General features: G+C 34.4%; 1 protein-coding gene across 1 annotated transcript; it reads left to right on the top strand.

Annotated features, from left to right (window-relative positions):
- The first annotated feature begins 30,273 nt into the window (after positions 1-30,273).
- Positions 30,274-51,096, top strand: LOC115446645 (tetraspanin-2A). The gene is made up of 5 exons (XM_030173378.2): positions 30,274-30,467; positions 47,838-48,035; positions 48,955-49,131; positions 50,374-50,559; positions 50,847-51,096. Exons 1-5 carry the CDS (start codon positions 30,375-30,377, stop codon positions 50,922-50,924), a joined length of 732 nt encoding a protein of 243 aa, XP_030029238.1. The 5' UTR covers positions 30,274-30,374; the 3' UTR covers positions 50,925-51,096.
- The last annotated feature ends 20,993 nt before the right edge of the window (positions 51,097-72,089 follow it).

Below are 72,089 nucleotides of genomic sequence, written 5' to 3'. Positions count from 1 at the left end.
TTCTCCTTCTCCTTCTCCTTCTCCTTCTCCTTCTCCTTCTCCTTCTCCTTCTCCTTCTCCTTCTCCTTCTCCTTCTCCTTCCCCTCTTCCAACAAAAAAAATTAGTGAATTCAGTCGAGCCGTTCACGCGTGATAGCGCGATCAAGGGAAATAGGGATTCATTTTTATATATTACTAGATAACCCGGTGAACTTCGTATCACCTACATACATTTATTATTATTATACATCGTGGAATGCAATTTTGCCATACCAATACGTACGTTATCATTATCTGTCTCTCGCTAGTCAACAGGGCCCTTATTCTGTATGATATAAATGCGTAACGCGGCCGTGTCATGTTATCTTCGAGAAATGTGCGTGGAATGGTATTCTGTAAGCCAAATTTCTATAGTCCTTAACATGATGCGTTGTGTTACGTGCTTGTTACGCACTGTTAAAATAACGTGCGGGATAGAGAATAAGGCCCCAGTACGGTTTGCATGTGAGGTAGCTCGTCGCACATTTGATTGATTTCGACGATCTAAGTCATCTCCGTGGCATTTTGCGACAATAACAATAAATAAAGTTCTCGCGCACTGAACAATTGATGATAGATTTTAATTATAGTCTTGAAATTTCTTTATTTATTTTCTATTTTTGAGAACCAACTAACACTTTTACACTTTATTTATTTCTGAAATGTTTTGTATTTGAACAAAATAAACCAAAGAAATCGGACCTCATATTACAACTATGAAACAGACTTATTTCTGAATACACCTATATATATGTTACAGTTCTTTATTTCTAAAAGAGAAAAGACATGAAATGTTTGACAGGTAGGAACATTTTGTATTGAAAACTTATATTGTCGTTTTTAGTATTTTCCGTTATTTATTATTTATGTTCGTCACCGTTTAATCCATCCCTGGACTTCCACAAATAATTCAAAACCAAAATTAGCCAAATCGGTTCAGCCGTTCTCGAGTTTTAGCGAGACTAACGAACAGCAATTGATTTTTATATATATAGATGTACATTTTCATATATTCTTTTATTTCAATGACAAACGTCAATCAAACATTTAATTACTTTTCAGTGGTCATAGAGTAACCATGAACACAACAGGGACCTTATTCTCTATGCCACACGTTATTTTTACAGTGCGTAACAAGCTCGTAACGCATCGCGTCACGTTCAATGCAATAGAAATTGGCATACAGAATACCATTCCACACAAATATCACGAAGATAACATGACACGGCCGCGTTACGCGTTTGCAATGTCATAGAGAATAAGGCCCCTGATGTGAATACAACACGCAAAGCCGCGAGCAAAATTTGTCTTGTGTAATCTTTAGGTATAACATAAATCTCGTGACACGATAATCAATCTCCACTTGCCTCGCTCCGCTATTGATAATTAATAGGCGCTGTTATTTAACGAAACTCCTGAATAAGAAATGGGTTCATTGAAATCAAGTTGGAATTGATGGGGTCGCCCACTGTTCTCGCCTTGCCGCCCACACACCACTCAGCCGTACACGCCTAATAATTACCAAGTATTTTATTACTTTATCCAATTACTACGGATTTAAACATCATTCGGTCATTCCGGTAATTGTATATAATTAAGTGAATAATTAATTAAAATCATGTACTTCCGATCTATACATATTATAAAACAAAGTTCCCTTTGTGGTTTGTCTGTATGTTATCGATTTTCTCAAAATCTACTGATCGGATTTTTAGGAAATTTGGTACTTAGATAGTTTAAGACCCTGGGAAGTTTATAAGCTACTTTCTCTCCCGGGAAAATATATCGCGGGACTTTTATCCCAGAAAACCCCTTCATACGGCCAAAACCGCGAGAAAAAGCTAGTTTTATAATAATAATAATAATAATAATAATATCAGCCCTGTATTATATACTTGCCCACTGCTGAGCACGGGCCTCCTCTACTACTGAGAGGGATTAGGCCTTAGTCCACCACGCTGGCCTAGTGCGGATTGGTAGACTTCACACACCTTCGAAATTCCTATAGAGTACTTCTCAGATGTGCATTGTGCAGGTTTCCTCACGATGTTTTCCTTCACCGTTAAAGCGAACGATAAATTCACAAAGAATACACACATGGTTTTAGAAAAGTCAGAGGTGTGTGCCCTTGGGATTTGAACCTGCGGACATTCGTCTTGGCAGTCCGTAAAGCTAGTTTTACTATTATTTTAATATCTCCTAAAAATACCAACATTAAATTATAAATTGTTTTTATACAAAGTAACCTCATTGTCATATCTCATCTCAGACCACCCATTTCGGCCGAAATTCACTTAACTCCCCAACTTGATTGAGCAAATAAACATTGCGAAACACTTTATAATTTACAACGTAATTGCCACGGCAAAGTGAACTCTGTAATTTGGCTGAGCGTCTGGAACAATCTTTATAAATATACCGGCGACCCCAATATTACCCAGCTCGTAAAAATGTATAGGTGACAACACAACCCAAAGCATAAAGCACTGAATTTATTCCCAATATAAACGTCGAGACGCAAAACAAAGACGAGGGAAGTTGCCTCTGTTATCCCCTTAATACTATAAATCAGACGTCGTGTTTTGATGTTTGTTATTTGAGCACAGGATTGGACAGCCAATTTTGGATAAAGCTAGTCCACATGAGAATCCGAACTAATGTAATGATGTTAAAGTAGAATAAACAGTAGTCTTTATGAACTGTGCATTAAGAGCCTTGTTTGCATTTACTGCTACGCTGTTACCGGTTTTCCCTGCGGCAGGATGGCCGCCTCTTTCTGAATGATACCACTGCTTATCAGAAAAATACCCTGATATAATAAACTTAGCGTTGCATTTTGTAAGTTTAGTGTGTGCCTAAAATCTAAATATAACCATATTCGGTCTCCATTTTTTTTTCTATATTATATGCTTAGCAGAGCAAGTGCTCTGTACATCATTGCAGAAAAGAACAAAGTAATCTATCTTAATTACAATAATAACGGTTCTGCCTAATTTAGCAGAACACATAGCTCGTAGAACTGATGGCCGTTGAGGCGGAAAAGTTCTGGAGTGGCGACCATGAACTGGAAGACGCAGCGTAGGCAGGCCCCCCACGAGATGGACCGACGACCTGGTGAGGGTCGCCGTATTCCGATGGATGAGGGCGGCCCAGAACCGGTCCCTATGGCGCTCAATGGGGGAGGCCTATGTCCAGCAGTGGACGATTCCCAGCTAAAATGATGATGATGATGAATAGTCAATCTTATCGTCATAAGACGCCTAGTTGCTCGTTGTACTTTTATTGTATTACGCAGTATGATATTCTTAAATACAAAATCTAGTTAAGTATCAGTAGTTTGTAGAATTCTGGCCTTTCACAGCAGCAGTGTGCTACCACTGTTGAACTCCAGTTTTAAACATATGAGAGTCCTATTTAATAACGTGCGCAAAAAAGTACAGCTCTTCCTTTGTAACTCAAACTTCTTGGCAAAAATTCTGAATAGTACAAAAATGTAACAGTATTTGACGTACTTAATACTTCACTATGAAAAACCTCGTGCTAGATTTTTTGTCTAAATCACGATTTGCCCGAGGTTGGATCAGTGCCCGAAAATACGATAGGCTGAGCCTCCATCACGTAATGGTCTGGAAAATGCCGTTGGCGTAAAGTGGGTGCATTCTTTACACCTCAGTTTTCACCAGAAATACCTACTATATTTGGTTATACGCCATTTTTAAATTAAATGTAAATGATATAGAGTGAATTATTAAGAACCAATAAACACAATTTCTCGATTCTATCCTTATTATAAGAGAGCTTTCATATTCTTTAAACTTCCTATCTGGAAACTATATACGCAAAGGGGGCAAATTAGACAAGATAGGATAAGACAGCAAAATGAATTACATAATTAACTTATGGACAATCATGATTCTATGTTATCTAACCTATTTATAACACAGACCTGGAAAAAAAAACAAGTAGGTCAATGGATAGTAATTGTTAGCCACCCCTCGATGAACAATCACAATGATAGAGAAGTAATGGGTGGTAATAAAGAAGATAGGGGTATAGGAGCGAAGTATTTGGAGTCTCCGATAAACCTTCTGACAGCACGAAATCCAACAACAAAGCTGTTACTTCTTATCATGAAGTATTTTTGCTTATCAATGTTTCAAATTACAATCAGATTTAGGAGTAATCTGTCATTCATGATAAAAGGTTTAAATCCGAAAAGACTGTAAATGTAATGGAATGTACTCGCAAAATCCGAAACCAAAATGCTGGAAACTAAATCTTTTGAAGCATAAAACCGGTAATCCCGTGGCAAATTTCGACCCGCCGCCAAAGCTTTAATGCATTATGAAAATGCATCGGAAACTCTTTGGTATCAGGTCCTTTATCGTTTATTCCTTTTACATGGACATTCTATCATTGGCGAGGTATATCTCTTTGGTGTAATTTAAATTTCCCTGTATGCTACAAGTTTTGATTTTATTTTTAACATCAGTCAGAAAACTGTATCTTCTTACGTTTATTCCTTTTCATTTTATATATATAAAACCTTCAAATTTAATCAAGTAAATATAAAAATTTCACGTCCAAAATAATACTTAATAAAATTCTAGACTGTTGATTGTCTTTTATCAAAATCATCCCAACATTATATTCCCCTTTTAATTAATTTTACTGACAATGCAGACAGTATATTTTTTGAATTCTTAATTATATGATCTGTAATTTTATTGTATTTAATCTTTAAAACGTTCAACATTCTCTTGTACTAGTTTTAACAATCAAATATCTTATAAATATACTTGAAACATAAACATTATCGACATAAAACCTACTATGGACAACACAGACCGCAGAACACGAACTGCAAAAAGTAGAACATTTGATTGGTTGTTTAACGTGTTGAATTGGGAAGGCATTCGGCGCAAATACCAACGGATCTATAGATACCGCTTCGGGTTTAGTTCCTAGTCACCGACGCTGGCAACAATGGCCGACTTCAATCCATTTCCGAACACAAATCTCTCACCGTCGGCGTTGACTTTAGGCGAATATCGGACGGAATCTCTGGATCGTGTTTTCGGAATTATTTCCGCTGTTGTATCCGCTGCGAATGGATTTGTGGTTTTATGTTTTGTTTTTAAGTTTTGTAAGGCACGCATACCGAGCGGATGTAGTTTCGCCTTACCTGTAGCTTTTAGAGGATTTGCAGCGTTCTGTAGATTAGTACTACCAGTTATTTCGGTTTTGAATGGTTTTGTTTTATCTCTTTTGACGGCATATGTATTTGCAGTCATATTTTACAATTCGTGGCTTTATTAGTACTCCAACGTATAGACTATTTATAGTAGCTATGAAACGTGTATAACGTCCGAAACCATTTCATTCCACTATCCCTTAGAATTACGTAGCAATTTCTAGATTAACATAGTTACATGATGCAATTATCTAAAAACAATCAAGCTATCTCATAGCAAAAACCAACATGTCGTAACGTACGAAAAAGTGTTACATTAATGAAATTGGAGTAGACAATACAGACGGGACGGACGGCTAAGTAGATAACATCAGTGTCTTAGACGAGGATAATTAGTTTAATGAACGCTGTGTATCGGAATAATGGTGGATTTTCCTTTGCCTCATATGTAGCGAAAATAAAAACGAGGCTATTCTGCGTACGGAGGCTTGACCAGATTTTTCGGAGGAATTTCAAGTTCCAGATTATTTTTTCTAGATTGGGTTTCGGGAATAGTCACTCTTCGATACTTTTGGTAACCACGAATATTTTTTTTAATAAGTGCACGGCAAAGTGTGCCCACTACACGTGATGGAAAGTGGAGTGTGGTCCAATAGAAGGCCGACTGACATGAGATGATTACCCTTCGAAAGTCGACACGATTATGCCGGCCAGGCTGATCTGACACACTTACGTGGGCCATGATGGCGGGTTTAAACACCTTGTATACGGTGGTCGCTATCTGGGTGGTATAAAATATATTATGCTATCTACAGCCAACAACGTAAAGTAAGTGAAAGAATAGAAATATATATGCGTATGTTTCTGCCGATTATTTGTATTTAATTAAAAACGAATAATAATAATAATCTTTATTCATTATTACACAAGTTTTCGTTGTTAGCTAATAGTGGTAATCTCCCTTTAAACATAAACAATGCCTGTGCCAGGAGACTACGCCGTTCCAAATCTATTTAACAAAAATTATATTTGTTTTTGTGTGTGTGTGTACGTTTTTTTCATTGCATTCTGAAAATTATTTGTTTCAGATTACCAGTATCCTATAAATATCAATGATAATAAATGTAATTTTTTAAATATAATTTCTATATTTAGTTAGAACGTGTCTTTCCAATTCCGTCACATAAAAGCACCTATATCGACGTCTTACATTTAATTCAACACGTATCCATTGAAGTATGAATAATTACGAGTTTATTTTGTATACGAGACACGAATGTTTCGGGGATAGATAAATATTTACTATAGGCGCTTGCTACCATCGAATTTGTAGTCGCGTCTTCGATATCAAAAACATGCAAATGTACGTTCCGTTTGATCCCGATAGAACAACATTCTTTTAAAATATGTAAATATGTACTTCACATAGGCGTAAAAGACAAAACCATTAAATATATCTTTACATTTAATAAAATTGTATCAAGCCGATATATAGAACAAGAAGCCAAAACAACAGTTTTTAGAATTTTTGGCTATCTGAATGTTTTCCCACGCATCACGCAAAAACTACTGCATGGAATTGAATGTAATTTTCACCCATATAAAAGGTTTAACTTAAAATATAAGCTCCATTTTATCCTAGAAAACGTATTCACGCAGGCGGAGCCGCGCGCAAAAGTTAGTTTACGAATAAAATCTAATTTCATCTTCCCAGAGATTTGTAGTAAAAGAAATGGAATTTTGTATTGAGCTGTATATCCGCCATAATATCTCTGCACAAATTATTATTCTATTTTTGAATGGCATATAATTTTCTATTCTTGAAATAGTTACTCTCAACCAGTCTTATTACTAACCGACATCAATTACTAGATTAGGTTTGCTTTTCATCTTATTAATTGACTAGCGACCCGCCCCGGCTTCGCACGGGTGCAATGCTGATACTAAATACACTACAGAAAAACTGTGAACGTTGTATATAAAAACATAGCGGCCCGCTCTGGCTTCGCACGGGTATAACATAACAAAATAACAGTATTTCTCCACTATTTAATGGATGTTATTATACATATATTCCTTCCTCTTGAATCACTCTATCTATTAAAAAAAACCGCATCAAAATCCGTTGCGTAGTTTTAAAGATTTAAGTATACAAAGGGACATAGGGACAGAGAAAACGACTTTGTTTTAAACTATGTAGTGATTACGGAAGGTATTATCTTCCCTACCCCTATTTTAATAAGTTTCGGAATGTTATACTTTTAGCGTAGTTTTCTTTTAGAATTATCTTAAGCCATCACATAATTATGCATGCTTCAGTCAAAAATCCCTCTACAATAGCGGCCTATTTATGGATCCTTCCCTCCGTCATGACGCACTGTTTGTCTAACAACGCGACATTTCGTCTAGACTAGTTTACTTCAGCCTAGCCAGATGGAACTAATTCGCTATTTTTGACAATTGTGCGTAACCATTTCAGACTTCTAATAAATATTTATAGTTGTGCTTGGATGTTAAGATTGCAAATTATGTAATATTCAAATATTTTGTACACATTGGGTCAGATACAAATAAGGCTATGGTGCAGAGAGAGAGAATACGTTTATTGATTTTTACATACATACATACATAACATCACGCATTTTATCTCCGAAGGGGTATGCAGAGGCGCAACTAGGGCACCCACTTTTCGCCAAGTATGTTCCGTCCCATGATGTGATAGGGGGCGAGCCTATCGCCATATCGGGCACAAATTCCAGACTCCGGGCTGATACTGAGCAGAAAAACCCAAATATCACTTTGCCCGACCCGGGATTCGAACCCAGGACCTCAGAGCGCTATTGTACCGGACATGCAATACAACTACGCCACCGAGGCAGTCAGGCAGTATTGATTTTTAATTCATAAAATAATGATATTTTTCTTATTATTTCTACTGCACGGTTTTGTTTTATATAAGTTTTTTTAAGACACTTCAGAAGTCCACTTTTATATTCTTTGATTTCAGATCAAGAAAATATTACTGTGAATCTATATTATCCGTATATGTTTTATATCCGCCCGGATAGCGACCACCGTACACACGGTGCTAAAACTCGCTATAGTGGCCCACGTAAGTGTGTCGCGTTCCGGGATCAGCCAGTGTATATCTAGTTCCAACAGGCTGGCATAATTGTGTCGACTGTCGAGGGGTAATCATCTCTCGTCAGTGGAGATGCTATTGGACCCCACTCCACTTACCATCAGGTGCAATGGGGTGACTTTGCCGTGCCCGTAAAAAAAAATTCGCCGACTAAAATCGTGAAAAAGATAAAATTGAAATAACATTGACTAAAATTATGTTAAAATTAGCTCCAACAATAACACAAAACAACCTCAAGGGCACTGAACCCTTCATAACTCGAAAACGAACTACTAGGGTCGGATAAACACGGAGAGTTAAGAGAACGCAATTTCTACCTTAACAGCTGTGGCCTAAAAGGTACCTGGCTAATCCCGTGATGTAGGGAGGTGTAACAAAACATTTTAAACTTCTCACATTTCGACTCACCCGAATAAATATTGTTAGGGACTTATCACTGTTTTCATGGTTCGTCGGCTTTAGTTCTGTGTCATAATATAGCAACCGAATGTTGAGATGTGCTGCATCAGGTTCTCATTGAGGATTTTCTTTAAAAAATAACATTATATTACATATATAGATTTACTGGTGGTAGTTCTCTCATATGTAAGAGTCCGCTTTGGTAGGTACCACCGCAATGTCTATTTCTGCCGCCAAGCAGCAGTGTGTAGTCACTGTTGTGTTCCGGATTGAAGGACATTGTAGCCAGTGTAACTATTGGTCATAATGAGGCTTAACATCTCATGTCTCAGGATGGCGAGCGCATTGTAATACCAAGCAATATTTTGTAATTCAAGGTGTTGGATGGTGTTTGTACTGTATATGGGCGGTCGTATCACTGACCATCAGGCGAACGACAGGCTTGTCTCGTCATAAAAAGCAACAAAAAGAAAACTTCCGAAACTACGGACTTTATATTGTTTTAAATAAAAAATCGATGAATTCAGAAAAAAATCTTTGAAGTATCGCGCGTAAAAATTTTACCAATTAAGATGATTTACTTACAGTATTTAGTTGAATATCATTTTATATAAATATACAAATAGCACTTAATTAGTATGAAGCATAATTAACAGTATTGGAAAATAAAAGAGGAAATTGTTTTTACAATTATTTCATTTAGAATCTAACTTGTTCGCTCCCGGCATTCTTTTTAACGAGCAGTAAAATTTCCAAGATCTTTGCGGCGGAAAGACTTCTCTGAATACAATTTCTCGTTAGCTATTTTCTTTTAATTGTATCAATGAAGACTATAAATATTTACTTTTGAATTATGATACTAAAAATCGTTTATATACGTGGCAATAAACACAATTTTTGTATTTTTCATAAGTTTGTATTTGAAAAAGTACTTTTGAATAAGTAGATATTTATTAACAAATGTGACAGCATAAAAAAACAGCAATGGATAATCCTTAAATATCATAAAATAAAGTCGGAACGTGATAAATTCAGAAACTGCCAAATAGATTTCGATATGGTACGGATAGTTTGAGATCCTGGGAAGGATATATACTACTTATTATCCGGGAAAATATATAGTACTTATATCCCGAAAAAACTATGTCACGTGGGCGAAGCCGCGTGCAAATTAAGCGTTTAATATTAGCACATATTTACAGAAATGCTACTACCTATTACTAATTTATGAATGTGTAAGTTTCTATAGATATTTGTATGTAATAATTACATGAACCGCTAAATAAAATTAATATAAATAAACATATATACCTAAATACTAATCCTTGAATAAACATATTGAGAGTTACATTTTGTCCAGGAGAAGTCTATAGAGGCGCTTTACTAGAAGGCCTTACATCCAGATGAAGCTACGAGCAAAAACTATATTTTCTTTTGACTCACATTTTTCGATAGTCTAGAACTGATAGACACAAATAAAAATAAATTGTTCTACTTCAACCTTTAGAAGTCCACTGCTGAATAAAAGAGGCCTCGCCCAAAGATTTCCAGACCAACCTGTTAGATAATAATTAAATAGACGATTCACTGTAGCAAAGACAATGCTCATTCTAATTAAACTCACCAAATTCAAGTTTATCATACCGGTAACAATCATTAATTATTCTCGGTTGGCGACTTTTGTAGTAAGCATCCGCAAAATAGTTCCCGGGTAGGCAAGTTGGCACCACCTACCGATTCCAATTCAATTTCGACCGAGCCGACCGAATCGAGTTGTGTAACTTACCTGATTTCATAATTCACTTACGAACGTACTGGGATTTTATTATTTCAATATCCTTGGGTGTTCGGTTTGGTTTTCATATGATGTACAGGGAATTTTGAGCCTTATCTTTCAATTATAAATACTAGAAAAGAAAGAAAGATTTATTTATTGCTGGCTGTATTTTAAATACAAAAAAATAAAACAATAATTACATATAGACCAGCAACGGCCCCTCTTCAACTGAATGATTCAATAGGACGTGGGTAGTACCATAGTCGTATTCTAGTACGATTAATCAAACTAATAATATTGGATATAATATAGGTAACTAAATATTTTATTAAAAGTTATGTTTCATTGCTCTAAAATTAAAGGAATCTATAACAATTTATACATTCGCGAATATGTGCAGTGTAATGAATATATCCAATTTTGTTTATTTCGGCGACTGAGAAAAATGTCCACTGCCCAACTGGCCGTAACAAAGTTAATAATAAAACTACCTGCGGAATAAAGCACTATAAACTATTCAAAACCATTTCAACTAGTCACGTGTCCGTTAAATCTCCTTTCTGCCCTTTGTGTACGAGGGATAAAAGTCTTTATTGCTACCAAATTTAAGGCGAGGATCCCGTGGGAGCGATTTGCATTCCCCAATCAGGTGAGCGACGAGGGTCTAAGGATTCGTATCTCGACAAATCCAACTGTGTCGTTGACTGATTTTGTAGAACGTGACAAAAACATGTTTTACATCAGCGATAAATTCAGCGCTTCATAGGAGATGAAATCGCTTTTTTTTCCTTTTGACCGATTGGGAACGTGCTGAATTTGTACGAGTTTATTGGACACTCGAGACTGGGCAAAATAAGTTGTGGATATCGATGTGCTTGTTGTAACTTTTAAAATAATGATTTTTCGTTCGATACTGTGTGTTTAAACACAGAATATAAGTACTAAGAGAATTTATAAATTTCGGAGATTTACACGCGGTTTGTCTGCCATATATCCGCACCACGGTATCTTAGAAGTCTAATTCCTACTCAGTATAGGACCTAAACTGAACTAGTTCGCTATTTTGTACCATAATGTCTTCAAACAAGCCCAATATACGTCACCGCCTAATCAAGTCCCACTTTGAATCGGCATTTACTTTCATTCGATTTTGTAGTCTCATTTAAATGTGCTACCATTTTCATCTATTTAATGAAATTCTTGACACTGCTTGAAAGTTAACTTTGACCTGGAGCCCGTTATATAGGGATGCAAACACTATGAAAAGATATTAGGAAATTCTTTCATTCACAATGTTAAACTCTATCCGGCATACGTGTGATATTTAATAATCTATATATATAAAAATTAATCATTATTTCCCTTGGTCATCGCATCACGCGTGCACGGATGGAACAATTTCGGAAATTCTTTTTTTGTGTTAAATATTGTCAGAAGAAGCTTCTTATGAAAGAAAGAATTAAGAAAATTGAGTGGAACTTTAGAAAATTGACGAAAATTTAACGACAATATTAATTTTACATAACCGTCAGTTGCTTTAAATAACTTTCAGCTATTAACAGAATGCGCGTATCATAGAGCATTAATTAATTATACCAATTCAGGTTCAATATTCATAGTTCAGACACAACAACGTCTGTCGAGTTAGCTAGTTCTAGATTAAATAATAAAAATATATATAATATAATAATAATAATATCAGCCCTGTATTATAATATACTTGCCCTCTGCTGAGCACGGGCCTCCTCTACTACTGAGAGGGATTAGGCCTTAGTCCCCCACGCTGGCCTAGTGCGGATTGGTAGACTTCACACACCTTCGAAATTCCTATAGAGAACTTCTCAGATGTGCAGGTTTCCTCACGATGTTTTCCTTCACCGTTACAGCGAACGATAAATTCACAAAGAATACACACATGATTTTTTAGAAAAGTCAGAGGTGTGTGTCATTGGGATTTGAACCTGCGGACATTCGTCTCGGCAGTCCGTTCCACACCCAACTAGGCTATCGCCGCTTGAAATTATATATAAATACCACATATATTTTATTCTTTTATATAATACTCAGTGCTTCATTAACAGTAAACCTAAACACGATGGGGCCCGCCGCCAGTGTAACTTGAGTACGAAATGACATCCCCATTAAGCCAGTCTGAATAAAATGAGGCTGGGTGTTGTGAAGTATATAATTATGGCGTGCCCGTGTTTCGATTACACGTAAATCTCAAGTTTGTAATGAACCAAATGGACGTTATTACAAGGTTTTCTGCTGCTTCTGGAATTGTGCTCACTAAATGCTTGTGGTATATTTTATATCCGTCCGGATAGCGACCACCGTACACAAAGTGTTGAAACCCGCCATTGTGGCCCGCGTAAATGGCTCGCGTTCCGAGATCAGCCGGCAAAATTGTATCGACTGCTGAGGGGTAATCATCTCTCGTCAGTAGACATTCTATTGGACCCCACTCCACTTACCATCAGGTGCAGTGAGGTCACCTTGCCGTGGCCATACAAAAACAAAAAAAGCAAGTTGTGTCGCTATTACATGTGACCTTATGTAGGTGGCGAAATAGTCTTATAACAACTCCTTAAAAGGGAAAATGGCTTAATAATATAATGCTATGTCTGTTTTTCATGCTCCGAACGCACAGGAAGTCAATAAGATAGTAATTAAACATAAGCTCACACCGTTTATCTGACAATAATAAAATTAGTTTACACGATGAATTATATAATTCCTATCATATATTCAATAACGTTGAACAAATAATATGATCCGTATTATTACAACCGAAGAGATAAAATCCAACACGAATATGAATCAAAACTTAAACATGTTTATTTTATTATATTTAAAAAAACATATACATACTTTTCCCGTTGTTTTTTTTAATAGACGCCATTGTATCTCAGATGTTTTCGTATGCTGTTAGCTGAGATCCGCTGAAGGGCATATTGATAAACGAGCGCTTATACAACACGACACGCATACAAATATATCGCCGGGAATATTTCATGTTTAACGTCTCGTTTGAAGCCCACATGCTGATTTGAGGTTTATTTTCCAACTTATAAAATCATTTGTAAGTAGAGAATGGGGTGTATGCTGTATATTGTGATGACAGGTAATATTGGTGAAATGTGCGTAAAAACAATTTTATAACATCCAATTTGTTGCACTTCATTCGAAATTTTCATCAAGTATTTTTAATGAATTGATTAGGTACTTTAGGGAATACATAATATTATGATATTTAGAAACAGCTATCGAAGATTGAAACCTAGATCTTGAAAATTAGGTTAGTTTAGGCACCATAGCACCGAAGAAATCTTTATTGTTTAAAATGTTTTTCTAATTTTTATACCAGTAATATCGATTATTTTTAAGTCGTGTCTGTTGCCATTTTAATCTGCTTCTACCAACATATAACACAATTCACACTATAAATTCATACGTATTCGCCCAAAAAGATCTATACAAGCTTAGACGTTGCTACGCACTGAAAGGGCCTACAACAGAGTATCATAAAGCTATTTACGTGAAACGACTAAAATCATGCATATTACTGGGAATCCCACGGGAGCTGCGACGTAACGATAATGTTATTCGATTTAGAACGTTGTAAAATATTTTATGGCCTCAGGCTGGTGCGATCCGGAGCCATCGAGACGCTCTCCCTTGCCAATTATTTCGGGTAACTGCAGTGGATGTAGGTGGCCAACGTTGTAATGAAATTGTGGTTAAGTGTTTATTATCGTTTGTTTATGAAATTCGATGTTTTATTGCAGTAGTTTAACGACTATAATTGATAATGCAAACTTTTTAAATATTGTCCGTTTTCAGTCCATTTAAAACAAATGATGCTAAAATTTAATTAATCTATTAATAGGGCGAAATTTTCCAAAAGGGAACCCGACACAACATATATATACTAATATACATAGATACGGTCTGCAAATAGTTCTTATAGATTCTACAAAAATTCCATATTAAGGGAAGCTAGCAAGATTCGGGTTGTAAATACAAGATGTAAATACAACTAACAAGATATAATCATTAAAACGTATGTATAACAATAACATGATATTCCAAAATCTATCCAATAATTGTTATACAAAATACAAAAGAAGAATTCTATTCCAGAAGCCAGACGGAATATTTTCAAAGAATTGATGCTGTAATTGAAATATTGATAATTAAAGGCTTTATACTCAAACCGGCTTCTAGTACTCTATGCCTTTACAAATTAACCTCAACATTAATGTCAACCACATTTGTATTCAACCAATCACAAATCGTACCTCAAGGCATAACATAAGGTAATACAGACGCAATTCCTTTGAATTCTCCGCAAGATCAATGTTCAATTAAACTAAGTGTTCATTACATTAAGGTATACGTTCCCACACGTTTGCAAATTGTACAAATACGTACAATTAATCATGCGATGGCAAGACGTCCTTCGTTTGCCCTAAGGACCTTTCGCCAAAGACTGCTATCAAATGAAGCGTTTGCTATAATTTTGTTTCTGTCATCCACAGTCCCCAGTGTGATATTCATTCCATTTATCTTAGATAGTTTGGTTGCAAATGTAAAGTTATATTATTCATTATCGTAAATTTATCTCTTAGTTTTACGACTTTGAATCCAAAGTTGATTGCTCTCGGCTTATTTTTTTATTCAAATGCCATTATAGAAGGTGTGTGGCATTATAAGAAGTTATGTTGAAAGAATTTCGATCAGACAAATACAAAATACTCCCCATTTGAATAATCTTACCTTACCATAATACTTACAATGGCGAAAGTTTTAAAAATATTTGTATGTTTGTTATAAGTAAAGTCAGAAACAGTTGAACGGATTTAAATGGAATTTGACACACACATAGACCATCTTTTAGATTAATACATAGGCTATATATTCAGCCCGGTACATTACTGCTATGGGAAATAATACTTTTTAAACCATTTTCTTTGAAATAGATGGCGCTAGCATCTTACAAGCGCTATGATATGGGACTTATGTAGTTGTAGCGCTTTAAGACGGGTGAAGAAAGTAACACCTGGTTCTAGATAAACTGGATTGCTTATAATTCAGCCTCTATTGAATGAATACGGGTACTGTTTTCAATGCGTAAAGATTACATAAAGTTTTATGTACAAATTACTGAACGTGCCTGAACTATGAACTTTTCTTATTTTAATAATACGTTCAAAAAAACAGAAGGCAAAGTGAGCACCGGTCGAGGGTAGCTGTTGAAACGTATAATTGGAATATAAAATCTTTTGTAAATTCTGATATATTTCTAGATATTCCTAGTTTTATCTTGGCAATATTTCAACACAGCTGTAAAATCATAAATTCATGTTAGACAAGAATTAAATACAATAGACTCTACGCGACACTTTATCTATTAGGGGCGGCCTTATTGCTATAATGCCGTTTGAGTCAATCAATTACAAAACTATAAAAACGGGCCAACGGCTTACCATACAATTTTGTTGTTTTTTTATTTTTTTACAAATTTTACAATCATTGTAATATATTTATGAAAAAAGGAAAGGTACAATATATTTTTCTGTTGTATAATGGTTTTGCTATTTAAAAATCAGTTTAATCGTTACTTGGATTTTCCCAGAACTTTCCATTAGTTGTAGCCCGGTTAGGTCAGAATAAAAGATTACCCGTTCTAACTAAAATATCAGCTATCGAAAACGGAATCTCAATACAGGATTATTTTGACATTTTGTTAATAAATTAAACCGTGACTTAGTATTTACTAGCATTGTGCCAAAAATCATGAATAACGAATATTTTCACCACAAATTCGCGTTTTACATTATATTTTTCTGACAAAGAGTGCGTTGTTGCTGCTCCGACAACTCCTCTTAGAGTAGAAGTAGTATATTAGGGCGCGTAAAATTAAAATTACTTTTCAGTGATATTTATTTGTTCTAAATTTAAGCTTTTTTCTTACATGTACAACTCGAGAAATTTCAAGAAAATAAGTATTTAGTAACTCAATATCAAATTGACAAAACAAAACTTCTCCAACTCAAATAACATATCAACAGTAAACTCTCCTTTACAATAGATACATAACTATTATAAAGGCAAACGTTTACAGCTGAAAAGAGCCATCGTTGCGACGCTTGAATAAACATGAATCATAAATGGATTATAGCATTCGAATACCAATCCCTTCGGTATGGTTTAAGCCATGCTCTAGTTGTGTCCATGATACCATTGGGCCAGTTAGAGACTGAAGACGTAACTGGAAGAGGTAAATTGTTAGTTTTCGGCTTCTAAAAATGAAGGCACAGGCAAATATTTATGATGTATAGGAATTCTGGATGGCAACAATTTTCTAGAATGCGCATTATCTAGCATATTTACTAACAATATAGGTGGAAAAAATAATTAGGAGAAGTATAAAATAAGTAAAGAAACGTAAAACAATAATTAGTAAAAAAACATGTATTTTTGCTCAAATGTTCGTTCAAGTATCAAGCTAAAACTATCAATTGGGTTAAAAATCTAATTACTGAAAAATAACATACTTTATTCTGCGTTCCATATAGGCTGGATACATAAATGGCTACATAGGAAAGACGGGTATCGCTCGTCGCGCGTTTTTTGCATTACAGGGAGGTGTATCGGAAGGGGTGTAGCTAACGGAGATAGATCTCAGTCAACGATGAAGTTGTGACGATGGCTCATTCATTCATTCATTCATCTCAGCCACAGGAAGTCCACTGCTGAACATAGGCCTCCCCTAAGGATCTCCACGTCGACCTTTTGGAAGCGGCCTGCATCCAGCGACTTCCTGCGACCTTAACCAGGTCGTCCGTCCACCTTGTAGGCGGGCGTCCGACATATCGCTTGCCTGTACGTGGCCTCCACACTAGAACCTTTCGACCCCAACGGCCATCGGTTCTTCGAGCCATGTGCCCGGCCCACTGCCACTTCAACTTGCTAATCCTGATGATTGCTAATACGTTAAAATATTAAACAGTTAAAAAAAGGATATATTCAATACAGTTGATCTTTTTCATGGTAACAGTCACAATAGTAATCGTATTAATAGCCTTTTCATGACTGGCGCCTAGCAACTACTTGAAACCAAACCTGACGTTATGTCTTGTCTATAAATTGTAAATGAAATGTCGGGCCACGTCCTTGGAAAATGCTTAAATGCTTTGGAAACTATAATTTACAGCCTAGACCTTGGATTGGATTTATAGTTGTAACCTAGTCTGGGTTGTTAAGTTTAAATGGGGATCTATTATGTACCTAATCACAACCTATTAAATTATATGTATATTTAACGTAGCCTTATTATTTGAGAATAGTAAGATTCTGGTTTTAAATCCCTAGATAATAATAAGTAATAATATCTGCCCTGTATAATGTACATACTGTCCCACTGCTCCTGTAGGGAGCTAATCCCTTTCAGTAGTAGTACCGAGAGAAATTAGGCCTTAGTCCACGACACTGACCTAGTGCGGCTTACTTCACACACGGAAGACGGTAGACGGTAGACCTTTATAATTCCTATAGAGGACTTCTCAGGTATGTATGTTTCCTCACGATGTTTTCCTTTACCATTCAAGCAAGCGATAATTTACAAAGAATATACACATAACTTTAAGAAAAGTCAGAGGTGTGTGCCCTTGAGATTTGAACCTGCAGGCATTCGTCTCGGCAGTCCTTTCCACACCCAACTAGGCTATCGCCGCTTACAATTCCCAGATAACGCAGCTATAAGTAAGAATTTTATTTTGCAGAAAGAAACAATCAACAACTTGCGCACATAAATAGCTGACACACTGTTTATGCACCTGCCGGTCAAAGGTATTCCACCTCTTTGAATGAAGGAATCCATGCTAATGTTATGCACCACACTTGCCCAATAAAGGCTTGTGGATGGCCACAGCCTTTTAAGTAATTTTGCATAGTATAACACAACTAAATTTGGTTTGCGTTTCGAAAGCTATATATGTATATATTTTACATATTAAACGTGCACGCCAAATTGACCCCACGGCACCTGATGGCAAGTGGTGTGAGTTCTAATAGAATATCGACTGATGAGAAATGATTACCCTTCGGCAGGCGACACAATTATGCCGGCCTGTTGGAACTGAATATACACAGGCTGATCCCGGAACGCGACACACTTACGTGTACCACTAAGGACGGTTTTAACATCTTGTGTACGATGGTCGCCGGGCGAATTTAAAATATATTCGACCACCAAGGATATATTGAACCTCATAAATATACTGCATTCCATTTAATTTAAGTAGTTGATCATTGGTACTTGCTACTTTAGCTACTACAGCGCCAGAAATTAGGACGTTTGTATGTAAAATGTATAACAGATTCATTTCTATAATTAAACCTGGGGCTTCGTGGACATTGTAATTTTAAAAGACAGTCAGTCAGGATCGATTTCCTAACGGATCGTTAATTTCAGCCAAGACTACAGAGCAACTTTATACTTCATCGCAATCAGCCTATTCCGATCGAAGTACCCGAATTTAAAGTTTTTAGAATTTGCTTACATAGCATTAGTGGAGTACATTGTTCCGTCTTTGTGCAAACTTTGTCGTTTGCGCTGCTAGTTCTAAATCTAAATGGTAGAACGCTGTAGATATATATTTGTCTACCTAATGAATGACCCGCTCGGCCAGGGTGGTAACGTTATCTCTCAGAAAAATGTCATCACATTTCCTGTTTTGACGTTTTGTTATGTGAGTATGATTTTTAAAAACCTAAAATCTCCCCCCGCTCATTCACTAATCCATATTGTTGTTGTTCTTCAAGAATTCTGGATGAAAGAGATTACATGATACCAGGCGATTTTATATGCTCATTTCAGACATTTTTTACCCAAGAATAATTAACAGTACTTCAACGCTTATTATTCGTGGTAGTTTTCACCATTTGCAGTCAAAACAGAATAACACGTAATCAACAGCACAAGTTCATCAAGCATCCATTTACAACGCGAATCCGTAAACAATTTGCACAAACAAAACACCACGTACCACCGCATTAGAACTTAATACATACATTCAGAACATCTCGTCAGAACACAATCCAGTTACAGCGATGCTCTAATTTGCCCCTTTCAAACAAACCTCGCAATTTGTCGTTCAAAAACAACGATTGTTCGAAATCATATCAGTGTTTAGCGTTGATAATATAAGCAATCATGAGTTTCGGTGTCTCCGAGCTTCGTGCTGTGATTGGTAAATGCGGAGCCGCGTAAGGCGTGATCGGAATTCTTGAGCGGATGCTATAACGCCAGCCGAATCAGATTTGAATATGAATGGCAATAATAAAAAACTTGTTCGCAACTATCAAGACTATTCGTTGATTTGTTTTGCTGTTCCCATCGTATAATAGATAAGGAAACCGTCCCGAATGGATTCTGTCGCGAAACGGAGCGTGAATTCGACTCGAATTACTGTGTTTGTTATGTTCGTAGACTCGCGATTTTTATGTTTATTGATCGTATTGTGTAAACACGTCCATATATCATTGCCAAACAATGAAAGAATACATTCTCCTGTACTTATGGAATGTCGAACTGTATCCCGTACATTAGATATGAATATCGCTGTCCTATTTACAGGGGACGTAATTCACCCCAACAATGCGGGTAGCCCATGAATTTTCATGACTATGGTTAGAGTAATGGTGATACGCAATAAACATAGTCGCATGTTAGGGTTAAGTTAACCGGTTACGTTGAAATGTGACAATAGATGCTTAATATTTACAGAGCAGGCAAAGTTCAAGGTTAGAATTGTTGTATTCCTGACGAATAAAAACCTAAAGTATCAGACACGTAAATAAGCGTCCGAGATATGGATGTAGGTGTAATTGAATATTAAAAATATTTATTTCGCCAATGTGAAGGCAAAGTTCGAAACTATTTATGGGGAACGCTAATAAAATAATTTTAAAATAGATGCAAAAATCATTGTAATTCAAGCATGGCAACTTGAAGTTTTAAGGAGCGAAATAAATTTTTAAAAGTCGCCTACTCGACATTGAGCAATTGCCATACTTTATGCTAAGCTTCGTTTTTAATTACTGAGCACTTTTAAGTTCCCCGTTGTAACTTAAGTCTGCGAAATTTTCTTTACCAAAATTTCACTTTTCTTACATCATTCACTATTTATGTCTAATGCAATTTAAATAGTAAAGTTTTCCATAAAAAATTGAAGCACCCACCACCTCACTCACTACCTAGTGCCTAACCATTATGTTATCGTAAAACTATTTGTGTATCGGCAAAGAAGGCGTACCTATAGCAAGACTTTATGTTGTATGCTACCTATAAAAAAGCTATTGGTATTGGCATCTAATTTTATTCTAGGTTCTTAGTAAAAAAAACTTAGTTATAAACATGGAGAGTTCAAGTGGCATTGTTTCTAATTAATAGTTGGCACCAAGTCCCTTTATTTAAGATAAAAAAATGGATACCTGTAATACTTTCCCCAATATCTGTTGTAACTTACAAGTTAGTAGGCTACAGCCTATCCCTTATCAATAAATAAGACCAATGTTTAAAACCAAAACGAATTACATTTCGACAGCGATGAAAACTCGAATCAAAATACAAATTATTAAATCCAAATTATTTGCAGACAACTTGTGCTGTATTTGTTTCGTTTGCTAATGTAAAATGTATGGCGTTCGATCCGGCGGCCCGAATCCTCGATATTTCTTTTACATCGAACACGTTTATTATACTGGTAAACATAATTTTATTGACCTATTTTTGGATCGGGCTACAATGTTAAGACTTTTTACTAAATTATACAGCCGTTATTATTTTTTAGATGTCACTAGCACGGCGGTATTAAAAGATGCAAATCAATATATTAACTCAATCATCCCGGCATAATTGTGTCGACTGTCGAGGGGTAATCGTCTCTCGTCAGACGATATTTTATTGGACCCCACTCCACTTATCATCAGGTACAGAGAGGTCATTTTGTCGTGCCCCTATGAAAAAAAATATCGCTCTCAAGTGTAATATCAACTGAGACGCTGTCAAGTTAAGTCAGCATTTTAAAATCGTCACTAATAGATATAAACATTTTATATAATATATTAAACGGCGATAGCCTAGTTGGGAGTGGAACGGACTGCCAAGACGAATGTCCGCAGGTTCAAATTCCAAGGGCACACACCTCTGACTTATCTAAAAATCATGTGTGTATTCTTTGTGAATTTATCTTTCGCTCTTCACATCGTGAGGAAACCTGCACATCTGAAAAGTTCTCTATAGGAATTCCGAAGGTGTGTGAAGTCTACCAATCCGCACTAGGCCAGCGTGGTGGACTAAGGCCTAATCCCTCTCAGTAGTAGAGGCCCGTGCTCAGCAGTGTAAAGTATATAATATAGGGCTGATATTATTATTAAATATCAGTATGTGACGGATTTTGACAGCTGAGTTTTTTTCCTTACACAGCGCAGTTCAGTCCAGTTTTTGTTTTTATTAAATCGTTTAATAACTGTAAATGAAGTTCTTAAAACTTCATTTAATTTTATTATTCTTAATTATATGTATGGTTTTTTTTAATAGACAATATTGACAAATGACATTTCAATTTAAGTCGTATAAATAAAGATTTAAGATATTTATGAATGTGAAGTAATAGTTTTAAGTGTTGTGTCTCTTCCAGGTAAGATTGGTTTTATTTATTAGTATGGTAGTAAGCTCTATACATGTAAAGTATGAAAATTATTATAATAAAAATATCTCTTTCAGAGCAACAACATATTGCTTTTATTTCAAAAGAATATAAATACAAAATATTGAAATAACATATTATAAAACTTATGTATTAATAATAATAACATATTATATACCTATTACGTTAAATGTCCACTTAAGGTCATTCTCTAATGTAAGATCGGTTTATTAATACTGCCCTTAAGGTAGAATATTGATACGTAATCATGATTTTAATTTTTATCTTAAAATTATATTATTAACACATTTTAGGTCAAAATATTAAAGAATTGGAAATAGCACTCTGATCAATCTATATACTTACCTACATTAAATAACATTTTACTCTAAAACTTTAACGCAACGCAACTAAAAACATTTCCAAACGCAAACCAACATGACCCTTATGTTTTGCAGTCACTATTCTAATTTGCGTGAAACGTTACAGATTTCAATTCCCGGTAATGGCCGATGCATATTCAGCATCTACGTGCGGAATATTTCCAATAAACGGATACGCCACGGGACCACCGCTATGACCATCACAGATGACCGCGTGTGCTCAATTTACTGCTAATGCTGACTTTCAAATACGTGTCAGGATTTGCATTTCAGTATATTTTGTGACTGAAGCTAATTTAAATCATAATATGAAAGGCTGAGGTATATTAAAGTTACATCTCACAAAGTAATTTATTAGCAGTTCATTGATCAAAAAGGATTTAAATATGCTTACGCTGCTGGGAATACAAACCAGTGCGACATATTGGGCTCTTATAAAAACTAAATAAATGAAGGTGTCCTTCCTTTTAACTACCCAATTAATATTTTAAAAATGGTCGGTCAAACGATGCTACAAAATAATATAATTAATAAATATAACTCTTATAGTTCACATGAATTTATAAAGCAGCTATATGCAAAACAGTTCAAAAACTACATATTGTTACGAAAACAAACTTATCATAATTACAATCCGCTTACAACTGACAACATACGAAATCCACAACATGTACAATGAAAAATAACAAAATACAAACACGCAATTATGAAACTGTAATTCGCGCAAATGAAGGCCCTACAATACAAATGTATGGAACTGCAGAAATTGTTGTGTTAATAGAATCAGGAATGTTTTACGATGGGGTGCGGGATGCGAGTGCATTAAACCTAGCACGTATGTGTGAACCAAGTACGGAAAGCGGTTTGTGATAAATATATTTGCTCTGGAAGTAAAGCTATTTCACTGAGAAAACTAGCGTTGAAGATTCTATATCCTATTCTTACTCATCGTACCTTATTCTTAATCAAATCAAAACACTCACTATGAAACTGATCAATGTAACAACTATGCTTTCTATTAATTTATCGACAAACTACATTATAAATAATGTCGACTGCAGTTTGGCTCTCATAGACTGGTAAGAAGTTAATGCTCTCGCTGATGCTTTTAGCAGGAAATTAAATAAGCGGGTTAATAGTGTTCCGCTGGTGAAGTGGCCACAGAGCAGTCTAAATATTTGGTCGGTGGCGGCTCGCTTATTACATTTCCTCGGACAGCTCCGACCGTCACAATTAAATTGTATTTCCACCTGTACTGAAATTCCCCTATAGAGATTCTTTTCGAAAACAACTTCCATTAACATGACAGAATAATCCAGGTTCCCATTTTAACTTCATAATAATCCGGCTTGTTCACCCTCCAATTCCATTATTTGGGAATGAGTAAACAAAGCTTTGTAAATTAACAAAAATCTTTTGTTTGCCCGGATCCGTTTCAACAGCATAGATTTAATATTACTTCAGTTTGCTAACTATTTTGTTAGTTGGCCCGCGGTGTTTTGCCGGTTATTGCCACTATGGCCGGTAATCAACATTTTTGTTCGTTGAGTTTTCATATTTGCTATGATTTTCTTCTCAGTGATTTCATATTATTCAAAATTAAGAATCTCATTGTTTTAATTCACACTATTTCGGTAAAGTGTTGCGATTTATCAAACTATGAGAACGTCTTTTCTATTCAGAAACTGACTAAATAACAACATATCACATTTCTATTGCAAACAGTTTCCGAGCAAACAGGTTCTCTAACAATTTACATTAAACTGCATCTATCGAAATACGTAACTGGAAATCAATTTGTCGTTCGAGTAGAAGGAGATTCCAATTGCTGTGACTTGTAAGGCGGTGAGAGCGGGGTGGTTTTTAATATTTTTGTCGAGGTCGCGACAACCCCCCACGCTTTGCACGAAGACGGTGCACGGTAATCAGGAAAATTATTTACTCATGTCTACGGGCCTCGTTGAGAGTGCCAGGGTTGGCTAATGTGATCGAATTTCGAATCATTTTGAATACGGTTCTTAAGAATAAGAATACTGGCCATCGTGGTATTAAGAATTATATTTATAATTAAATAAAACAAAACACGGTTGAATCCAGGCAGATGGCCAGTTATAAAAATTAATAAGCCAGAAAAGATAAACAGAAACCGAACCTTTCAGAACGCTATTACGGTAATTAACATCTGTTCTGAAACCGAAAGATCCCCACTGCTGATTGGAAACGTACTGTACATGATCTGCCTTACCTCGTTTATCATAACACAAAACAATCGAAATGGATTAGACGCGTCCTGTTCAAATATGAGTACATGTAAACCTTCATTATCCCTTATGACATTTCAAGTCTTAGTTTCCGTCGTAATTCAACAGTTATTGTCTACAACGATATAGTCCCATTTAGAGTAGGTACAAGAAATTTAGTTTCCTACATGTTCCTAATTTGTTGTAACTTGGCTCTTTGTTCTAATGTTCGGGAAGCTATATATTCTGTTTAATAATATGGCAAAAGTGGTTAATTAATTTGGGTTATGAATGTATCTTACGTTGTAATTTGGAGCTTTTCGAGATTTTGGAGTAATGGAAATACGTGAGACTACAAGTTATGCCAATAGGAGGTCATTGAAATTTAAAATGGGTACTATACGATGTTTTTATTAGGTACGTTTTTTTTTGTGTGACAAGTGTACGTAAATAAGAATTTCAAATCATATTATTATAACTGTTTCAACTTGCTGTAATAACATTGCTATTACGTTTTGTATGCTTGATATGCAAACATCCAAACGGTCCGCATATTTCTTTCTCTTGCATATTTCCAAGGCATCCGCTGTATATGAGAAAAAGTTTTGTTTTTATGGCTTTGAATGACGAGACGAGCAAGCCCTCCGCCTGATGGTAAGCGATACGACCGCTCATAAACAGTTGAAATGCCATCCAACACCTTGAATTACAAAGTATTGTTTGGTATTCCACTGCGCTCGCTATGTTTTGACTTTGTTTATTGTTTTGCTTTATTATAATTATAATGTAACTCTAGTACACATTTATTGAATCGTAAAATTGATCGTGAACAAGTGTGACCAAAATTACGTTCAGTAAACTTTGCGATAGTGTCAAACTATTTTTTATTTTTTATTGGCATACTAACTAATGATTACACAACATTTATAAGATAACACAACTATTTCAAATAATAATTATAGAAAGTATTTTTACTATTACCAACTTAACAACACATTCATTAAAAACACAGTACGCGGCAACCCTACAAAATTTCGCTGCTAGAATGAAGAGCCGAGGGAAAATACACTCCGAGGACGCTTTGTAAATAGTCACCGCAATGGCTTCTTGCAGATTAATTTCAAGTGAGAGTGCATCTAGTATTGAAAGCGAGGCGTACAGATCGTCGCGTCACCTACCGTGGGTGACAGTCGCGTGAAAACTTTATTGCACGTTGTATTCACAACAGATATTTCAATATGAAGTTTTATGTTGAAGAATTCTGTTTTGATTATTTGTTACATTTGTGGTATGTTATTTTTACTTTTAGATTTCAATAAAATGGCGTCTAGTCATTGACTTCTGTACAATGAAAATACATTTGTATACTGTGGTTATTTTTGTTATGCCATAAACTTTCGATTATAATGGGTATTTAGGATTTAAACCTACCTATTAATTAAAGCATACAATTAAATTACTGATTATCACTAAAAGAACGAAAAATAATCCTAATACTAAATATATGGCACATAATTTACGCATCGTATACAAATTTATCTCGTTAAGACATGGAAATCTTGACTAACAAAACACTAGAGGGAACACTTTAAAGAAAAATAATGAAAAATGCAGCAAACGAGCGTGTAAGGGCGCCGCGCCTGCATGCGTCATTGCGAGGGGTTGTTCCCTCGATAAAAATAAATAAATGATTCGCTAATAGGGGTTGCTTCTACATCATTGAAATGACGAGTACTAACTGGTTAAATGTGTTATAATCACTTTCACTTATAGGTCTTCAGCGGTGAGAATAAATACGTTTAATGATCACTTTTTCAATATAATTTTATTATGCGTTGTATTAAACCATGGAATTTGCTAAATAATTGATAATAAATATATAGTTAAGATACTGAAGCGGCTTGGATTAATAAAAAAAGAACTATCACTGACTTCAGAAATACTTTCACAAATATTACAATAGTAATAAGAAGCGTAATACAAAAAAAAAATATTGAAACATTAATATATATTTTTCATTAACTTTTATTGGTTGCTTGAACATTGCGAAGCACATTGCCGTCCTAACTTTTATTAATTATTTAAGAATTATTTTCACAAATAAATCCTATTAACATAAAATACAAGCATATGTTTATTATTTGCGCGAACTACAAAAAATATACGCTACACCGACGGACACCGTTCCCTACTCTAAAAACCTTACTTATTGTGCGAATTCATAAATGCAAATTTATATCTGTGTTCCCTTTATCGGCAGGATAATGGGAAACTTATCTATGGATTAGAAAGGGCCGACATCGGCACCGCCTGGAGCACTGAATTATACCCAAAGATACTGTTGTGTTATACATCAGTGTGAGATAGGGCAAGAAAACTTCCTAAATAAAGTGATTTATAAGGATAAGGCGGCCGGATAACCGATGTTGTTAGCCCTATATCTGATTCTATATGCTTTAAACTTGAACAGCGCTCCATATTAGGGCTTTGTTTTAATTTAAGTATATAGCTCGGCATCTTCTAGATAGGCTTTTGTTTTAGCCGCTTCTAAACCATGAACTAAGTAGCTAAATTTGAAGATTAATGTATAAAGTCATGGTTCGTAGCATGAATATTGCGACTAAGCCAGTTATTATAATGGCTGAAATGAATTTGTTTTTTTTTTATACGTGCAAGGCATTTTGACCTCACTACATCTGATGGTAAATAAAAGGTCCAATAGGATGCTGACTAACAACAGGTGATTAGCCCTCGGCAATCAATACAATTATGCCAGCCTATTGAAACTGGATATATCCAGGTTGGTCATTGAACGCGACACTCTCACGTGGTCCACTATTGCGGGTTTGACACATTGTGTACGGTCGTCGCTGTCCTGGCAGATATAAAATATAATACCACCACCAGCAAGATATGATCATTCTTTTTAAAGTAGAACTACAAGAGTATTCTTCATCACTTCAAACCTAGACGCGAGTTACGCAGGTTTGACACCGTGTGTACGGTAGTCGTTACCTACCATCAGTGCCTACCATCAACAAAGATTTATTACGAAATAATAAGAATACATCTTTGAAATTATCAAACAAGACCTCATTAGAAACAACAATGTTAAGTACTTTAGGCGTAAACGGTGAATTTGCTATCGTACGGCTGCTCCGTACCAAATGTAATAGAATTTGTTTTGGTATTGGAAATCGGATGCAACATTTCTTTGGCTGCACGAGTGGCTTCGGTGTCGAGTGTGTTTGATTCTGTTTCCGAACTGGGGTATTGCGGTTGCGGTAGTAACTATGCGGACTTGAGGCAAACATTTTGAACTATAAACACACGAGTGATCATTGATATGACCGCCTCGGTGGAGGAGTCGTTTATATTGCCGAGAGTTCATGGGTTCGATCTGGTGGATATTCTGGTGTATAATTTATTGCCTTCGTAGTACCTAAATGGTATTTAGTTCACCACTTATATAGGACTTGTCATAGCTGATAAAGTATGGATATGTTAACACATCTACCTTCTCGCGAAACAAGATGAATATTTTATTATTAAGATTCAACTATACTCAAATTCTTTCGTTTGATATTTCTCTCCTCTAAATCTTTTATCTGTTATAAAATCAAACATCATAATCGTACCTAAAATCTTGTTTCCAAACATCGAGATATCGTAAGACAGAGAACAATCGATAGAAACTTCCCATTCACTGTAGACTTTGAGACTGCGAACGCTTGAGGCGAGGTCTTGGAAACATTTCATCCAACAACGTGATACAAGTAACTGTATATTGATTGCTCAGTGTTTACATTGGGGTGAATATACAATTATAAACTACTGCGGAGAGACTAACGATAAAGGAATTGAAGAGCGGAGAGTAAATATTCTATTCGAGTACGCATGGTGACAATATTTTCATAGACTATATTGCCCTTTTGTGGCGTCAGTTTCTTTACATCTACCATAATTCTAGAAAAAAAGAAATATGATTACTATTTTTCTAGCTATCATCTAGACTTATTAGACTACACTTTACGTGCCATCAAATATGCAACAAAAAAACTTACCAAACCCAAGGAACTACAGCTCAACATCGATCGATATAGGCAAAGCATTGCAAGAAACACTTAAAATGAAACCGAGGCAGCCGAATGCTAAAATTTATAGAATTGCAAGTGTAAGATTTAGTGTGAGAGGTACGTGCGTGGTGGTTTTCTAAAACGTCGTACATCTTCCTTATTTATGTTTACAGCTTATACCGCCGTCCGTTCCGTATATAGTTTGAATCCGTTTATCGGATTTCGAACACGTTCCGTCCAATCCCATATCGGTGGACTTGATATATAAGCGTGGTCGGGCACCCTTATAAAATTACTGCCAAGGAAAAGAATCGCAATACCGAAACGTATGAGGTTACAATAAGCATATTCAAATTGGATGTATGAATCTTTGAAATACTGTTTACTTTTTGATTGGATTAAAATGGTGAATGTTACGAGGAGCTGCTTTCTTTTTCGTAGTTGAGATTTTTAGAGATTCTTCGAATATTTTTAGTAGTGGGCCCGGTAAGCGTTGTTCTGCCAGGGACCGCATTTTTTTTAATTAATTATCCTACGATTTAAGCTGGAACTAACTAAACTCTCATAAAAATGTTCATACAAAAACATGCCAACGTTGCCCGTGTATTTTTAAAATTATTATTTGATACAAACCTTGTCCTGATAATGAGAACGCAACAAAAAAGGAAACCGTCAAGCCGAACGAGCCGTTCTCAACTGATGCTCTTACATAGGTACATGTTACAACTGATTATTATTTATATAGGTAGTATGATAGAGATAATATTTAAGTGTACATTGGACAAATAGCTACCATCATTCTCAAGCATATTTTTTCACTTATTAAATCTTTAAAATATCTGCTGCTACTTCTAGCGAATAGAATAATCTTTGTATCCGTGATATTATTTGAAGCTAACATCAAAATGCACGCGTATTTATACAAAAATATTAATATATGTTGAGAAGCCAATCCACAACGACCAAGAAAAGAATGTGAGAAACAACATTGTACCGCTAAACATAGTGTAACCACTGCTTTAGAATCTATGAAACCATAGTCGGAGCAAACATTTGTTTTGAAGGAAACTGTTTGTTTTAATTCTGGCCCTTTACAAGCCACACGCACATGATAATCCCATGATGAGGAAAGCGATATTATGGTAAATGGTCGAAGAATTTCGTCTCCATTGTATTAGAACACTTGACCTGCTTTTCCCAGTTGAAACCCAATTGGAATTTGATTCAACGCGTCACAATTAGCAAACTCATACAGGTGTGGTAATTCATACTTTATCTTTCCGTTCATTTTTATCTTAGCAAACACAGATAACCTAGCTATGTGTAATGCGTCTATCGCGATAACCAGTTCCGATTCGATCGAGACAGCGAATGGACAGCCCTAATACGTTTCGAAATATTGTTTGTGTTAAAAGTGTTTGAAGTGAAATGGCTGGTGGACAAGGCCCGACGGTCGGGAAACTGGAGTCCCAGATCTATTGTATAAAGTACACTCTGTTTTGCTTCAACGTGGTGTTGTGGGTGAGTACGGTGCAAATTGGAACCAATGGACTTTTCCGTTTCATTTTCTACGTTAGTGTTTGCTTTGAATTACGTGAGCAATTGGCCTGTAAGCGTTTGTGTGATTCTAAGAATTGAATGGTTTGTGCGTCGACGAGCAAGGGGTAGTTCACTAGCTAGGTTAGCTAGTTGAGTACCTATGCACATTGTTGCGACTTAAAATGGTTTGTTGGAGTGCATTGAGCAAATGTTTAAACTTTTGTTTTCGATTGTAGTTAGTAGGACGAATTTACGTCTATGAATCACGTTATGCAATAAAATATCAAATGCATGCTATGCTTAAATCATGAGTGTATGAAAACGCGTTTATCGTGAATCATTCTTTCGACAATGTTTGTAGTTGCGAAACAAAAGGAACAACTTTTAATATTACATACAATTGAACATAATCCGCTTTCCTATTAATATTTTATCTCATTATTAAAGTTATTAAGGTGTAAAGCGTATTTTCCTCTTTGTGTTTTATTAATAATGTTTTAAGTTTATTGGCTAACTTGTACCACGTGGAAGTGAAAAATATATTTGAAAATATATTTAATTTTTAATAACACACATGGCATTAATATTTGGATAAAAATAGCCAGTCTTTATGATTTATAATTTATAGGCGCTTTTTTAATAAATTTCACATACCTGAAAACAAAAATTTCATAAATTTCATTATCTAGATATACACAACCAATAGATTTACCTTTACGGACCGTTTTACTCCATAAATTTATTGATTAAATGAATTTCATATCGCGCTATCAATATAACCTAAAATAAAGGGCCTGGCATAAAGAACGCGTTATCAGTTATAGATAAGCTCGTCCCGTTTTCCACGTACTGTGTGTTCATTGTGAATCATGATTAAAAATATATTCGTATTGTTTTGTTACTTCCGTTGCGACTTCCTATTAATAGTAAGAAGTTATCAAGATGATTCAGCGATGAAGAATTTCATTAAGGATCTTACAAAATATTGATTGTAAATGATAGAAAAACAAAGATATTTTTTTGATGATTTATAAATATAATTTTCGCTGTTGATGCTATGTTTCATATTACAAAGCCTTGCTGTTTTAAATGATTAAAACAAAAACAACATTTTCTTTACGTATGCAAAATGTAATACCTTCTAAAGCCCAAACTTTACACAGAATCAATCTATACTCTAATATTAACGTTATACGAAACAAAATAACCTGCACATTCTTTTTAATTACGTACTTTTGCTCGCCATTAGATTCAGCGTTATTAAGTACGGCTCCACTAGAAACAGTTGCTTCAAGATTACACCGAAAGATCCTCCGTTTAATTGCGAAGGGTTAATGAGAACATTAAACTGTAGATTGCGTCGGATGGAACATATTTAAGAGCATGCTCCTTGTTGTTAACTACATAAATTATCTAACAAGTAAAGTCAGTGGCAAGTAACAGACATTAGCAGCACGTGGTGGCTGCAATAAATCCCACTGATGCAAGTTTGCAGCCCGCAAGTTGACCGACACTGTTAACTCTCGTTAATTAATTAAACCAGAGAGACTTAGGTGACGACTTCGAGTTAGTTATGATAGAATTTTAGAATAACAATAAATATGTCACGAACAGATGATATCGTTTGCACTTACCGTTTATAACAGTGGTTGTATGTGTTCCTTATGATAGATACATAAATATTCACGTATTTAACCCCGTAGGGATAGGCAGAAGAACAGCTGGTGCATCCACATGTCGTCGTGTGTGTTCCGTCCCAAACGTGGTGCATGGCTATCGCAATATAGGGCGCGATTTGCAGACTCCGGATTGACACTGAAATTCAAAATCCATATATATTGCTTTGCCCGTCCATTGATATAAAAACGTGACCTCACAGTGGTAGTCGTACCGCACTCGCAATGCAACTACGCTATCGAGACAGTCCACCGGCGTTTATATATATGTTAATAAATAGCTATTTCTTAAATATTAACACAAGTTTATATTCAATTATATAGTTTTATACTATGAAAATTAAGTGCACATTTATAATTTGTCTATAGGAGCTCGACAGAAAAATTGTTATATAAAATAACTGTGATACTAATTTTGTGAAAGCATAATGTTCAAAATAATACGTCAAAACTTACATAAAAAGTAATTTTAGATGCCTTTAAATAAGAATTAAAATTATTATTATTAAGACGACGAAATATTATTTAAATAACAGTTGTAAAAACAAAAGTATATACTCAGAATAAGATTTCCGCATAAATTTATCTTTAACATAAAGTATCTTTATTAAAATCTATGCGGTGCGAGTACTAATTGGTTACGTCTAGACGTCTGAGACAAATTGGATTAATCCTACCGACATGTCAGGTGATCATAAGGGAGATTCAAAATATTATCATGTTAATGCTTTGAAATTATTCTTACTTTTTAAACACAGAGACAAAAAACAATTGAAAGTTAACGTCACTTAATTAATAAGTATATGTTCGCGATATAAAAATATTTTACAAAATTCAAATTTAACGTATGAGATAATATAAAAAAAAAAAAAATCTTGGCACAGTACAGTGTATCAATATAATGAGTGAATAATGAATATGAATATATGAATAATGAATATTAAAATACCCTGCCTAATTGATTTCACAAAACCCATTAAAAATGTTAATGCGTTTAAAAATCCTCAAGCAAGAGAACAAACCAGGGCCGTTAATCATCCCAGCCGTTCAGAATAAATTGAAGAGCCAGAGTTTGAGCCAAAAACGGTGAACGCCACGTCAAGTGTCGTTCAAACCGCACCTGAACACAGCGAACACTCGTTAAGGTGTTCTCGCCAAATGAGAAATAATTGCTGGAGTTGCGGACCCTGTATCGGTAATTGACTTTTGGATTTGCGCCAAGACGGTGACAACTATTATGGTGACCTAAATGAAATGTATCGCGCCATCGAAATAGCCGAAATAACTATTGTTTATATCTGTTGTTCCGTTTCGATTGTCTTTTTCAATTCCTATCAGCGGATGCTGTCCGAACTTACGTTTGTGCGATGTTCCTTTTTAAATTCTCAATAGCATATTGCTTCACGAAATAAGTTTTGCGAATTTATATTTTAATGCTTAATTGATAAGGTCTTTAGTCTATGGAAATCAACAGACCGTAAAGTCATAAAAGTTAGATGGTCCCGTTAATTAATATTTAGTTCTCGGTTAAGTGGAATTTGCTGTGCAAATAGGTCAAGCATATCTCTGCAATTAACACTTTAAACTTTACTGATCCTACAGATAAGAGTCTTTTAGTCACAAAATTCTATATCCGGAGATATTCATTTAACTTTCTATTCTCTATTCTTAGAATCATGTTTTCCTTACTCATATTCAAATTTCGAGATAAGATAAAATAAATTTGATTTAGATATCGACATATTACAAACATTAAAATGATGCAATCATTTCTTGTTGCAATTATATGAAAATGTATTCAATGAATTCTCAATAGAAGTGCATTAGTAAATCAAGAGGACTCTTAATTATAATCATTTCCCACTCGCTTCCGCTGAATGGATCAATCTAGCGCTTTATAGACTAAATTAGGTCAATTTAAACCGGCTCCATGAAACACCAGTCTTCATCTTATGAAATGAAGCAGCAGTGTTAATTAAAATGTTGAAATAGATGGTTCATCCCCTGTTCGCAGTATAATATCTCTTTAATTAGACATTTTGTTTATGCTAATGAAGGAACTAATTAATTACGTATCGCTTTTTACCTATTTGATTTGTCGTTTGGTCAAAAAGAATGTATTATATGGAGGTTTCCTTGGTAGATATTTTATGTTGTATAAAATAAAATATCTCCAATGACAGTAACGAATATGTTAATTAAGATGTTCGTCGTGTTAAGAATGCTTTGATAAAATCATATTCAGCTTCATTTCCTTTGCTTGGCCTTGTCTACGAGAAATCAAGGAAGAATTGACATAAAGTATTCAACCACGTGGTTTTTTACTTTATTATATATTTTCTCGTGACTAATAAATTTGCTATTTAAGTTAGATAAATACATAAATAAATATACGGAAACCATATTCAAAGTTACACTTGAATGCCTGCAAAATTTGTAACCTGTTATCTATATATATAAAAATCAATTGCTGTTCGTTAGTCTCGCTAAAACTCGAGAACGGCTGAACGGATTTATCTTATCTTGGTCTTGAATTATTCGTGGAGGTCTAGGGAAGATTTAAAAGGTGAGAAAAATTCGAATAATTGCCGGGAAAATCCTCAAAACAGCATTTTTCTATTTCCCATACAAACGTTTTCTAAATAAAATGGAGAGTCAATTTGTAATTTATTACCGCTGCATAAAGTTCAAATTCGAGTGCGCGTTGGAGGATCTAATATCGCGTTCTGAAACTCAACAAAAGTGAAAGTGAATCGCGAACGCGACAAAATTGCATAGTCTCAAAATACATAGTACATAAATAGTGGTCGGCTTCGAGAAACTCAATTTTAGCTAACTTCAGTTGTTAATATAATATATAACTCAAAGGTGACTGACAGTGATATATCAAGGAACAGCCCAAACTATTGGACGGATCGGGCTAAGACTTTACATGCATAAAGCTACTATGACGTAGGCATCCCCTAAGAAAGGATTTTGATAAATTCTACCCTTAAGGGGATAAAATAGGGATGAAAGTTTGTATAAATGTTCTTAGATTTTCGACTGATTGAACTGAAATTATAGATTGGGGATAAAATTAGTTTGAACCTATAAGTACCGGGAAAATATGTAGCAAGACTTTTATCAAACAGTGGAATTTTATCCTGGAAAACACCTTCACGCGGGCGAAGCCGCGAGCAAAAGCTAGTATTAAAATATTTATTGGATTTAAATGGTTTAAAAGCAATTTAATTTTTGTTACAATTTTTTTATAATATGTAGTGATGTGTTGCAATTTAATGAAAGGCTTTTCTTAATATTGTTTCATGAAACGATTGTTAGACAATCGTGAAATTAAGTGGGCCATAAGTAAGCCTTGTTACCTTTGTATGTAATATTTCATAATTCATAGTCATAATCAGTTCAGCCACGACCTATTACTATAATATATTTGGTACTCAAATTTGAAGCTGCGGAATCCATCTCAGCACTACGATAAATTTTTATCTGTTTCTTAAAAGTTTTATCAGGTCTAAGTGTGGTGAAAATGAAAAGTCCCTTGTAGTCCTTGTTACCTAAAACACAAACTTATATGATGTAAAGTAACAACTTGCATGAGTAAATGTTAAAAGTTAAATCAATTGAATCCATAATCGTACCTGATATTTTTTATAACTAGGTACTGAAAATAAATGAATTCCAACTAAGTTTCCAGACGTGTCCAATTTAAATGTCATTTTTAAAACGAGCCATGTTGCTTCACGTCGACTTTATAAAAACTTGAATCCTATGAAGAACTTCGCCACAAAGACGAAGAAATTAAAACCTACAAAAATGTTACCGGAAGTGAAAAGTAAAAACTTACTTCACAAACGTCCTCAAGTTAGTTTAAACCACATAAAAAGTAAAAACCTTCCCTGTTGCACTTTCATTTCACTAATTATACGCTTCGCTAAACTTCAAATGAATTTCTTACGGCTTAAAAAAATTCTTACATATTTTATTTGCGAAATTAGACCGCTGATTAATTTCTTGTTGAAGTTTGTCAAATTATCGTTTATAGGCGCTTTGATCTCAGGTTTTGCATAAGATAGTATTTTAATGTTGGACTTTTTGATTATGTTGCTGTATTAATACCTGCTCTTTTTAAGTTGAATCAGCAATGGTTTTAACGGTTTTAGTTTGTCAAAGAGTAGTGTTTTTTCTTTTAATATTTATACTCTACAAAATGAAATAATTATATTGAAACAATGTGTTGAAGAAACTTTAAAATTTTAACTTGCTTTAAAGAAGTACTTAAAGTCCTTTTTTTCACAGCTACGTTTTTAAAAAAGTGGTTACAAGCGATCACAATTTAAAACATGTTTGATGTGTAATACAAAACACCTAAAAGTCATTAATAAATATAGTACATAGTAACGTCGACGCACCGGATACACATTAAGGGCTTGACATCAAAAGAAAAATCCCAAAGCGCGTTGAAACAACGCGCCCTGCTCAAATTTCAGTTCGCTGAGTCGAATCTCATTCCATTTAAAAAATTTATTTTTCCACAATCTTCCTCGTAAACGACGTGGCTAAGTCACGAGTACTCGCAAAGAAATCGCCCCTGCATTTATGAAAGAAATGGAACATCGTAATAAAAATGGGTGTTATCCAATGTTACGCAGAGCAGGCAAATCTATTTTTAGAAATGTAGGATATTCCATCTATGGTTGGTTGTTGGGGTTTAAACTAAGGAGAACAGTCTGGTTCGATAGTGTCTCTTGAAGGTATTGTGACAGGGTGCTTGTTTGCAACTGTAAGTCAACTTCAAGACTTAAAGTGAACAGCAATGGCGAATGGTGAAAATTTTCAAAAGGTAACCCGAGGCAACAATTAGTTGCCTTGGTTAACATATCGCGGCCAATTTAATACAAAACAAAAACTAATACAAACGTAAATAAACCCAAAAGGGAAGCCGGTAGGAATCGGGTTGTATAAACGCTTTGCCACTGTTGAACAGTCTTATAACTAAATACTGGTGATTATGTCTAGGTTTAAAGTGATGTAGAATACTCTTGTATTGCTAATGCCAATGATCAACGTCTTACATTAAATGTCATAAAGTATATAAACATTTTTCATAGAGTGTAGGGTTTAATATTACGCTAGTGGCAGGATATATTTTATATACGCCCGGATCTCAGTCTATGTCCACCTCTTCGCTGATATATGAATGAACTTATTTAAGTATATGTGTATCAAAAAATAAAAGTTACAATTCCAAGTTCCAAACCTCTAATATCTTTAGTATAAGCAACTACCGTAAGGTGTGTTGTACACAAATAGTTTGGTGGTTATAGATTGCAACTGAAATTTATTGTGTGGGGAAATGTATGATGTGATATATGGAGCCTCGGCTATATCCAGCATCTTGAAAAATGACCAACCCGAATAAACTTCTCTGTAGGTGCACGTTTGTATACAACGATGCAATGTGATAAGTTTGAAATATATTATGGATTTGAAAGAATTTTCCATCAGTGCTTCTCTGTCCTTTAATGTTTCGATATGATTGACATTGTAACCAATATACGACATTATAAAAAAAAACGTTTAAGATAAAAAGCATATACTCGAAACAAACATAGCTTTGTGGCAGTCGATCCTAAAGTATGCAACTTGCTCATCTTCCAATTCAGATGTATAAAAGAAATATGTCCTTTGGTTTGGAATACATATACAGATAATCATAGGATTATCCGTAGCACCAAAATCTGTAGAAATAGCTATAATTATTGTGTGAAGCTATAACAACTAATAACGGTTTCCTTAAATTTATGTCTGAAGGCATCAAAATAATGGATTTAAGGAAATCTGTTGAGCTAGTACAAAAAGGTTATAACCCTTACAAAAAAGTCAGAAATCAAATCGATTCCAAATTCGATCCGCTTACCGCGAGATGTCACAACATTAAGGGAATTGTTTAATGCGTTAAAAAAATGAGGACGAATTCATTCAGGCGGGAATTGCGTGAGATAGACAAAACCCACATATAAGATATTCAAATCCCTTAAGTGCACGTTGCGGTTGAATTGCGAGAAAAAAGTCCCATTTTGAAACGTTGTAAAACTCTTTATTATTCGAGGTTTGCAGGTGTCTCTCAGGAGATACAATAGGAAGTGGGACTGACGGCTGTTACCGTGCAAAACCGGGACGCGGGGACAAAGATAATAGTTTTTTTTTCATCGCTCAAAAGATTTAAGCACGGTTTTCACTAAACGTACGAGGAAATTGGATACGTTATGTTGCGGGACTTAATATATCGTCAAGGCTTGTCGGATTAGGATTTAGTTTAAAATGAGATTATGTTTAATTATATTACGTTAGCAAATGCATCTTCTGATCATGTAGACTAATAACGGTCAACTCATCAAAATGTCAACACATCAGGATCCCTACGTCACGAGATCATAAACCCATCTTGCTTAGCTTATGATAGGAAATATCTGGCAAAATTTATATGTAATTTATCAGCAGCGTTTGATTGCTTAGCTATACAATCAAACGATAAAGTGCTATAAGTTTATTAAAAAGTTGTAGACGGTATTTCGGAAGAAGAAGGTATCGGTAATCCTATAGTTCTTTAAACGTTAGTCTATGCAACAAAGAGGACCCCGTCACCATTTCGGGCACAATCATCAATTTTTGGGAGTATAAATATTTTTCAAGCACTCACAAATTATAATGGTTCAGACTGCGAAACAAGTAAAAGGAATCACCAACCCGTGTCTGATCAAAACAAACTAAATCCAGGTTAATTTAACAGGAAACTGAGCTAACCTACAAAGTAATATCCCATCTCGCGTAAAAATTACCATCACATCCCTTGAACATAACCTAATTACTACAAATTGCAAGGAAATGAGCGACACGAGCCTCGCGTTAGATGAACCGTCTCATCCGACGCATTACCTCGACATCCTACGGAGTAATATCATATTCGTAGACACTGAGTCGAAAACGAGTTTCACGTGACTTTTTACGATCCCATAAATTTTTAATGTCGAAAAGTGTCTGCAGTTGAAGTAACGTAATACTTAGTCGAAGTACGAAATGATACAATATTATTTCAAACATAACACGTAAATTATATTTGAAATAACATTTATCATTTCGAATATTGATCAAATTTCTGAACACTTTAACCACATCAGTCCATATTACTACATTTATTATGTTTTCGGTATTACGAAACACAAGTTTTACGAACTTTTCTTGATAAAGCAATAAAAACTTTTTGAATTGTTTAGTGGCAACTAACATTGGATTTATCACGATCTACGCTAGCAAAAAGTCTCGAACAAAAAGTTTTTTATGTCTACCATGTCTATTAATTATTCTCATCGAAAGCCAACGCAGTTATTATCCTACTTTATCGCCGGAATACAGAATAGCTTCGATTCTAATTCTAACTTTAGGCATTAAAAGGAACATAATGCTATTTATGGGACAATAGCTTGGCTGTCAGTGTCTTTTTTGAGGTTAATAGATATACTTTTTAACCTCTGCGGTTTTATTGTAATAATGGTAAATTAGAATAAAATTGGTTCGACTATTCAAATAGTACACTTTAATCAATTCAAAGGACATTGTTCTGTGCCCATACATAATTCGCCCTGGAACCAACAGCAATGGAAAAATGTTTGTAATATTTAGAATCATTAATAAATTCTCATGACATATTATTTATAAAACGGACAAGCTGGGATATCGCATCAATCCAAAAAAACGATGAGATTTTGAGGTTATAATTGATAGTAAACATTGAAAGCTTTTCAATGTTCAAGGTAGATTTATAGTCCTATCATTTACGCTTAAAATATGCTTTTATTGATATAAGTACCTATCTAATATATATAAGCCCTAAAGATTCATCACTATGTAGGTATCTGATTATTTTTTACTTAAATCAGGCTATTTTAAGACTTGATTCATATAATTTTTTATAAGTAAAAAGGTACCTAATTATGTAGTTATAGTATTTACATCCTCTAAGAGTACCCTTCTGATTTTATGTATTTTCTATATACAACGTACGTCGTACGTATTCCCCGAAGAGACAGACAGAGACGCACTGTTGAGCATTCACGCTTCATCAGAAGCATGGCATATTTTACACACTTTTGGTAGACTCTTAGGGCATGTAGGATTACATTAAACAAATAAAAAAATATTTTTAGTTCATATTATTTATTTCCTCATCACCTACATTGTTTTATAAAATATTATCTGAGTATTGTGCAGGAGGGTTGTTGTTATGGTATTATTTATCAATTCAGTTTTGCCAATCACAATCACCGAGTCCGGAGTTCCAACATTCTACTACAGAGCACGCAGCTTTTATTAACATTGTTACAGCTGAAGTATGTGCTCTTGGGCCGTGGTCCAACATGCTGTACATATAAGATCAAGGGCTACAACCTGAAAAAAAACAAACACATTATGCTCAAATTAGAATGGCAATATATTAATATTGTGTCACACGGAAAGCAGATTTATGTATTCAAATCTTCCAGCTGAATTAAATGTAAGAAACCTTCAAGCATATAACACACATTTTTAATCAACAATATGCTTGCTAGTTTGCTCTTAAGTTGCCACAGCCACATGCTAAAGTGTGTTGTAGGTAGTATACAGACTCTGTTCGCTGTCTCCACGCAGTTACCAAGAACAGGAAGTTTGGCGGCAGTTAAACTTGTACGATTAAAGAAAAATGTGCTTACCAAACGAGGCGCTGTCCATTGTTGTATACAATGGCGAATCTGCTCGTTCTCCAACACCATGGATCCGCCAGCAGAGCCACAATTAATGCAAAAAGCAATTTCCATTTCTTATCCGTTATCAATGCCAGGTAAATTGTTACATCAGTTCACAAAGTCCAGAAATCACAGCCAGTGTATGTCGATATCGTAATCAATCGCACAGAGTCTTTATAATAGCCGAATCGTCAATGATATAGTGAGAGTCAGAGAATTATAATATATTATATGGAAAGTGAGAGTCTAGTTTATTTGTCTCTGATGAGTGAAGTGTGAGTGACATTAAATTGAATTGAAAAATGAAGTAAGAATTAGGGATACTACTCGACCAGATTCTGGATCGATTATATCGATCATTTATACAAAAATCGATTTTATTCAACATAGGGTTATTTTTATTCGGAAAAATATTTAGCGGGACCCTTATCCCGCAAAATCTTTCACACGGGCGGATCCGATAGTAATTTAATATGGAGAGAGTTTGAGGCCCCTGGATGGAGGGAGAGAGAAGAACGCTACTTTTTATATGTATAATTCATAAATATTTTGTACGACAGAAAAATAAATGTTCGCATAATATATTATGGTCTGCTATCTGTACGAAGCTAGGGCGGGTCGCTAATATAGAATCTTAATAAACAAAGTAAATCAATATGAATTAAAAACTAAAAAAAAAACATTTTTCATAGACGACTTGATCTATAATCAATTTAGTCCTAAAACTAACTACTTATTTTTTTGAGACGCATCCACTGCTCGATTAAATATTATTATAATAATTAAAGAACATATCGCCTCACAAATCGAATATATTAAAATGTTTCAATAATTAATTATCGGTAATTACATTTATCGTTTTGTCAAACAGCTACATCTCTATACACAATTAGTTGTAAACATGTCGGCGACTTTGACTTTAAGTCGTTACAATACTTTTATATATTCATTTTGGATGTAGCAGCTTGTCCGTTTTATACACGTATTTGCAAATAATATAAAAAAATACATAAATAGTTATGGTGCTAGTCACACCTTTGTTGGTTCTGGGGCCGTTTTCGACAATGTCCTTTCAATACCTCTCCTATCACGATATATAGGGCTCTATATAAATTAAAAGTAAAACACGTTTATCGCAGTGGTACTAGTCAGCCACTCAAAATGACGTCATTACATTATTACTCATAACAAATAGTATTGAAAAACCAAAGTTTACGCCATATTACATACTGATAATAGCACAGTAACGAATCAATACTTTGCTTCAAAATTTGAATTTCGCAAATAATTAGAGTTTTGTCTTCAACTCGCCCCTACAAAGAACGTATCAAAGCTGTTTTGAATTTCATGGCCTCCAAAGAAATGGCGCAAACAATCTGCCTTAGATGGCTCCAAATGTTGTTCACGAGTTGTCACTTCGTTGATAAACAGCCATAGCCTTTCCATATATATTATAATTCTCTTTGCCGCAGCCGCACTGACACCTCGGTATACCTCAGAGGCTTTGTCTGCCATGCGTTGCCATGACAACTACTTGACAGCGAAGCGAAGGAACAAGGTGCGGTGAAAGTAAGGACAAAATCCCACAATACAATGCATCATATCAAATGACGTCTAGACACTTCAGGTTATGTGAAATAATAAAAAGGTAGATGTATGTAAGTACGTATGAAAAGTAGTATTGAGTGACAGACTCTAAATATTATATTCTTTTATAGGTTTTACTTTAAAATGAACAGTCTTATAAAAAATCGCAAAGCTATGCTTAGTTAAAACACAAATTAGCTCGATCAGCTGTAAGTCAAAACCCGCCATCTTAGCTCTTACTTCTTAATTAGGTTTAAACTAGGAACCGGTGATGTTTTTGACAGCTATTTAAGCAAATCTTTACCACCTCTTAAGCTAAAACAAGTTTATAATTAAGACTAGAAGTGTCCAATTATCGTTTAAAACGTTGCATACAATACGTTTCTCGCATAATTATGTCCTTACTTAGAATGCACCAAATGTTATATTTAGTAAACACGGTAAAGTATCATGACTGTTAGGAGAAAAAACACATGATCTAGGAATACATAACGATTAATATATACATAAAAATTAATACATATATACATAACGATTCGGTCTTTCTTTACCTAGTTCGATCTATGCTCCCAAAAATAGTTCCATCGCGCCTCCAATCGTATTTAATTTAGTAGGTAGATAATAAATTATTCAAAGATTTCTTCGGAATAAATTGATTACAGGATTCAGCGAAATAGTTGCGAAGAAAACATGTGTATTATTTATAGTTCCACTTCTTCATGTTGATACTTAATTATACGTTCTTGGAAGCATGAGAGTTCGTCGCAATGGCAATATCACATTTATAGTAGAAATGTACTTACACTAAATTACAAAACGATTTTTAAAAAATCAGAAAAGTAAAACAGAGATTTTTGTTGAAAATATTATTCAGCGATAAATTTTGGCTCAGTGTAAGCAGAAGTAAAGACGCATTTTTATTAAAGCAATGTCAAAACGACCCTGTATATATAAGTATAGTATATTGTATATTATGTGTAATCATAAATCCATTACTCGACAGATTTTGATATAATTTTTAACACCGTTCAGAGTTTTGAGTTCTGCATTCCCGTCTATAACGTTTCTTTAGTCTATCTACCGTTAATAATATTTCTTTACCATATTGTAATTATTTTTCAACAAATATATCTAATTTTAACGCACAATACGTACAAAACTATACTAACATATAATGAAAAAGGCATCCGAAGCCAAATAGTTAGTCGATTTCTCAAATTTCGTTCGCAGATGTTCTCATTTATCATCCCCGTTCCATGTATCAGAGGTTATTCGACCATTAATGCCGTGGATATATGTCCGTAATAATCTAAGGCCCGCTGTATATTTTGCATTTTGGCGTGTTATAACCTACGTTCTGTTTATTGCGTATATGATATACTGTTGTGGATACAAACACCGTAGGGTAACTTCAGTAATTACTAAGAATTATATGTCTTTGTCTACGCATCCTACGTCGCGTCGGCCGCATTGCGCAAATCGTTCCTACCGATCGGCGTGTAAATCTGTGATTGTTCGACGATATCACTCGAGCCTATTGTCACAGCAACACACTTTCTAAATCTTTAGATATTTTTATTCATACTTATTACAAACAACTTTTACTCGCAGCTTCGCCCGCGTGAAGAAGTAAAAAGTGGCTTATAGCCTTCCAAGGGTCTTAAACTATCTCCATACCAAATCTCATAAAAATCCGTTCAGTAGATTTTGAAACAATCGATAAATATTTCGGTGAATTATTTTTATTTATATAGATACGTAGTTGGTTTTTTTGTTTCGTCTATGAATGAGAAAATAATGACTCAATATTTACCATACAACTCAAATAATAAAACATTAACAGACTAGAATTCACTAAGTTTATTGAGCAAGCTAGATGCTTACATTCAAACACTAAACATGTGCAAAGAGCCTTATGATTACATTTCCACGGACAAACGTACGAGTCAACTTTCCGGCTCATTTGGCGATCGTAATGGATTGCGAATTGTCTCGAAGCCTTTGCTTGCACACAGCTATGTGTGGGCTTTGTCTGGTTTTGTTCAATCTTTTGCGTCCCTGCCAATTACTGTAATGTAGTGTTGTATGTGATCGGGGCTTTTTCTATTATATGTGTTTTAGTGGCGTAATTATATTACAGTATGACTGCAGTGCTCAGGTCTCGGATTCGATCCCCGAGTGATATGGGTTTTTCTACTCAGTATCAGGCTGGAGTCTGGAATTTATTAATAATAATATATAATTATATATTATATAAAAGCGGCGATAGCCTAGTTGATTGTGGAATGGACTGCCGACGACAAATGTCCGCAAGTTCAAATCCCAAGGGCACACACCTCTAACTTTTCTTAAAAAATTATGTGTGTATTCTTTGTGAATTATCGCTTGCTTTACCGGTGGAGGAAAACATCGTGAGGAAACCTGCATACCTGAGAAATTCTCTATTAGGAATTTTTGAGAGTGTGTAAAGTCTACCAACCCGCACTAGGCCAGCGTGGTGGACTAAGACCTAATCCCTCTCAGTAGTAGAGGAGGCCCGTGCCCAACAGTGGGACAGTATATAATACAGGGCTGATATTATTATTAATATATTATGTATATTATTATTATGAATTGATGTATGAATAGTGTGTAAATAAAGGAAAAAATAGGCATACAAAAAACTTTGCTAAAACAATAATCCCTTTACGCTTTAAATTCAAAATCAAAGCAAACACATCAGCAATGACTGGAATATAATTAAATAAAGATAACACAGCGCCTAGTGATATCTAGTTGAAAATACAATTTGCGCGGGGTCATTGCTAAACAAAATATACCCATACATTATCCGTAGCTATAATAAATAATTCCTGATTCAACCTACATTATTCTATTATTCTGTTGAGAGACCATTTGTTTACGACATCCCCGGAGTATAAAGTCTATTACAAAAAACTGTCATGAAAAGTTAAATATCGTTGAAGTTGGAATAAGAACGGAAGTTGAGTGGGGCGTGAATATTAACTTAGTATAACATAGCAATTAGTTTGAGAAATGGATTGCTGTAGAATTCTGAATAAGATTACAACAAAAAATTGATTTATCACATTATTGGGATTATATAATACAGGTTTTCTTTAAAATTTGCATCAGGCACCAGTCTCTCACAAGGGCGGAATCTAGTTTGAGGTACACGTGTAATTGTGACCATAAGACTGATTTTATAGAGAAAATAAATGATGAATGATGATTATAGATTTCTGGTAGTGATTTCCCTCATATAATATTCAATTGATTATTCATAAGAGTTTTTCGCTACATGTATAAGAAGATAATCGCTGGCTAGGCAAGTCTAAACACATATATCAACTTACATTTGAACAAGCTGCACGGAACACAACCGCATTTTATGAGCTCTTAAGACATGAAACAGAGCAGTAAGAACTAGCAGACCTCCGCACTCAAATGCCACTAACTAAACATATTTTTAACAATTCAACTGATCAAAACAAAGCGTTTAGATAATCAAACTATAAAGTGTAGTCGTGCCCATATCTATATCACCGAATTGATAGCGTGGAGTCAACAAGGCGCAAAGCAAACATTCCTGTACATATGTATGGACCAGTAAATATCCCACAATAGACTCACTTTTATCTCACTGTTCGGGAAAAACAAAGCCATTATAAGTAATGCCGTGATATCTACGACTCATTCAGAACCGAATAAAACATGGCCGACTCAGAATTAATGAGATTATAAAACTTTTACATCCAAACTTCTCTATTCATGTTTTTTATCGATTCGGTTTGTAGTGTCTGAGGTGGGTTTGTTTGAAAAGTTTTGATTTTAAGCCTATTTGTTTCGGTTATTGGGAATTTTATTATTTCTTTAACGATTGAGTAATTTATATATATTTCTATTCGATTAAAAATAGTAATTTAAAGTAGCGTGGACAGCCTAACATATTGTTCACGTTCCATTTAAATAAATTAGGCTATTATCCATTCTAACACAATTTTGGCTATCGTCTAGTCTCCTATGAATACAACTACTGCGCTGGACAGCTTCATACAAAGGAATATCATTATACGTAGATATAATTACGTTACTTCAGAGACCTACCACGGTATAACCAAAATTTAATCGAGTAGCACCTACCACCTAGGTCTTAGACGATGTTATCATAGGATACTAGTAATAAATCAAATTTACTCAAGAATCTAAGTCTGTCTTTATGTCAAAATGCAGATTGTATTTTTGAAGTCTAACTATAAACAGCTAGGAGCTATCAATTGTATTCTTATTTGAAACGATAAAAATAGAGGTATATGGCATCCTTTAACGTTCCAAAACATTTTAATAATAATATTAGCAAGCAAATATGGCATTTACTTCATTCTTCTCAGTTCTATCATCTATAAAGGCATATATGATATAACGTCTGTTAACGTTCTAAAACATTTTAATAATAATATTAGCAAGCAAATATGGCATTTACTTCATTCTTTTCAGTTCTATCATCCATAAAGGCAACTTAAAAAAATACTTACCTAAATTACTTAGTAGGTACTAAACAAAGTACTCAACCTTTCTTTGTCGTAAAAATTTATTGAATTTTAACAAAATGAATGTCTAGGGTTTTTCAGCCGGCACTTAGGGCTTAAATACTTATTTCAACTTTAAATAGCATTCTTAAATGAACTGTAGGCAATTTCACTCATGATTGGGTTTATTTTTCGTCTTGCAATTTCTTATTTAAGAATTTTATTTAATCGAATAATACGGCAACTAAGTTATTTATCAGCTTGTTGCAATACCCATTGATACTATATTATGATGTCGAATTCCCTTCGCGTGATCATCAGTTCACATATCCTTTCAGTCTGACTGATGGAAATTCGTAAAATTTTAAGGAGATAACGATTGACAAGTTTAACATTGTGTATGATAACTAAAAATGTGAATTTATATAAAAAGACAATACTTGCGAGATATCACGCACTAAAGAAAACAATAGCAACACTTTAGACTATATTCTCTTTGAGAAGTGTAGTCAAAAACTATTTAACATATTCTTATTGCAACGAAACTGAGATAAAAGCTAGAAAATGAAAATATTTTTATATCACATTACCATAATCAGGTCAGGCAAGATAAGATGTTTTATCATAACGTAATATAACAAACTAAGAACCAAGGACAGCCGATTACTTACCTCTATAACATTTTAGCTCATACTAATTTTGAGAATATTACAGGTGTGCCTATAATTAAAGTAGAAAGTAATTCAGTCCTAATATTAATTTAACTATTCGTTGCAGTTATTCGGCGTCTCCATATTCGCACTATGTCTCTGGATCTGTCTGGAGCCTGGATTCAACGAATGGATGAGAATCCTTGAGCTCCAAAAGTACTTCATCGGCATCTATATAATCCTTATCGCTTCTCTCGGTATCATGGTCATCGCCTTCCTTGGTTGCGGCTCAGCACTCATGGAAAACGTCATGCTTTTATATGCGGTAAGTTAAATTCATTTTTAAAACCTATAAGTGGAATAAGAATACGATACATTTTGAGTAAGTACTTCTTCTAAGTTATGCAATAGAATAAAGACTATGTTATTTTTTATAGAAAGAACTATGCCGCATAAATAAAAATGAGTAATCAACTAGAAAATGTTCATAAATAAATCAAGTTTGTTATCGTCAACAAAAGTTATGATGACTCTTCAAAGTAATCGTGATCCGTAAATTGTCCGCTTGCAGAATTACGGTATTGTTCTACATCGAATTTCCGTTATTATTCATGTATCTTAGATCTTCAACCTGCAGTTACAATAACATAATTTCTCGAAGCTAAGAGCAATCGCAAGCGATAGCCATCTAAATGGTAGATAAATTTATTAATAATACGATGTCTATATTCCATAATGCAACTGCAGTATACAAAGGGCAATGTCCCGACGCAGCTGTAGCGTTTCTAAGTTCTTACACATATCATTCACTATGCAGACGGTACGGCGCTATAGTCCATGGCATATGTGCCGAGTACGGTCAGCGTCCATTCTTGGTTAATTTAGAAGCTAAGGACACATCTGGTGAGATATAACTAAGAGACAGTGTTAGGCTTGATATTGCCGAGTTTAGTGATATAGACACAAGAATGACGAGTAAGCCATTAAGAAAGACTTGAAAGACAAATAAAATATAAAAAAGGTAATATTATCGGCACTGACGGAAGAAAAATAAACGTAATTGCTTTAATACAAAACAAATAATAAAAACCTAATGCTACTATACTATTTGGTTATTTAAGTAATCTCGTTTTCATTAAGCTACGAAAGCCCAAAAAAGTATTCATAAGCCTTTATAGTACATAACACCTATTTCTTCATATTTTATAGATACCAACTTACTTTAATAATACATTTATTTCTAGTACATAGGCACACAAATCGCCCTATTCGTGTTCGGTTTGGTCGGTGCGTGCGTCGTCTTGGACTTCTCCACATACGACTCCAGCATCCAACCCCTCATCAGAGACGTTATCGTGAGGCTTATGAACAATCCACAGCATGAGGGCAGTCGAGAGATCTTGAGGATGGTGCAAGAAGGTGTAAGTAACAATAACTATCAATATTTCGAAAATGTGTTCAAAGATATATGATAGATATTTCAAATGCTTTTAAAATCTGCTCTATGTAGAATATTTTTTGTCAGTTCAAGAGTAACTAGTTTTGGAGTTAGCCTTGATAGATCAGCTTAATTATTCTGGTGATTTCACAGAACGCCACATCTTATTTTAACTTTTTAACAAATGAGTTACTTTTAAATTATGAATAATTTCATAATACAATTTAACGTGGAAAGCGAGATATTTGTTTGATGGAAAAAGATCAATAGTTATCTCTGCATTCAGCTTTTGTGTTGTAGAATAATACGGTATTGCGTCCTTTCCTACAAAAGAGTATCGCTGTATAGTTTATACAGAACATTGTAAAAAATATCAGCAGCTAATACCGGCTTATTTTTCTCCATTTTGTTTTGGCAAAAGCAAGATTATTCTACAATAGCACCCGTATAGATCATAAAGATTTGAAGTTAAAAAGTGCAAAAATTATCGTACATTCGAAATACAAAGCGTCGGTCGCATGTAAGAAAAACTAAAAAAGTCGTTTGAAACATGAAATATTCGCACTTTTTCTTTGTAACGGTTCAGCTCTGATGAAATGTCAGTTTTGATTTTTTGCCTAGTCAAACTATAGGTTGAAAAAAGGCGCCACCTAACGAAGCAAACACCAAAACGCATTTACCAAATGGACAGTTGACGTGGAAACTGTACCGGGGAACACGAAGCTGGCGTGGTGACGGCAGACCTCTGCGCGCTAATCAAATGGCTTGTGCGCCGCGCGCCGTGCCCGATTGAACATAGCTCCAATCATAAACTCTGCCCGTATCGAGCTCGGCTTAATTCTGATACGGTGCATACGGCGTTCAACGTAAATCATGCTGCCAATGGAATAATGTATCCTAACGCTAGGACTCAGCTAATTACACATTGTTGATCTTAATGATTTTGTCGAATTGACATATCTGTTGTGATGTTAGCAACAGACTTTTATTGTTCACCTGCCCATACAGGTTTAAATATGATTACTGATATAGTTAAAACATTTAGCAGAATATTTCACGCATTGTGTGCTGTAATTTAATTTTCAATTACACTACTTTCAATGAAACTAAAATTAGTATCGGCTTCATTGCAAGTCATAGCATTGTATCCAAAAAGTGGAAAATGAGTAATAAAAACAAAACGTTCAAAAAACTTTTCATCACATTATAACATTAAAATTCCCAGATCGGTTGCTGTGGTGCTGACGGCCCTATGGACTACATCAATCTGAACAAGCCCTTGCCAGCTGAGTGCAGGGACTCTGTCACCGGCAACGCCTACTTCCACGGATGTGTTGACGAGATGACCTGGTATCTGGAGGGGAAGACCGGCTGGCTAGCAGGCATCGTGCTTGCCTCCTGCATGATTTCAGTATGATTATTTAATTCTCTCCCTTTTGCTATTAATAAATCTATTCCATGACTGCCCAATTCAAAGCATTTTGTTTTTAGTAATGTTGATAAATAATTATTTTCAAAATTAAATCCTGATCCTGATCCTGAATAGACTTATCTTGATTGTGGGAATCCATAAATGAACTATATAAAATATTACATAATAATTTTACTATTACATAAAGGTTTGAGGCATAAAGTGATCCAGGTTACTTATTTTTAATTAAGGATATATTTAACTTTAAAAACCATTATTCATTATAGGTTATAAATGCAGTGATGTCCCTGGTTCTTATCCAAGCTGTGAAGAAAGAAGAAGAGGAATCGACAGTTTATAAGTAAATAAGTATACATACGAATTTAGTTGCCGAATAAGGTTTATATCTTATAATAGAACGCTAAAATATTTTCAATATTTTAATCATAACTACCACCGTATTTTGTTATTTAAGTTAAATTTAGATTTGTAATTTGATTTATCTTATTAATTAAAAGTATTTTTACTTAAACTAAACTTTTCTTTATCCTATAAACAATGATATTAGTTTTAATTTTATTCATAATGTCTTATATTATTTCCTCAATAGCATAATACACATCGCATAGATATACTCATTCATACAAAGTGTAAGCAAAAATGTGTTAAATCCTATCCATTAACAGCAATGAGATAACTTAATCTGGATGATTTCTTATGTTTGCGTGAATGTTAGACAATAAAAAAACCCAGGATAAGCCTCTGTATATCTGGTTCCAACAGGCCGACATAATTGTGTAGAGTCGACAATCTTTTGGATCCCACTCCATTTACCGTCAGATACAGTGTGGTCACTGCTGTGCCCGTAACAAAGAAAAATCTACCACCAGTAAGAAATATGTAATTGTGGATGAGGTAATTGTTTAAGGACAATCGTGACCTTTACCTACCGAGTAGTAGACAAGCGGCACGCCTAACTCTTTCTGTTTCATAAAAAATAATTAATTATCTACAAGATAGTTTGTAATCTGCGCAGTTCGCAATAGCGTTTAAAGTAAGTTTCAAATAGTTTGTTGGTACACCGTAAACGTGCATCTAAATAACTTACAGCTCCTGTTTCTGTGTCTTTTACGTTATCTATGTTATGTTGGTTGACGTCTTATCAACTTTATAATTACAAAAACGATCTATGAAAGTTATATTATGTAGTCAAATGAGTAAAAATATTACCATATTTATCATTAAGTATGTTTCAATTTATATTCTAAATTCCTTCTGTTTGTAATATAATTATTATTTATAATAAAATATTTCGTTAAAAATATCCTATACAATTTTTATTACATAAATATTTAACCCAAAAAAAGACAAGGCCTTAAAATACTGCTGCCAAAATATCGACAGTACATTACTCTCATAATTATAATGTAAAGCGCCTTTCAAACACAATCGACACGAACAGTCGTATCAAAACAGCAGTTGCACAGTGGAATAATAAAACATTTATCTGTTTTCCGGTAACAAACACATTTAAGACCATTGTTCGCGATTTAAATATCAACGCCTCAACCAAGCAATTGGACGTCATTTAACACACAATTTTATATTCAATGAATTATATACATATAATCAATGACATACTTTGAGCTTTAATGTGGGCAGCATAAATAGCTTTTTGACCATTCCAGTATCGGAAGAGGCTAAAGGCTTATTAAAAAAATATTTTGATTTTATAAAAAAATAGTAGGCATGGATAAAAGTGGACGTACGGAGCGACATAGTCGTGAAATAATGACCAAGCTCCTTAAATAAAGATTAAAAAAAAAAAAAAATGACATCTTAGAATCATATTAATATATGATTCTTGTTTTATGAAACTAATAAAACAAGAATCATATATTAATATGATTCTGGTTTTATTAGTTTCATAGTATTATCTCTATCTTCGTGGCTTTTATCTGGTAATATAGAGAACGTTATTATAGGTCTTGAATTTTGATTTGCTTTTATACGAACACAACAAACTTACCACATTACACCTGCCAATGATTGGAGTGGAATCGTCTGATGAGAGATGATTATCTTTCAACAGTCGACACAATTATGCCGGCTTGTTGAAACTGGATATACACAGGCTGAATCCGAAACGCGACACACTTATGTGGCGCCTATAAATTGAGTGGACTTACGAAAGATGATGAGATGATCCCACAGCAGTTGACACAATTATGCCGGCCTGTTGGAACTGGATATACACAGGCTGATTCCGGAACGCGACACACTTATGTGGGCTACTATGGCGGGTTCAAACACCTTGTGTACGATAGTCGCTATCCGGGCGGATATAAAATACATCCTATTACCAGCAAATTTCAATACATAACCCATGCGGCATATCATGCGGCAACATGCTAATTCACAAATACGTCATTTTTAGGTAGATAGAACGAAAATCATGCATGCAAAATCCTTTTATGACGAACACTATTTTAGGATTCTCTCTAAGCCTCTTAAAAACCAAAGTATAGATCAACCCGCATTGGACCTGTTTGTGCTAAACCTCCTGAATTTATGTGGGTAGGCTCACACAGACGTATATTAGTAACCGTACGCTTTTTAGAAGTCAGTTCTAAACTTTCTCGGACTATGCTCTGTTTATTTTTGTTCTAATAACTTATTTTAATGATCCAAGAAAGTTTTCCATTATCCAACCGTTTTGTATTTTACTGTTCAAAATATGTACGGAATATATTTTACGAATTAGGAAATGTATTAAATGTATTCCTATTTCTAATTTGATAAAGTACTTTCTAATACATTTAGAAAGAACTGTATAATATCTATATAAATCTAAATATATAAAAAGTGTATTCTAATTTATAGCCATCGCTATGGTTTACATAGGTATATCTATTTTGTGCCAAATACACGAGTTAAGGAGTTGATGTAGTTTCATTTAGTAATGTTGAGTATGTGGTATCATTTGGTAACGCAATGTCAAAATGACCTTGTGTATTATTGGTCGCAATTCTTGTGGTAAACGTAAGATTCAAAACTAAGTTTACCAATAAATCATAAATTTTCATAGACGAAATTTTTTTGCCAAAAAAATAACATTACTTCATATAAAAGATAAGCTGTACTTTCATACTGAATTCTTTTAAATAAGATATCGGATTTAATAATTTATCCACATCAAGTTCTTACGCATATTCCAATCGGATGGAAACATCGTTAACAGACAAGGAACAAGCAGGATCCGCTTCCTGTTAACTCTCGGATCCATTTCCTCATCACGACAGATCACTGATTCATATGAGTTTTCCTGTTAATGAATAAAATGTAATGGTTGCAAACATTGGAACCAATATTGGCTAATTAGTATTACAAGTTTACTAAGCTATAAATTTTGTTCTAACGACATATTGGGCTGGCTGTGGCCTGTGGCGTTGTTGTTACATAGTTTATTAAGAAAATTGATAAATTTATCTTATTGCTAAAGAAAACATAGGAAACTGGATTTTGTGGCGAATAACCGTTTTTACATATATTTTATTTAAATGACAAAGGCTATGATTCATAAAAAAAAAATATATTTCCACCAATTCATGCCGAATTTTGCGTCTTTTCGACAGCCAGAGTAACTGCTGCGGCGGCGGTGAGTACCGGAATTAATATTGCGACCGCGCGGATGGTTCGGCGCGGTGCGCGTGAGACAGACAGGGTAGGCGAGTGAGAGGCAGAAGGTTTCGGAAATAAGAAACTAAGGAATAGGAATTAGTCTGCTACCTAATAATTACGTTTAAATATTAAAAAACTGAAGTTATCTTGGCGGAACCAAACATAATTTATTGGTTACATAATATCTTGTGAAAATTATTAGAATTTACACCAAGATACGAATATCTCCGGCGAACTCCGATAATAATTTCTGTACTTCGTGCGGCCGGATTTTCCTTTTCGTGTTGGTTTGACTGTCACCAAAGATGTTTTAAAACGAACTCCAATAGTTGACGCTGTTTAAATCATCTAAATAGACGTAACTGTCAATAATGAATATCTCCGAAACATTAATTCTTGACTGCTTTTACTAAAAAAAAATCATTAATCTGTATATTATAATTCACGTTAATGATTCAACCACACGACGTCCTCAATGCAACCATCATAACTCGACCTTCTGTTCATCGACCTACCATCTAAACGTCAATCTAGAGTGATGTATTGATGGAATACGTCTGAGGTTCAGGTAATATTGGTTATTGATAAAATCGCTTTGGCTTATATTATAAAGACCGGTTTTCATTTGCCTTTGGTGTGTACTATGTCGATAGCATTCATTAACAAACTGTAATAAACTTATTCAATAACGTAACCAATTCCCTACCCTCTTTCAAATTATAATTATCGCTTCTATTTAACAATTGCGTGATATTGCGTTTATTTTATTTATTGTACTTAATATACAAATGTATACCTACAGGCTGACTTAATGTAATAAGCATTCTCTTCCAGTCAACCTTAGAGTGGTGCAGAGATAAATACGGTAACATGAAACTTGAAAAAAGACAAAGAAAAAAAAACGTACATAAATGTAAATATACGATGAATACTTACATAGTAAAAAATACCTATATTATCAGTTTAGAATTTATGTTCTCTAAGACGATATGCCCGCCAGCTATCACATCATAAATTTGAAAAAAAAACGGAATTCGTATGGCGAAAATTGGATGAGGATAAAGGGCCATCGGAAATGAATCTGAAAATTCTCTTTCAATGTGTGTAGCAATGACTTCTTAATATATATCATTTAGTGATCCGGCTGCTGCTTGGCCTCGCTTCTACAATAAAAAATATAATGATTTAAAAACCTTAAAAATTCAAAATATTGTTTATAAATCATGTCAAAAACGACTCCACAAACATAAAATGTTACATAAGACAATCCTAAAGGACAAACAGCTAATTAAAGGATTATGGTTATCATTGAAATTAATCTTTTACGAAATGCCTAAATAAGTAGACAAGTAATGATGAATAAAAAATACTCACTATTGAAAGACTATATAGATCAAAACACCGCATCAAATCACATAACCGAGGTAAAATAGAAATAAAAGAACGAAGAGGATAGAACGTGGAACATTTTTCCACACATCCGGACAAGGGCTAATATCCGGAGAGGAACGTTTATAGTCAACAACATCGACTTAGAACAAACAGATCCCTGCCCCCAGAACGTAACTTCGGATAATTGTTTGCATCCAACTTTGTTACAAATGGCCGTTGATACTCGCTGGAAACCTGCAATAAACGTTAAATCATTAAATTATGCGGTATTCCAACTGGTTTGTTATATTTGATTTGTCACAGTTCAAAGCAAATATAACGGATAACAATATGTTACATTTTTAATATCGTCATGTTACGTATCTGTTTATCTTTTTTACATAGAAACAATATCAAGAATATATGGCCTAACATGCGTCTTTTAAAAGGTACAATAGTTTCAGATGGACCAAAAATAGTGTCATAGTATTTAGCTTTGGAACTTTGGACAACTGGGCCAAATAAAACATCTTAATTGTTTATTTAAATAAAGCAAGAGATAATAATATATTTTATTATAATTAATTCATATTCACTATACTATACAGGTTTGGTGGCGTAGTTGTAATGCGTGAGGGGTTTAACAAGCTCTAGAGTTTCGGGTTCAAATCCCGGGTCGGACAATATTGGATTTTTCTGTTCAGTATCAATCTGGGGTATAGAATTTATACCCAATATTGTGATAGACATACCCGCGTCACATAATGGGACGGAACACGTCCGGCGAAAAATTCGTACCCTGGTTGTATCTGCCTATCCCGTCAGGGATAAATCCGTTAGGATGAGTGTTTACATTCGCTATAATCATTACCAAGCTGATTGTAGATCAAAATTAGCATGAACCAACACAATCAAGTAGCACGTGTATTCAAGGAGTTACGGCTAATTATAAGGTTTAAAACAACACCTAATATTGTTATTATTTATAATGCTTACTAGCTAAATAACACATTAATTTCTGAGGAAAACACGATTCTTAATACCCTAAGAGACCAAAAGACAAGGCAGCGACTCTAAGATGCGACCAAGTTCGGTGGCTGAGATTTCTCGTTGCAAAGCGTCTTGGAGAGCGCGCAGACGACGGTATTAGTAAGTGACGGCAATCATTAAGCTGAGTCAGAAACTTTATGTCTAGCTTAGATTCAAGCTAGTCTGCTGTTTAATGTCAGATGGTAAACTTGAAAGAGAGACCGATTTTAATTATATAAATCGACGATAGCCTAGTTGGGTGTGGAACGGACTGCCGAGACGAATGTCCGCAGGTTCAAATCCCAAGGGCACACACCTCTGACTTTTCTAAAAAAATATGTGTGTATTCTTTGTGAATTATCGCCAGCTTTAACGGTGAAAGAAAACATCGTGAGGAAACCTGCTTACCTGAAAAAATCTCCATTAGGAATTTTTCGAGGGTGTGTGAAATCTACCAAACCGCACTAGGCCAGCGTGGTGGACTAAGGCCTATTCCCTCTCAGTAGTAGAGGAGGCCCGTGCCCAACAGTGGGACAGTATATAATACAGGGCTGATATTATTATTATAAAACAAATAGTTGGCCATGATTTTAAATATAAATTGTGGTTTAATTGAATACAGTTATACAATCCAAATGTTTTAATTTTAATAAAAAAAAATCTCATTCGTGACACAGCAGTGACCAAAGGTCCATATAACCCGATTCCTGTGAGCCTCCCTTTCGTAATTTTTGTAAAATCTAATTATCATTAAAATGATTGGCAGACAGCATTCGCGCATATAAGTACTTATATTATGTTGTGTTGGATTCCCTTTCGGATAATTTCTCCCTTCGCCACTGTAAGATAGATCAATAATGAATTTCGCTTCAACTAGCCATTTTGATAACTTAAAAAATATCCAAAATGAATAAAATAATTTTGATCAGACTTTCACTTACAAGTAGTTGACAACATGCGTAAAATAATACTTTTAGTATTAGGAATCATACCCGATTCAAAAGTTATCTTACCTACAGGTAATTCATAACATAGAAGCCAAATAACTTATCAAAAAAAAAATCGGAAAAATGCAATCTGTAAAAATAGGAAAGGGCCATGAGAAAAAATTAAGCTTACAATAGAATTGTACCACAAACTTAAAAGTATCTTTAAAAAACCCCAGACCAATTATAGAAAACTTTAATGAATCAAAATAGGTAAAAAGTTATGCAAAAAACGCGTCCCAAAAGTTTTTGAATACATTACAGCTCAAACTCTTCAACCGCAAATTGATCCGTAGATTTTATTCTGACTAATCGGATTCGTATTACGAACGATTTTGCAAATTCAGAAACGATTTCAAAGCCGCATCGGACTTTCCTATTGAAATTAATACGGTGGAATATATTATCATTTTCTTGCGGTGTATTTTTAAAAGTTTCCGTATAAATTCATTTCGATGCTTTCCGCGGATTTGTTGGATTGCTGAGGCGATTAATGTACTCCGGTATAAAAATATATGTTATGATAAACATATCGAAACCGATATGATTTAAAACAACATTCAAAAAAACGTTGGTTGTACGAAAAAGTACCACAAAATAAAATAATTTAATAGCTGTCATTATAGAATAGCTTTATGTGTGTTTTTGTACTCTATTTAAATAAATCCCAATTCCTCGAGAACTCATTTTGCTAAACTTGCCAAAATATATAAAATTTATACGGCTACTCTGACTCGCATCCCAATTCTCAGACAAAACGAACCCCTAAGCTTCTGAAATTAATTTCAATGTCGATTCATTTCTTATCTGTTCCATTAATATTCTCTCTACAGAAAGGCTGCTTCCATTGATTAACTGGCGCTTCATTACCTTACATTTGTACGGATTCCTTTAAAGTGAACCTAAATTCATGTCCAATTTTAATACAACAATCGATTGCGTCTCCATTAAAACCCATAAAATCTTTGGAAGCACCGAGTGCCGGCTTCAATTTAGGCTCCACAATTTACTGCCTCCACTCTTATGAAGAGCTCGGATTGAGTATATAAAACGGAATGCCCCATCCAATTAGCTGCGAGGATTGAATGCTCAGACTCTAGCCGCGCCGCAGCTGTAGCAATATCCGGTATTGAATGATCTAATGCTTGCCAAGTGGCCTACTATGTAAATACTGGTGACTGATTGGCACACTCTACGCATTAAGGGATCACCTATTTCAAATGTAAATGCTTTGAATACATCTAACAGTGGAGGCAGGGATTCATTGAAATGGACGCTGTAAGCTCATGCTCTGTTGCTTCCCTTCCCGACGGTTTAAATGGTTACGGTTAATTAGAATAAATTCCTGTGTTAATAGTTTGTTTCAGTATCAACATATTTTTTATACACAAAATAAATAATTGTTTAACTCCCCATAACTTCTAAAATTAGACTAAAATTTTCAGTACCAACTACCATTTTCTTAGAAATTTGAGTAATTAATTTACCTACTTTTTGGAGATAATGATATATAACACTCACTGTTTGTATTTTAATGCCTATTTTCTAGATTTACTTGTAAGTGTAAAACAAACTATTTAGCTGGTACAGGATTCACTATTACCACATGCTTATATAACAGACACACACGACTGGCAGTAGGATGGGGCAGATCGCTTGGGATTCACCCGGTAGTTCCGTAAGTGAAGATCAATTAGCTCAATCGAATAAGGCGTGAAGCCCAGGACCTGTGGCCAAAGACGATGTAATAGGCCCATAGCTAAACATTATTTAATTGTTTTCCATATTGTTAAAGACGTTAACTTTTAGTGGAAAGATTTAGTGAGTTCAATTTAATGGGCTTTGTTCAGTGAAATTGCCGTGTGAATTTGTAGGAAGTAGCTACTTTTCGAGGACTTCTGACTTGATTGGATGCTTTCCATTAGTAAGGGCAAACCATTTATTACGCCTTATAAGTGTGTGTGATTCAAAATGCTAAAAATACACGCATAGCCGGGTTTAAAAGACAAAGAAAAAGAACTAATGACGTGCGAGTAATTTTCATTATATTTTTATACTTATCAGTCTCAAATGAAAATACATTCTAACACATCCTTTTCAAATGGCGAATTCATTTATTAAGGGAGAATATTAATTATAGAAGTATCTTGTAACGTAGGCACGTAAGAACTGTAAGTATCTACTTTCTTCCTAAAAGCCTAAAATAGGATACGTATAAACCATAACGTAGAAATTGAAATATTGCTACAATACCCTTTTATCCTTTGTCTAAACCTGTTTACGTTTTGTCACAACCAAGATCAGTATGAGAGGCCAAAGTTAATGGAACGGGAAAATATTAGTATTCTATCACTGTAATTAAAGGGATTCTATTAAAATTTTATATTGTAAATTCCAACTTCTAGCAAGAAAGATCATTAACAACTAAGTAACTAACGTTTTTAATGTTCAATCTCCCCACAACTTTGTCGCAGTCATAATAAGTCAAAGTTACTGCTATCTTTCATGTCAGCTTAGTTATGCATTTTACCTGTCCAGACGTTTATTGTACTCGTTATAAAACTGAGCATTCTATTCTCAACTCCAATTAAAGAGGTTAATGTTAATTATGTTGGTAAAGGCGACGTAGAATTTACTTCCAACTTTTTTTGTTCAAAGGATATTCAATATTTTTTGTGGTATTTTTTAAATATTAAACAAACTCCTTCTATGTTACATTAAGAGTTATATTCAATGAAAAGATGCTTTACTAGTAGTGTAATATTTGAAAATTCTTCTTTTATAATTTATATAATTTTGTTTTTATCCTATTCAAAGTATCAATCAAAATCAACAAGAAAACGAACTTTTACGATTAGTCTAAACCTAACTACATATATCAATTCTTAACTATCAAAAAAGCATCAAGCATTAAAAATATTTTATTCGTGTTCCACATTCCATTTTTATAAGGACCGTTATTGCTTCAAGAGCTGACACATATCCCTCATAAAGACTTTTAAAGCCAGACACTAGCAAAGGAAGCGTCGCTACAAAGGAAATAGAGACAAACAGAGACAGTATTGACTGAACGTTAACATAAATTGTTATTTATCGTATACATTAAGTCTGTGGAAGTGCGATAGAACCAATAGAACTTCGTTAGTTTGAAAGGCGCAGGTTATAAATCTCAATTCAGCCGAACCGCTTCAATAAAGCATTAGCTTTTGGATCAACTTCGGCTAGAATTCTTTGTTTTTGGATGTTAGGTACATTGGTTTTAGTTGTTCATGTTCGTGAAGATTGCTATCGATTCGTAGTCAAATATGTATTGCTGGTGTTGTTCGTTGTGTGTGTTATATCAAAATTGTACTAGTTTTAAATAATTTTTAGCTTTATATTTCTTTAATTTCTTCAGCAGCTCTTAGTTTCTTAGAATCAAAACAAATGGATGTATTCTTTTTAACATTAATGGTAATAAAAATAGAAGCTTGAACTTGGCTATGTTCAAAAATGCTTGATTTAATAAATAATACTTTATTATCAACTGTATTATCAATGTTGATAACGATATATGACACCATACCATAATTATTCTAATAAATAATGTCTATCTTCTCCCACCATCATATTAAATTCAAACTACAGCTGAATTCAACGAAGTTCATATTGCAGAAGAAAATTAATTTAGCCAACATTCACCTGGCGTATCAGAGGTATTACGTCAACGGAGGTTAATGCCAGCCAAGGAAGGTTTGGTGTAAGCATCGCTGAGTATACAATAAACTTGTAATTGCTAGCTTCTACGGGAATTAGGTCGACATGACGGCTGCAGGCGTCTGTCAACGGCAAGCTTATAATGATATTAACATTGGATATTAGATAAATGTTTTTATTCGCTATTTTGTATTAAAGTAATGTTTTAGTTGTGTTTGTAAAATTATTTGGTATTTGCATGCTTGTATATTAGTTGTTTATATTGAATAAACATTTATTTTAAAAGAGTTCTTAGGATATGTCCTAAGAACTTTTCATCAATATTTTTGAAAAATATTGATACCTTTGATAATATCTAGTTACCCGTTTGCATCACAATAGGTACATTTTCGCAAAAATATAAAAACGTAAGAAAAAACATTGTTTAAGACGACCAAGTATAGCTAAATCCACGTTTAATACAAAATTTAACAACATATTTTATATAACTAAAATAAACCGTATCGGTGCACAAAGGAGTATCAGATTTTAAAGCGATAATACAATTTTTGCACCTTCAACGGTTAAGCAGAAAAAAAAGTAAATAGCTATGCAAAACTTCATTTTTAAATCGCGACCGACACAAAGTCACGAACATATTTTCTACCTTACGTAGGTAACAATCAACCACAATTCAGGTTAAACCTTAGTTCAGTAATAACCTGGCTTGCTAACGATAAATTCACTTGACACGATTGTTGTAACTTTAGAAACTAAGTTTGTTCACGAGACGACGCTGCTACTTGTTACTATGAATTTAATTTTGCAGTATCAGTTTATGTTCAATCAAGATGTCTATGTTACGGTCTTGAAGTTTGGATATGAGGTAGATGATCTTTATGATGATGTCTCAAAGTCACTTCCAATCTTATTTGATTAAGTCTCAATGTTTATGGATTTAAGTGGAGCTGAGGTAGATGACAATCTACCTCAGCTCAAAGTAGACATACTTTATACTGTCCCATTTTAGGTCACTTCCACTCTTTCGTGTCAGGTTTTGCAACATCACCTGATTTTTATTCCTATGAATGTGTAACTGTAAATCTAAAAGCCAGTGGTAAAGAAGTAAGTAATGTTAACCAGAACCTTCCATTCCGTAGTACTGATGCAAAAAATTTTAATCCAGTAACTATTAAAGCCAAGTAAAGTCTTTGATCGATTATGAGCATAAAAAATATCCCGACTTCTTACATTCATATCCGATCAACGTATTCTTTGAAATCAAAATAGTTGCAAGAAAACTCCATTTGCAATTAGCTCGTGGTTATTACGTACATTTGATTTTAACTGCAGATTTGAATCGAATATCGCCTGCGGGACCTCAAGTCATACACATACAACTACGCTATTAACTATTTATTGAGCACCGACAGAAATTAAAGCAATTACCAACCTGGCAACCACCAAGGAAATTGTCCAATATCCGTGCGCTATGAACCAATGATAATACAAATCCGCCAGTACAAAAAGGGAAGGAATTACATTGAGACAATAATTTCGATTTTGTTATTTGTTTTAAAAGTGGTAAGCAACGAGAATTATTTACAGATTTTCTATATAAATTACTTTACTACGTGTGGGTAAGAAGGATATTTGTATCTTCGTGGATAGCGACCACCGCACCAAGGTAAAACCCGCCATAGTACCACGTAATGTGTTGTATTTCGAGATTAGGCTGTGTATATTAGTATGTCGACTGACGAGAAATTAACGTTTTTCCTCAGTCAACCTTACCTGAATCCTACTTCGCTTACCATCAAGTTTCGAAGGGTTACTTTACTGTAATATAAATAAAAATGATTGTGTATATCATATATATCAACTAAATAAATACATAACATCACGCATTTATCCCCGAAGGGGTATGCAGAGGCGCAACTAGGGCACCCACTTTTCGCCAAGTATGTTCCGTCCCATGATGTGATAGGGGGCGAGCCTATCGCCATATCGGGCACAAATTTCAGACTCCGGGCTGATACTGAGCAGAAAAACCCAAATAACTACATAAATATATGTGCCAATACGGGAATTTTACTGAAGTCCACTTATTTCATACTCCACAATACTCACATCATTATAGATTTCCATGAAACGAATATGAACTTGATATACTAATATTTTCTCATTCATATAGGAGTAAGAACAATAAATAAACCAGTATTTTTTTTATACAAGCAAACTACGAAATTAAACAAACATTCGACGAATCAATTAAAATGTTTTATTAAAAATAAAATATTAACTTCTTTTTAACAGTTTTAAAGTTAATTTTATTTGAAAAATAAACTAATTTTGCCTGTTCATAGCAATTCTAGAATTTCGAGCTTGGAAAAGTAGGGGCTTACTGGCCAGTATTTACTGTAAAATAAAATACATTAGTGCAGCGGACTAATGAATACAGTCACTCAGAAATTTGGCTTTTCACTTTGGTGGTAATTTTACTCTCAATGAAGTATACTTTAACTCCAGTATTTAGGGTATAAAATTACATATCTCATAAAAGTATTCACATTAAATTCTATAATATTTAGTAATCCAAAATTGCCTGTACATTAGGGTGGCTTAGAACTGCTTCAACATTTGCTAATTTGTAATACCTATGTTTGTTAATTGTACTTGACATGGATCCATGCCAATCATATTCCGTATCAAACACTTTGTGACATGAGATAATGGCGTTTAATCAGCTTGCAACAACAGAAATACGAGTAAACCGAATTCTAACTAGGCCTATTCAATTCGCAAGGCTAGGGCTGCCACGATCGAATTTATTGGGATTTATTCCGTGTTCGATATTCGAAAATCGACTTAAAAGGTATAATATCAATTGATGATAAAGTAATGAGATTTTTTTGAATTTATCAAAAGATTGCAAGCGTCATGCAAGTTAAACTAAATGCGTGTAAAATACTTTCACAATAAATACAACTTAAATAAATTAGTGAATGCAAGATTCCTTCAAGGTTAGTTTTTTAGAACATTGCAATTAAAATATAGTAGCAGTTTTAAGACACTAAGATTTATTCTAGACTAGCTTCCGCTCGCAGCTTCGCCCGCGTGGATTTCGGACTTCAAAAATGGAGGAGGTGCTCAATTTGTCGGGATGTTTTTTTAATGTATGGTGGTATGCAGGTGGTCCGATTGTCCGGTCAGGGTCTGATGATGGGATTCAGTATTCACGCGTGATGGCTTATTATTAGCATATCATGTATAACTTTGGTGTTTCTATACCGATTTCTATGATTCTTTTTATGGAATATTTAATAATGTTAACTTTTTAATTAGGGATGACTGAGAGTGTTATAAACGTAAGAGTAGACAAATATAATAAGAAAGCTTCGAACTGCTAAGCTATCGGGAGTTACACGTGTTATTGTGAGTCAACCATAAAAAGATAGACATATGCTGTCGTGGGATATTTTTTTACATAATTTTAAGGAGAACATTTCCGTCATACATGATTTCTGTGTAGCTTTAAACATTAAGGTTGCACACGCGACGGAAGCTTAAAAAATGGAGTAACTTCTCCCGTTTTCCCAACATTTCCCTTCACTGCTCTGCTCCTATTAATTGTAGCGTGATGAAAAGTATAGTATAACCAGCACAGGAGTATGACAAATAATTGTACCAAGTTTCGTTAAAATCCGTCGAGTAGTTTTTGTTTCTATAACGGTTATACAGACAGACAGACAGACAGACAGACAAAAATTTTACTAGTTGCATTTTTGGCATCAGTATCGATCCCTAATCACCCCCTGATAGTTATTTTGGAAATATATTTCATGTACAGATTTGACCTCTCTACAGATTTATTATAAGTATAGATTGTAGTGAAACCCTTAGTAATTAGGATACGTCAATACGATAACATCTGTAACCCGCCATATTGGTTTATAAAGGCCAGATGGAGCGCTATAAAGATATTTGGAGTGCACCTTCTAATAGATTTTCTCATAACGTTTCTGAATAGAATGGGATTTATTGAAATCGATTTTATAGGGGAATTACCTCGCATGGGAAACGCTACGTAGCTTTTTCTTTGTGTAGATAATATGATCCTTAATGGGTTGTTTTGATTCCAGATATTTATGATAAGACTCTTTGTTTATCTACTATGATACAGAACTATAAAACAATTTACATAATTCCCTTTACTTTAACTACGTCTTAAAAAATCCGAAGGAAACTCAAATTGAATCTTATTTAATCAATTCCAGCAATTCTTCGTTACATAAATAAATTAAACAACTCTTGCAAAAGATAAACAATTAGGAGCGGGGAGCAATTCTGAAATAATTACGGAGAAAACCTTTCCATATAAAATGAAACTTTGTGGAAAATGCGACAAAACAGAGGGCTCCCCATTATTTCTAAATAAAGGTTTTGTCCCTTGTGTTAGTGACGTACAATTAAATTATTCCGAAACAATTGTCATGTACACGGCAACTTTGCGAGTGAAATTGTTTGATATTTTTGTAATTTGTTTTTAAAAATAAAATTTAAAGGGAATCCGAGCAGAAACGTGTGACGCAGATGAAATCATGATTCATTTAGCGTTCATTTACAATTTGGTCTAGTGCATGTAACTTTCATCATAATTTTCATCTTGTTTATATACTATTAATTTTATTTCCAAAATTGTGTTGAAGCTAGAACATCACTAATAGGCCGCAAAATCTTAAAATGAACGTGGCTTTGGCAACCCTTATTTACATATTTGACATTAGAATATTGTTCAGTTATAAAACATGTAAAACCCATGAGTCATTTGATCAATAGAGGGTTTCTACGATCATAATAAAAATATTATTGCAATTAAAAAGCTAACTGTTATATTACTTACAAGTACTAACACTACTAATTTTACACAAGTCTTTAATATTAGCACAAAAACGGTACAATCATAACATTATAATCATGAAGATATATATACATATTCTATAATTTTATTTTGTTTATTATGTTATTCATTGATAGTTATTTGATTGAATAATTATATTATGACATTTAAAAATAATGTACATCTTTCTAAGAGATCGTGTAGCTGAGGAATTTGCTTGCGCGGCTTCTTTTTCACATAAGACGTTCCGGAGATCCGATAGATTAATGACGATTCAAAAGAGCTTATGAAATACTACTTAAATAAAGAACATTTTTAATTTAGTATGAGTATTGAAAGCATATAATGTAGAACAAGATAACAGACTTTAAGACACCGAAGTCCGACTTCAAGCATCCTTATTTAACTTTATAATACAGATCCCAGTATAAAATTGTGCAGTTTTGTACAATGGAATGTTTTTGACAATCCCATCGACGCACTCTGTATGCTTCTGTATAAAATGTAATCTCTATTTATTGTGCTCCTGAATTAGGTTCCTTAGTTGCTTAGCGTAAAAACACCAGGGTTGTTACCTGAGAGGCTACAATTTCGATTCCCATGCTGTGCTACAAAAGTCTGTGTGAGTTTTTTATTTCGGAACACATTTGCGTGATTTATAATTATAATTTGTGTCTGACATCAAAAACTAGTCTCCTATCACATAAAGGGAAGGAAATAACCTTAGTAAGGAGTGGGTGTATTATACTTAGTCTGGCCATAAATACTGTTACACTTAATTATAAAAAATATTACATTTGAATTTCGAATCTGTCATTTTTATACGATTGTTCATTGTGTTTTCTCATTTTGGCGCCAATACATTGTAAAATATTTTGCGATATTAAAATGGTGTGGGGTGATAAAGAGAACCGAATCGCTGTGATAGCATTACACAAAGTAGGTATGGAGCCAAATGCAATTTTTAAAACTCTCCATACACTTGGTATTAGTAAAATGTTTGTGTACCGGGCTATTAATAGGTACAATGAGACCTCCTCTGTTTGTGACAGAAAAGATCTGGCCGTCCACGTAGTGTTCGTACGAAAAAGGTGGTCAAAGCAGTAAGGGAAAGAATTCGAAGAAATCCTGTCCGAAAGCAAAAGATTTTATCTCGGGAAATGAAGATAGCACCTAGAACCATGTCGCGTATTTTTAAAAAGATGACTTAGGACTTGCAGCCTATAAGAGACGCACTGGCCATTTCTTAACTGATAATTTAAAGAAGAATAGGGTGGTAAAATCGAAACAACTACTGAAGCGGTACGCAAAGGGAGGTCACAGAAAAATTTTGTTTACGGATGAGAAAATTTTTACAATTGAGCAACATTTTAACAAACAAAATGACCGTATTTATGCTCAAAGCTCTAAGGAAGCTTCCCAATTAGTCGACAGAGTGCAACGTGGACATTATCCGACTTCAGTGATGGTTTGGTGGGGTGTTAGCTATGAAGGAGTGACTGAGCCATATTTTTTGTGAAAAAGGTATCAAAACATCGGCACAAGTGTATCAAGATACCATTCTTGAGAAGGTAGTTAAGCCCCTTAACATCACCATGTTCAATAACCAAGTATGGTCCTTCCAGCAAGACTCGGCGCCGGGTCATAAAGCTCGGTCCACGCAGTCTTGGTTGGAATCGAACGTTTCGGACTTCATCAGAGCTGAAGACTGGCCGTCGTCTAGTCCCGATCTTAATCCGCTGGATTATGATTTGTGGTCAGTTTTAGAGAGTACAGCTTGCTCTAAACGCCATGATAATTTGAGTCCCTAAAACAATCTATACGATTGGCAGTGAAGAATTTTCCCATGGAAAGAGTGCGTGCTTCTATTGATAACTGGCCTCATCGTTTAAAGGACTGTATTGCAGCCAATGGAGACCACTTCGAATAAGCTTTTTATATTTTTAATTGTTTTATATTTATGTATTAAACTGACACACTGTAAAAGTAATAAATGTTATTTGCAGTTAACAATTTTCTTTTTTCTTTATTACAATATTTATGGCAAGACTAGGTATATGTCTTCTCCTTTGTACTTCAAAGGCATACGAGTATATATAAATATTATCATGTGCTCTGAAAATAGACAAGAATATCTATGAATGTTTATCCAATAGTAATACACAATTATCACAATGTTACGTGATACCTTGTGGCGTAGGCTTAATATAGAAATAACTATTTACCGATCACAATGAGATCTGTGAATAAGTTTGACGGGTCATAAATTATCGTATTGTGGGAATTATTTTTGGTACTGGATTAACAGCCAAAAAAAATTTGTGAAGAATCCATTATTAAACCAAACATCCCAAACCGACAATTGAATTACAATCCATCACGTAGAGAAATCACTAAGAAATTTATTATAAAACAGTTCTAGACGAAACCTCTAAATCTAGACATTTCGGGCTACAGCTCCCCACTATAATACGGTTAGAGATAACCAACCGTTGATTTCCAAATATTTAAGAGCGCCCCAGGCTTGCCGGTATAATTGCATTTCAGTTCAATCTCCAATCTCCGCTACCGTATTAGGGTGCCATTACTCAATGTATTTTCCAAACGGGACTAGATATAAGATTATTCTGCGTTCAGCGATTATTGCTCCGAATTAGTTAGATATCCAATCTGGATTTAACAACTTTAATTATATTGGGATGAGGTAAAGGTTTTGTAAAAGTTGACTTATTTCAAGTTTTATTTTTAGGATGAAACTTGAGAGTGATGACCTTTACTTTCGGTTTTGTGAAATCACAACTAAACCCAAATGGATTCTGCCTGAATAATGATAGATTCTATCCGTATCGCACCTTGTATCGAAAATATCACCTATATTAGGTTCAGCTAAAAATATTGCAATAAGATCTAAAATCGCAAATTGCAACATTAAATTAACACTTTTTAAACAGGTATGACCGCGGTATATTATAAAGCTATTACAGTATTTATCACCACTAGCCTAGATTTATGACACGTGCCTATACTCCATTAATTAAATTTAAATCCAGCGTATCACAACCTTTGCAGAGTGCGGTCAGCTATAATTATAATGATGAAATAAAATCCAAAACATAGTATCATTTTAATGAGCTCGTGTGGTAAATTAATTCGCTATTAGGGCATCAGCTTTTATGTCAGAAAATATATACTACAAGCTTATTGGAAAAGGGTCCCTACTATTTGCTATTGCACTCTTTACTTTAAACCAACCGTCAAAATTGATCTTTTGGAAAAAAGTGCTTACATTTCGTGAACTGTGTATTTCAAAAGAAAAGACCAATATAAGTCTTGATACCACAGCACTGGTTTTACACCATGTTTCCGTTTGAACTTTGGGTCTCGTAAACTATGTCTTCCCAGTCAAGAATTCGAATAATTACCAACACTTGCAAGAAACTAGCATCAAGATATGGCCTAATTAAATGAGGTTTAACCACGCAGTCCACTTACTTGGTTAGGTTTGCAACTAGTCCCTCACTTCTTGGGTAGTTAACGTTTTAGTTGCTTTTCAAACAAATTGAAGGTGTCCTATATGGCAAAGTGATGTTTAATATATCAAATTATATTCTAACTGGTTGGTCTAGAAATTTATATCGTAGGTCTATATTCAGCAGTGAAGTTCTAAATGCTGAAGATGATGATGACGTAGCTAAGCAAGAGTTGCTTTAAGTGATAAGAGAAATTGATGTGCGAAGAGCTAATAAGTTGTGGATGAGTCGGTTACTAAACCTAGACCGGATTTCGAATTCTCATTTCAATGTAGTTTGGCAAAAACTTTCATTCTATTCTTAAGTTAAGATCGCATTTTTTTATCTATGGATGTAACTATTAAATCGAAAAGAAAACAAATATTAAATGTAACAATGTAAATATAAAATTCGGGGACAAGTTTTCTTCTCAATGTTCAAATAGAACAATTTCGTAGTTGGCCAGTGATAGTACAACCTTTGAAGTATTTTAACGATCCATACAAAGATATAGAAACTCTTTTGTTAGCGTTAAATCTGGATAAGAGACGTAGCAAGCTGGTGGGCGGAGTGTACTATATTTATAGAAATGGTAAGTTGTCAATAAACGCCAAGCCTACAAAAAAAATTTGCTCGACATCACAAGGAAAAATATTAAAACTTTGTTAAACATTAATGAAGGCACCTGTTATTTATCTAGATAACACAAAATGACGTGAGTGCTAATTTTCACTGTCAAACCAAATTAAAACTGATCCGAAAACTTCGTAGTTAACTGAATTGCCAAAAGAAAGTTCCATACTTTCTTGTACACAAACCGAAGCGTACCCCGAAGTGATTTTTGCGAGTGTACACAGCCGCACGTTCCCATCCTAAACAATATTTTCCATCGGCGTTTAATAATAAATTAATCTACAACAACAAATATTATCATAGAAATTGTTATTGTTTGCTCACGTCCACTTACTCATAGTCACCTGTTTATATTATTGCTTGCTAAAATAATAACGCAATTTTGCGTTATATTATGATTTATTTTGGGTTAAAAATAATAGTCCCATTTTTCTTTGAAACTGTAGGAACGATTATTGTCAAAGTATTTTCATAGTTATAATACTTCAATACCGGATCCTTTTTAGGACCAAACGTTTTATCTTGCCTCAACTAAAGGACATCTTTCGTATTATCTTTGATGTCTTTTACCGGTTGGATACAGTAAGGTCAAAGAATAATTTATCATTAACTTAGAATTTGAGATATCATGATATGACAACGCTTTCCTAATACCCAAAATTTTCAATATCCGCCTTTGTACCGAGACAATTCTACTTCGCTCACTATTAAGGTTTCTTGCCATTGGCTTTCTGTCTACCCTAGAAAAAGAGAAAAGACGTGATGCCATAAGTATATAAACGTATTTATGAATGTAACAGCAAACCAATGTTTCTATCACGTAGCTTATATAATTTGTTTTCACTCTCAGTATTTCACGACATGGTTGAATGGTTAATACTTATGTTTCCAAAGCAATATGTATAGACTAGTGTGTCGCACGCAAGTAAATTGTTACGATATTGTCTTTGTTTTATGTCTGTTTCTACTGTGTGGTGAATCAAAATGTGTTGTGTAAATCTGGTATTTTTTCTTCTGTTTGCTATCGTTTTCTATCAATTCCGAATACTTAATAATATTTATATTTTATTCGATGATATGATGATCACATTCCTCCAATAATATATATTTCCTTTCGACCTATTTTTCTTTTGTTTACTACTGTTTTCTACCTATTCCGAACACGTAATAGTATTTACGTTTTATTCGATGATATGATGGCCATATTCATCCAATAATGGTTAGTGGTGGTAGCAATAAATAGCTTTGTCCATGACAAAAAAAGGCGGTAGCTCGTACTCGAGAGATCTACCACCAGTAAATAATAATTATTTCAGAAAGACATAAAACAGTGATAAGGTTAATCACTGATTAAAAATATTAAAAGTACACCCATTGTTTTTTAACAATTGAAAGCCTCACGACCCCTTTCATTTGATTACGAATTAACCCTTCCCACACCTTTGGTTATTTTCCCGTTAAACACGTCCCAAAGGTTCCAAAACCACAAAAATGACTCAAACATTTGGTATCACACTTAAATTGCTTCAATAACATTGTACGTCAAAAGTGTGTCCATTTCATCTTCAACCCCGCATTTCATTTAATATACAATCTAATCGAAAACATAGCCGCGAACGGTACATTATGCAGCCTTTTAGAAAATTTACACATTTCATTATGTTCGGCCAAATTAAATCTCATCGGTATTTGAGTACCTCGTAAAATAGCAGGTTAAGCATTCGTCGAACATTTAATAACATTCAA

The sequence above is a fragment of the Manduca sexta genome, chromosome 22 (genome assembly GCF_014839805.1).
Source record: "Manduca sexta isolate Smith_Timp_Sample1 chromosome 22, JHU_Msex_v1.0, whole genome shotgun sequence".
Classification (NCBI taxonomy): Eukaryota; Metazoa; Arthropoda; class Insecta; order Lepidoptera; family Sphingidae; genus Manduca; species Manduca sexta.
The sequence above is the reverse complement of the archived record's forward strand: the minus strand, read 5'-3'. Positions and strand labels throughout refer to the sequence as shown.

Excerpts from the sequence above, each read along its gene's own strand:
- LOC115446645 (XM_030173378.2), top strand. The coding sequence starts at position 30,375 with ATGGCTGGTGGACAAGGCCCGACGGTCGGGAAACTGGAGTCCCAGATC. Across the intron at positions 48,036-48,954 it reads ACGTCATGCTTTTATATGCG|TACATAGGCACACAAATCGC; the intron begins GTAAGTTAAATT and ends ATTTATTTCTAG. Across the intron at positions 50,560-50,846 it reads TTGCCTCCTGCATGATTTCA|GTTATAAATGCAGTGATGTC; the intron begins GTATGATTATTT and ends TATTCATTATAG.